The sequence below is a fragment of the Lepidochelys kempii genome, chromosome 5 (assembly GCF_965140265.1).
Source record: "Lepidochelys kempii isolate rLepKem1 chromosome 5, rLepKem1.hap2, whole genome shotgun sequence".
Lineage (NCBI taxonomy): Eukaryota > Metazoa > Chordata > Testudines > Cheloniidae > Lepidochelys > Lepidochelys kempii.
In genome coordinates this window covers 2,638,663-2,708,857 of record NC_133260.1, presented here as the reverse complement: position 1 = coordinate 2,708,857, position 70,195 = coordinate 2,638,663, and the positions used below count along the sequence as shown (strand labels likewise).

General features: G+C 51.5%; 1 protein-coding gene and 1 long non-coding RNA gene across 7 annotated transcripts; one reads left to right on the top strand and one right to left on the bottom strand.

Moving 5' to 3' along the window:
* Window positions 1–16,927: 16,927 nt before the first annotated feature.
* LOC140911998 (uncharacterized) lies at window positions 16,928–18,016 on the bottom strand. The gene is made up of 2 exons (XR_012159196.1): window positions 17,897–18,016; window positions 16,928–17,361 (listed from the first exon to the last, which is right to left on the bottom strand). It is a non-coding gene; the product is annotated as an uncharacterized lncRNA (long non-coding RNA).
* Window positions 18,017–35,570: 17,554 nt separating this feature from the next.
* On the top strand, window positions 35,571–65,106 carry DNAJB5 (DnaJ heat shock protein family (Hsp40) member B5). Of its 6 annotated transcripts, none has more exons than XM_073343329.1 (6): window positions 35,621–35,677; window positions 37,753–37,849; window positions 38,919–39,243; window positions 44,880–45,124; window positions 52,309–52,907; window positions 62,923–65,106. In XM_073343329.1, exons 3-6 carry the CDS (start codon window positions 39,176–39,178, stop codon window positions 63,154–63,156), a joined length of 1,146 nt encoding a protein of 381 aa, XP_073199430.1. In that variant the 5' UTR covers window positions 35,621–35,677; window positions 37,753–37,849; window positions 38,919–39,175; the 3' UTR covers window positions 63,157–65,106. The 6 variants fall into 6 exon arrangements, with proteins under 6 accessions (XP_073199428.1, XP_073199430.1, XP_073199431.1 ...); XM_073343330.1 differs by lacking the exon at window positions 35,621–35,677 and adding an exon at window positions 37,121–37,306; XM_073343328.1 differs by lacking the exon at window positions 35,621–35,677 and adding an exon at window positions 37,121–37,306 and having other exon boundaries at window positions 37,704–37,849.
* Window positions 65,107–70,195: the final 5,089 nt, after the last annotated feature.

Genomic DNA, 70,195 nt, shown 5'->3' with positions numbered 1-70,195 from the left:
GTTTCTGTGACTTCCCTTGAGGGCTCAGTGCAGCAAGGGTGAGACGAGCTGCTGGACATCACAGCTAGTGACAGGTTAGATTTAACTCAGCCCCCTCCCCACCCTGGGCCTGGAGGTGAGTCGCGGAGAGTCTGTCCTTCTTGGGAGCCAGCTGCCGCATCAACAGACATGATCTCTTGGAGCTGGTTTGGCTCATTTCAACCCCTCTCGTTATCTCATCCGGGGCCGTGTCCGCCTGGGCAGCAGCTCGCATGCTGCCGAACGTTTCACTCCAGTAGTGCTCCAGGATCACGGCGGGGGACCGTTCACCAGGCTGGGAGCATGCCACCAAAGAGCTTCTAACCCTGGCTGGGGGCAAATGAGTGGCCTTTAAAATAGCCCCATTCTGATTCTGTTTAGTGGGGAGGTTCTTCTCCCCTCGTGAGCCCCGGCCTGATTTTAGCCCCTGAAATCTCAGACGGCTAGAGGAGGAGGTGGCTGCTCTGTCTGATTTGGAAGCTGGAGGCCAAGCTGCTTTCCAGTGGTATGGTTACCCACTTTTAGACTCCAGCGGTTAGCCAGTCTTGGGGGTCTGCAGGCTGTTTTCATTACTGGGCACAATTGTTGCAGGAGTGGGGTGGTTCTTTGTACAGAGTCCCCTTCCCTGAACACAGCAGGAACCAAACAGCCAGAGAGAGTTTCTTCACTAGCAGCTCCAAGCCCTTCTAAGCCAGCACGCAGCCCAAAAAGCTCCCTCTACGCTTCTTCTCAGGGCTTCATTCCCAGAGCTTGTTCTGCCTGTCACGTCTGCCTGCCTTTCTGCGGCCTCTCGCCCGTCTCTCCCACTCACATACTGAGCCGCACGGCCATAATCTAATCAATTGCCCACCCTTGCGTTTGTTCTCAGACCTCCAGGGAACCCCTTGGACGGCATGGCCCAGCCACCGTCTGGGCTTGCACATGGTCTCCTCCTTGGGGGGTGGTTTTCCGTTGTTTCAGCTATAGTTAAACAAAGGGGCATTAAATGGTTCCCTCCACTAGCCTGAATGGAAGGCAGCTAGCCCACTCCATAGCTTCATCCAGGGGGTGAATTGCCCAACCCCCGGCCCCAACAGTGTGAATGAAGCGTTCTCTGTTTAGGAGAGCAGCTCTGAGATCACCAGGGACGTGACGCAGAACAAAGGCCGAATGAGGTGAGGTTAAGGACCAAACACTCGCGCCCGGCTGCAGCTAGGACCACAAGCACCCAACGTCACTGGATTTTTTAAAACCTGGCTGAAAACAAGGGGTGTGACGCTGCGGGCTGCACAGGGAGCTGGGGCTACAGCTGGCCTTGTGGGCAGTTTCTACCAACCCTTTGCTCTTCCCAGCCAAGGGCAGCACCTCCGTCCAGGGATCACCAGCAGCAGGGGAGCTGCTGTGTCCTCTGAGGGTGCTTGCTTGGGGTGCTTTTGCCAGCAGCTCAGTTCTCCCTTCCTTAGAGTCATCAGCACAGCACATGGCTCCAGGAGCCACCAGGCCAAGCAGGCTGAGCGATGGCCAGGCAGTGCACCAGGCCTGCGATCACCAGTCCAGAGCAATTAGGTGACATGTCGGAAGGTCTCAACCAGTAGAAAGCACATTAACCTAACATCCTGGTCTGACACACTCAGCGTAGCATGGCAACGGCTGGGGTGCCATGGCAACGGCTGGGGTGCCATGGCAACAGCTACTGCTAATGGAGAGTGAAAATGCCAGACATTCGCTTCAAACTTTAAGATGCACCTGCAGGCATCTGTTGTGCCAAGTCTAGATGGTTGCCATCCCCAGTAAGATTCCCCATAGGCCCCAGCTTGGGTCCCTGCCATCTCACCTCCTGGCACTGGCTACCGCTGGCTTTTCCATTGCCCTTCCTGGCGGATCCCTATTGACTGCCTTGTCCCGGGCCTGTCTACAGCTGCTGCGTGGCAGACGTCCACTAGCAGGTCACGGCTATCAGTGAGCTGTCGCAGGGGGTGGATGGCCTGGCTCATGGAATTGGGACGGGGACACAGACTCATCTACCTCAGCCTCATTGGTTGGAATCAGCCCTGGGTTGGTATGGACAAAAAGCTGCTTCCCTCTACCAGGTGGGGCCTCAGTCCTGGCACTAAAGTCACCAGTGAAAACTCCTTTAGATGGAAAGAAAACCGTGCGGCAGGTCACCGTGTAGCCAAGCCATCTGGGGGGGCCCACCTACCGGGGGCACCCAGTGTAATCAGCTCTTACAGGGTCACCTCTTACTGGGTAGGATTCCACGTCCCCGTGAGAATGCATGGGACAGTCACTGTCCTCAGCCACATGCCGAGCTCGGAGCCCAGCCCAAGACCCGTGCAAACTCCCCATGTGGATCTGCAAACCCTCGCGGCCTGAGCCTTGGGCTGGGTGGGGCCAATTGCTGAACCTCAGCCCAGGCTCACAAAAGTCTGGTGACCAGGCGCTGAGGTTGCCTGCACAGCTGGGGATGCAGCTTCCCCAACTCCTTCCTGGCACCTGCCCCCTTAGAATAAGCCCTAGGGCCTGGCCCCTCTTCTTACCCTATGTATCCTCAGGGAAGTCCAGGCAGCTTGAAGTTGGGCTTTCCTTGTACACACACACACATCCATGCCTACACTCCATCGGAGTTCCTTTCACCCCTCCAGCTTGCCCCTCTGGAAGGGGATATAGAGAAGAGATGGCCATGCAGCCTGTGTCAGCAGGGGTGGGTACAGGTAGCTGGTAGTGACGGTGTTGGTTTGGCCAGGGACGTGGGTAGTGCGAGTGTTGTGCCCTACAACGGTGGAAGAAATGCGTGTGGCAGGTTGTTGAGATGTGCGGGTGCTGCGCAGGACATGGCTAATGCAGCCGGTATTGGGTCGCTGTGGGCCACACTGGCTGGAGCGAGTGCTGAGCCCAGCACGGCGAGGAGTGTCTGTCAATTTTGGGCAGGTGGCATTGTGCTGGGCCCCATAGGTTTAAAACTGCCAATTCAGCCTCATCTCCTAAAGCTCACACATGCACCCACAATCCTGCCAGCTCTGAGATTCAAACCGACCCGTTCAGAAAACCAGCAGATGCTGAATGTCACGTGACAGGATAGAAAATCTCCTCTGACCAAGACTCCTGGCCAGCCTGGGGCCCTTCTCCCCAGCTCCCCTGGGAGCATCTTCAGAGTCAGTTCGGCTGAGTTCAGTAATCGAGGCACACCCTGCTCCCTTACAGTCGGACACAAGAGCTGGAGTCTCCTCTGCCGTGTCCATCCCCTCCACGACTGCCACTTCTGATTGCAGGCCAGAGCTTTGTCAGCCCATGAGGCAGGAATAACATGGCCTGATTGTCGGGATATGCTGGCCTCATCAAGCCACTACAGCTGGCCAGAAACTGGTAATCCCTTCCTGTGAAAACCCTTGTGTTGGGGGAGACGGGGCGTGGGGATTTGCCTCTTGAATTAGGATGAAAAGTCAAAAAAGTGACTTTTTCCCAGGAAGGGGTTGCCAGCAAAACGCTCCCTCAGGAGACATGAAACGGGACATTTCAACCTGCCCGCTTGTGGACACAGAGTGAGCTTGACGAGAGCCTTCCAGGGACACCAGCATTTGGTTTCCCCAACAAACAAATATTTTCAGCACAATCAACTTTGTCCCCCAGAAAAATGTGATTGTGTGCAACGGGCGTTTTCTGTTGTGAAATCATCCCTGAGAGAAATTCCCAACCAGCTCTTTGCTGATGCGAAGAAACTGTTAGAAAGCCCCAAGATGTCAATCACAGGGGCACTTTTCCGCCTGCAACCTGCACTTGATTCTGCGGCCACTGCCCGTTCAGCCACTTCCCCAGGTCTAGTGGGGCCTGGTTGAAGTGCCTGAGCCTGGCTATGCAGCCAGCAGTCATGCTCTCACAGTGGGGCCCACAGTAATTCACTGAGCTGTTGACTGTACAGACTGCGAGAGGCAGGGATGCTGGTACGTACTGTACCCTTCAGCACTGACAGCGCCTGGCATGGCACGTTTCTGATGGGGAAGAAGCGAGCCACGGCTATTCCTGGGGAGGGGGAGTGTTTTCAGTCTGCCCTGCTCCCCACCTTGCAGATGGAATGGACTTCATCCATCCGGCACGGTTTGCTGCTGTCCAGCTTTTCTCCCTGGGGGAGGAGATCTGGGTGGGGGAGCCGGAAATTACAGAAGACAGCTCTGTACAATGCACCAACTAGACGAGGAAGAGAGCATTGTGGAGGCGAGGCAGACTCTGCAGTGAATTTCCTGACGTGGCAGATATCTCCCAAAGCCCCCTCCCCACCCACATGCACACGCAAACACGCACCCACTCACATACGCAGACGAGCACCCACTCGCTCAGAAAAACACCTTCCTCCAGTGGAGAAATGGGATACAGTTATTGCTGAATTTCCTCATTCTTTAATCTTCTCCGGAAGCCCCCTCAACACAGGCACACACACATGCAAACACACACAAACACATACCCTCAGATGCATGTACACACGCATTCAGCCACTCCTCTGATAGAAAAACACCATTTTGTTGTGGCGAATTCTCTGACTTTGTGACCTTCTCCTGATGCCCAAAATGCAAAATCCCCTCTCTCCACATACACTCACACAAACACACACCCTCTGACACGAGTGTCACAGATCCACAGGTCCAGTGCTCTTCAATGGCTCTGTAACAGTCCCTGGGAGGACCCCTTCGGCATCCTTAGGGTCACACTCTCACTAGTATAAGCCGCCTGGCTTCACAGCCTCCTGGAACCCAACCTTGGCGCCTTCAGCCCCCCTGCTTCACACAGTGAGCTCCGGGCTGCGAGTCCACCTGAGCTGGACACCGGAGGGAGACGTGCACCCCCAAAGGGAGCAATGCCCCCCCGACCTCCTGACTCTGCAGCGACTCCCCGCCAGTGGGGCAGCAGCAGGAGAGGTATTAGCTGTCTGGGACACAGAGTAGAAAGTCCTTAGTTAAGATAGAAAACAGAAAGTTACAACATGGTCCATTTGGTTCAGTCCCAGAGCCCTCTGACTTCTCTTTAGTCCCAGCACCCGCCAGCTTCTTGTTCCAACAGCCCCACACTTAACAACCCCACTGGCCCTTCCTCAGTCCTTTGTTTCCCACCTGGTCAGACCCCCCTGGCTTCCTATGGAGGGTTGGTGGTCCTTAGTTGCTAGGCACCAAATGTCCTGGCAGCTGGAGTGGCCATTGTCTTCTAGGACTCTCCATGGGGGTGGGGCCCAGGCCTTAGACAGCCAGGCTTCAGTCACACCTGGATCTCTGCAAAGATAAACAACCTTCCCCCCCCCCCCACCTAGTTACCCATGCAGCACATAGGGGAAACCGAGGCATGCACACTATTAATATAAAATATTATGAAAAATTCTCACTTCGTCACAACATGTCCTTGCACTCACACTTGCACACTCATTCTTCTAGTCAGAAACGCTGTGTTACGGCCAGTGCCTCTGCAGTTAATTCCCTCATGCCGTGATCTGTTCAGAAAGGCCCTCTCTAACCATGCACACACCGTCAGGCATGTACACACTCCCAGACATGCACACGTTCCGCCAGTGGGGAAAACGCGGCCATAGATAACATCACTGTAACAAATCCCTGGACACAGCAAACTTCCTGTGGCCGCCCCTCTGCATGTGTTCACGCAGAAACACCTCTCCGTGGATGTGCACACACTCACAGACATGCACACACACACACACACACGTGCAGACACGCACCCATCCATGAACCCACTCCTGTTGTTAGCTGCAGGACCCCCATCTCCAGCCCTCCAGGGTCTCTTGACAGCCACGGAGCTTTTCATGGATCTCCCACCATCTGTTCAGCCACCTCATCCTGCCCACAAAAGCAGGCTGAGCTGGGAATCCAGTGCAGACGCAGAGCGGAGACCCGTTCCAACGCTGGGGTGCCTTATATAACATCCAATCCGCAGCCCATGGTGCGGGAGTGGGCTCCAGGGGAGTTTACGGCACGAAAGCAGGCAAGAGAACACATCATGTCCTGAAAACGTGTCAAGAAAGGGATTGTTTTCCTGTCACCCAGGGGCCCCTGGAAGAGAAGGGCCATGGCTGTCCGGGGACCTGTCTTTCTGCTCCTTTGCTTGCTGAGGGGGTTGTTTGGGGCTGGGGCAAACAGACCCATAAGCGAGTTGCCCTGAAGTACAAGATGGAAGCTGGCCTGAAAAGCACTAGCCCCGGCCTGATATTTCCGTGTCCCTGCTCAGCAGCTTGTGTCTCCGCAGCTCACCAACTGCCCCACGCTCGTGTATCCCATTGTGCTCCCTCACCTGAAGAACGGAGGGATGCCCGTGCCACATGGATCCTACCAGTGCTACGCCTCAGCCTCTGGGTGCAGCCGCCTCCCCAGCGCTCCCAGGCCCCATCGACCTCAGTAGGACGAAGGGAACTGAGCACAAGAACTGGCACCAGCTCCCATGGGGAGCACAGTGCGAGGGCCTGGCCCAGCCAGGGCATCACTCTGTCTGTGCGGATGTCGGCTGTACAAGTAGGGTGTGATTGTGGCATCCCCACACTAGCAGGTACCGAGCTAAGATTAGTGTAGCCACATGGCAGTGTGCATGGGCAGGAGGGGCTGGCAGCCCTGAGGCTGTGTCTAGCATCTCCAGCGGGGGGGCCTGGGCCCACCACAGCTTCTGCACCATCTACATGCCCTCAGCACAGATGGCAAGAGATCATTCCCACAGCCATGGCCCTCAGGGAATCCCACCATGTCTCCCTCCCCTCTGCGATTTCTGCCAAGTGTCCCTCCACCTCCCCTCAGTGAATCCCCCAAGTGTCCCTCCACCTCCCCTCAGTGAATCCCCCCAGTATCCCTCCACCTCCCCTCAGTGAATCCCCCTCCCTGCCAGGTGTCCCTCCACCTCCCCTCAATGAATCCCCCCAGGTGTCCATCCACCTCCCCTCAGTGAATCCCCCAAGTGTCCCTCCACCTCCCCTCAGTGAATCCCCCCCCCCCCAGGTATCCCTCCACCTCCCCTCAGTGAATCCCCCTCCCTGCCAGGTGTCCCTCCACCTCCCCTCAATGAATCCCCCCAGGTGTCCATCCACCTCCACTCAGTGAATCCCCCCAGGTATCTGTGACGAAGCGGGACTGTTCTTAATGTTTCCTGTGAATAGTGTGGGGGTGCCTCAGTTTCCCCTAGGCAGTTCTTAAGTCTCTAGGTGGTGGGGTAAGGGTGTATGATCGTTGCAGAGCCCTAGAGGGCAGGTGTGGGCAGGGGTCTGGACACACAGAATGGCCGACACCCTGTTTCCTGGCAACTGATGGCCTGGGCCCTTCCCCCCTGCAAGGTGAGAGCTAAAGGGTTGGAGAACAAAGGAATCAGGTGACCTCCTGGCCCGGGAAAGGGACAAAGCCCAGAGGAGGAGGGGCTGGGGGGAGTTTCAGTTTGGGGCTGGCTGGGACATGGAGTGAAGGGCAGACGGGGTTGTCTGGCTCACTGCCCCCCAAAATGGACCCAGCTGAGGGGTCCTGTTCTCTGCACCTACAAGCTCTGTGTTAGACCATGTTCCTGTCGTCTAATAAAACCTCTGTTTTACTGGCTGGCTGAGAGTCCCGTCTGACTGCGAAGTTGGGGGGCAGGACCCTCTGGCTTCCCCAGGACCCCGCCTGGGCGGACTCGCTGTGGGAAGCGCACGGAGGGGCAGAGGATGCTGAATGCTCTGAGGTCAGACCCAGGAAGGGGGAAGCCGGGTGAGCTGTGTGTCCCACAGACAGGCTGCTCCCAGAAAGGCGACTGCCCCAGAGTCCTGCCTGGCTTCATGGGGAGCAGTTCCAGAGCATCGCCCGGGGACTCCGTGACAGTATCCCTCCACCTCCCCTCAGTGAATCCCCCACCCTGCCAGGTGTCCCTCCACCTCCCTTTAAGGAATCCCACCTCAGATATCCCTCCACCTCCCGTCAGTGAATCCCCTCCTCCCCCTCCCCCCCAGTATCTCTCCCCCTTCTCTCAGTGAATCCTACCTCCACCTCCCCTCAGTGGTGTCTGAGGCGGTGATCAGGGTCCTGGCGATGGACTCAGAACTGGTTGCAGGAATCTAGCCGGGGTAGGTTGCTGGCTGGATGCCCACTTACAGCAGCCTTCAGCAGTGTGTGGTGGTGTTTGACCAGGGCAAAAACAAGGGTAGCCTGGGACCAGACAGCAGGACACAGATTCAAAGGCTCTGGCTCCCTCATCAACCCATAGCCTCATGAATCATAGAATCATAGAATCATAGAATATCAGGGTTGGAAGGGACCTCAGGAGGTCATCTAGTCCAACCCCCTGCTCAAAGCAGGACCAATCCCCAATTAAATCATCCCAGCCAGGGCTTTGTCAAGCCTGACCTTAAAAACTTCTAAGGAAGGAGATTCTACCACCTCCCTAGGTAACACATTCCAGTGTTTCACCACCCTCCTAGTGAAAAAGTTTTTCCTAAAGTTTCTCCTGAAGATGCTGCAGAGGATTGGACTCTTACACCCGTCGCTGACAGCCTCCAGCAATTGGCTTTTTTAGTGTAACACTGACAGACCCCAGTCATCGGCAGGCTGGATTGAACCTGGGGTCGCATGAGCCTCTACTGCATGAGCTAAAAGCCAACTGGCCCTTGCCTAAGGCTGTCGAGCTGACTGGTTAATCACTTTCTCTCTCTAAGTGGTCTCGGTGCCACTAGATGGGACAGAACCCCACGCCCAGGAGGTGGGTGGGTGGCATTAGTTTAGGACCTCAAGCCAGAAAAGGATGAAATGGGCTACAGGCTGCCTCCCTCTCTGGTCCGGCTACTGGAAGGGAGATCTGGACTGGGGAAGGACTGGTCCCTTCCCTGATCTTGAAGTCAAAAGAGGAGGATGTTCTTGGAATTGTAAGTACGTGGCCCACTGCCCTTTGTGAGCCAGAATGAATCAGTCACAATCTCATGCGCATCAGTTCCTTTCCCTCTCTGGCATATGTGTGCACACGTGTATGTATGTATATGTATAGTAGAGGTGTGGGGGGGAGGTGCATGCCTGGGTGTATGTCTAGGGGGTGAATACGGATGTGCACTGCTGCCCGCTACTGGATAGAATTAGATCTGGTCATGGAGATATTGGTTCCATCTAGTGCAGCTGCTCAGAAGATCGTGGCCTGAAAACAGACACCTGCATTTTGTATGAGTAAGACCTGGCCTGCTGCTACCTTCTTCTCCCTTCTCACCCACTCGTGAGACAGAGCACAAAAACACACCCACAAATGAGACACTGGAGAACTGAATGCACACACGGCCTTGAGACACACATGCATACAGTGCACACACTCTAGGCCCACACACATATACCCAACACACAATCGTAGTCCACACTTACCACTGAAGCAAAGAACCAACAAACAAAAGCACAAGTGAACGAAGGAATGAACCAACAAACATATGAATGGACAAAAGAAAGCAGGAAAGAAAAGCCCTACACACAATCCCCCTCCCCAGGGCAGCTTTCGCGCTCTTTGAAGCGTCGAGATCGTGGTAGAGTGCCCTTAAATAACTCTGTTTGGGTTCCGGAGAAGCTGGGGGAACAAGCAGATTCAGCTAATTTCTTTTCCTAGAACAATTTCTTTTTTTAAGCCACCATGAGGTGCCTGTGAAAACATCCCATCTCCACCCACCACCCCCTCAGCTGGCAGTCTCCCCGCCGAAGGGAGTCACGTTACAGGCATGACAGCTGGCATGCCATGTGCATAGCACTATCGCCCATACGCCTCCAAGAGATACTGGCCGCTTGTTCCCCTTCCCCTCGCTGAGCAGACAGGCCCAGAAGGTGCCCCTCTGTTAGCAGTACCCTGAGCCAGGGCAGCTCCACTGAAGGGTCCAGAAAGACAGGTACAAATGTGGGGTCACTCCAGGGGCACCCGACACAGCTACTCTGCAGGCAAACCCTCCCGGCAGCGGAGTGCACTTTCATCTCATTGTTGCCACTGCAGCTGTCCGGCCCTAATGGGAGCTTTTGCAGTTGGCACTCAGCCCTCGTGCCTGGGTGAAAGCCAAGCAAAGCAGGGGAACAGAGCTCATTCTGCAGCCGCTACTTTATCTAGCTGTTGTCTGGACAGCCCCAGCCCTTCCCTCAGCAGTGAGTACCAGCCTGCCTGCCTGCCGCTGCTCCCCGAGATGCTTATGGCTGCAGACACTCAAAACCAGCGTTGCCAGTGCTTGAGCTCTTCGGCACCAAAGCACGGGCCTCTGCCACTCGAGCTACAAGAGTCACTTCTTCCACTCTAAGTAGCAGGCTTTTATCCCCTCTGAAGCCAGCCACTGGAGGGAGGCATGGTCACACACACGAAGCATACTTCCTGACTGCTCCCTGGATGGGTGGGTGATGGGGGAAGATGGCTGTGGATTGTTACCCTGCCATGCCGAAGAAACTGCTCATTACTATCCTAGATGGTCTCCCCCACAGGCATGTGGTGGGTGGGGATACACATCTGTGATCTCTAGTGCTGCAGGAGGAGAAAAGTTCTGAAGCGGTTGTCACATTATTGACTTGAACTGGGACCACAGAGAACATGGTTGCAACCAAGGTCCTGTCGTGGCACCAAATCTTGTATAAAGGGGGTCAAATAAGGTGTCTCAGACAAGGTTATGGTTTGCTGGTTAAGATTATGCTGTCTGTATGTGTGTATCATTTTTGTAGTTGAAGTTATGAACATTGGCTCTATACTATCTGTAGGTCTAGCCTGCTTGATGGTACATTAAGGACCATCAGCTGTACAATTGACCCATTGAGAGAAGGCAGACATGCCTTGGGACTTAGCAAGGCATGCAAGGACCTGCCTATGGACAGAACTCTGAGGTTTTTCCAGGCCATGTGCTGGACAGCTTGTCTTTGGGACAAAGAAAGCAGAGACCACATGGCAAGAGACTATAAAAAGCTTCTGCAGTTCCTCCATCTTGTCTTCCATCCTGCTTCTTACCTCTGGAGGGACTTTGCTACATAACGGAAGCTCTGCACAAAGGACTGATGACCCATCCCAGCTGGGGATGTTCTCCAGAGACTTGATTTGAACCTGCAGCTTATTCCATCACTGCTACAAGCCTGAACCAAGAACTTTGCCATTACTGTATGTAACTGACTCCATTTAACCAATTCTAGCTCTCATCGATATCTTTTTCCTTTTATGAATAAACCTTTAGATTTTAGATTCTAAAGGATTGGCAACAGTGTGATTTGTGGGTAAGATCTAATTTGTATATTGACCTGGGTCTGGGGCTTGGTCCTTTGGGATCGAGGGAACCTTTGTTCTTTTATTGGGGTATTGGTTTTCATAACCATTTGTCCCCATAACGAGTGGCCCTGGTGGGGATACTGGGAAACTGGAGTGTCTAAGGGAATTGTTTGTGTGACTTGTGGTTAGCCAGTAGGATAAAACCAAAGTCCTCTCTGTCTGGCTGGTTTGGTTTGCCTTAGAGGTGGAAAAACCCCAGCCTTGGACTGTAACTGTCCTGCTTGAAGCAATTTGTCCTGAACTGATACTCTGAGTTGGGTCCCACCAGAACCAGCATCGTTACAGTGGTTTTAAGGCATCCACTAGTGGGCGCAGCGCAGGGGTTAGGAAGGGATCCCTCTTCCCCCAGGGGCAGCACTGCACAATTGCCCAGCTGCATTAGGGAGTTTTTCCATCTTTCTCTGGAGCACCAGGGGCCTGTCGGTCTGTGCAGCTACTGTGAACTGCTCTCTTCCACACACCATGCTGTAGAGCTCCATGGGCTCCATAGGAGAGACGTCGGAGTTCAGGCAAACCCTTTGTGTCTCACTCCTGCCCAATCTCATCCCAGATGCTGTCAGCATCTGGGAGCTTGGGGCCTGCCTGGGCCAGGGCATGTCCACTGAGAGATTGTCCTGTTCGGAGGAAGCGGCTTGAGCTTCTCTCGCTCAGAGCCCTCAGAATTGTCTCCATCCTTAGTTGTCCCTGGCCACTCTCACGGCCCTTGCCTATCTGTGTCCTCATTACTCAATGGCCCTCTGTAACCCACTTTAGCTCTGTGCTTGCATCTCCCAACTACGCAGCAGACACGAAGGCAGACTCAGCTACTAAGCAAAGTCCTGCTCAGATACCGTGGCCAGCCTTCTGCTGTCCATCCCTGCTGGGAAGGGACTGGACCATCCGCCAGCTGACGCCACCTTGCTGGTGTCTTATCTGAACGGAGACCAGCAATAACTCAGGACTTTGATATCATCTGAGGTCAATCCTGAGACCTTATTTCACTTCTTAGGGAAACTGGATTCTGAGTGACAGGGGCTCAACCCTCCTTTTCTGTTGGCCTGAGAAGAGTTCAGCTCTGAACACTGCCAGTTAGATTCCCCATGTGGTGGAGTCTGATTATGGGGTGATTAGCTTCTGGCGCTGCTGCAGATGTGACCCCGCAACTGGCAAGCAGAACAGGACTTATAGCTGTGTTTTCGCCCCCCAAGCAGGCTAAGCTGCAATAAGCGAATGCTTTTGTAATGAGCGTGATTGAGCTGGGGAGTGGTGTTGGCCTTTTGTTCAAGAATAATTCAGGCAGAATTCGCTATTCAGCTCATAGCAGCAGCAGCTACTGTTCCAAACCCAGCCATTAGCCCTTTGTACGTGCTAATAGGCTTCTCTGTCCTCAGAAACCTCTCTCTGACCGTCTAGGCCATCCACCTCTCCTCCTGCGTACCCAGAGCCTTCTCCCCTGCTAACTGTCTCCCCCAAACCCTCTACAGTTATACAGGAGGCAGCCTGGCCGAGTGGGCTAGTATGGGACAGGGTCTCATGTGCAGCCTGAGTCCCCTCGATTTTAGATAAAAGCCATTTGACAAAAGTGCCTAAACAGGAGTCAGAGCCCGCCCTCGCCAATTACAAATCAGAGCTGGTCCTTCAGCTACGTCTACACTGCAGCAGGGAGCTTGCCTTCCAGCCCAGGCACACAGATTCCTGCTAGCGGGGCTCCTGCGCGCGCGGTAAGAATAGTAGCGTCCACAGGGCAACTCAGGTTCCCAAGCTCACCCCACCCCTGGATCTGGGCTCTGGTGACTAGACTGAGTCTGCGCCCGAGCCACAACCTCCACACTGCTTCTTTTAGCATGCTAGCTCCAGACCCGCTCGTTTGCGTCCCTCTGTCCAGGCTGGGAGCCTCACTGCCCGCTGCAGTGGAGACGAACTCTCAGTGTCACATCACTGCCTCACCTGGCCACCCAGACTTCAGAGTAGAACCTCCCAATGGAAACCATGTTCTGAAGGCCCCCATTTAATTCTGTAAGCAGTAGTTTCATATTTTCAAATCCTTTAATCTTTCTCGTGGCTCTTCTCTGAACCCTCTCCAATTTATCAACATCCTTCCTGAATGGTGGGCACCAGAACTGGACACAGGATTCCAGCAGTGATCACACCAGTGCCACATACAAAGATAAACCAACCTCTCTACTCCTACTGGAGATTCCCCGCTTCATGCCTTGAAGAATTGCATCAGCTCTTTTGGCCAGTGTCACACTGGGAGCTCATGTTCAGCTGATTATCTGCCAAGATTCTCAAATATTTTCAGAATCACTGCTTCCCAGGAGCGAGTCTCCCAGCTTCCTAGATGTATACATTTACATGTAGCTGTATTAAAACATATATTGTTTGCTAGCACCCAACCTACCAAATCATAGAATCATAGAAGATTCGGGTTGGAAGGGACCTCAGGAGGTCATCTAGTCCAACCCCCTGCTCAAAGCAGGACCAATCCCCAACTAAATCATCCCAGCCAGGGCTTTGTCAAGCCGGACCTTAAAAACCTCTAAGGATAGAGATTCCACCACCTCCCTACGGAACCTATTCCAGTGCTTCACCAGCCTCCTAGTGAAATAGTGTTTCCTAATATCCAACCTAGACCTCCCCCACTGCAACTTGAGACCATTGCTCCTAGTTCTGTCATCTGACACCACTGAGAACAGCCCAGCTCCCTCCTCTTTGGAACTCCCCTTCAGGTAGTTGAAGGCTGCAATCAAATCCCCCCTCAAACTTTTCTTCTGCAAACTAAACAAGCCAAGTTCCCTCAGCCTCTCCTTGTAAGTCATGTGCTCCAGTCCCCTGATCGCTTTCGTTGCCCTCCGCTGGACTCTCCAATTTGTCCACATCCCTTCTGTAGTTGGGAGCCCAAAACTGGACGCAATACTCCAGATGTGTCCTCACCAGTGCTGAATGTGGGGGAATAATCACTTCGCTCGATCTGCTCGTAATGATCCTACTAATGTAGCCCAATATGCTGTTAGCCTTCTTGGCAACAAGGACACACTGCTGACTCATATCCAGTGTAATAGGGTCGGGCCAGATAGCTACAGGAGAGTAATAGAAGGCAGATATATTAGCCCTAGGTTAAGTAGGTCCCTTTTCCCTGGGAAAGGTAACAGGGAAGGTTCCAGAACAATCAGGAACCTTCTGGAGACAATTAAAACAGACAGGCTGATTAGAACACCTGCAGCCAATCAAGAAGCTGCTAGAATCAATTAAGGCAGGCTAATCAGGGCACCTGGGTTTAAGAAGGAGCTCACTTCAGTTTGTGGTGTGCGTGTGAGGAGCTGGGAGCAAGAGGCACTAGGAGCGGAGAGTGAGAACGCGGACTGTTGGAGGACTGAGGAGTACAAGCGTTATCAGACACCAGGAGGAAGGTCCTATGGTGAGGATAAAGAAGGTGTTGGGAGGAGGCCATGGGGAAGTAGCCCAGGGAGTTGTAGCTGTCACACAGCTGTTCCAGGAGGCACTCTAGACAGCTGCATGCCACAGGGCCCTGGGCTGGAACCCATAGTAGAGGGCAGGCCCGGGTTCCCCCCAAACCTCCCAACCCCTGGTCAGACACAGGAGGAGTTGACCTGGACTGTGGGTTCATGAAAACGGCCAAACTGAGGGCTGCCATGAAGCTCCAAGGTGAGCAAATCCGCCAATAAGTGCAAGACCCACCAAGGTAGAGCAGGAACTTTGTCACACCAGCTTCTCATCCACTGTAATGCCCAGGTCCTTTTCTGCAGAACTGCTGCTTAGCCAATCGGTCCCCAGTCTGTAGCAGTGCGTGGGATTCTTCCCTCCTAAGTCCAGGACTCTGCACTTGTCTTTGTTGAACCTCATCAGATTTCTTTGATACCGGCTGCCAACTAGACATGGAGCCGTTGATCGCTACCCATTGAGCCTGACAATCTAGCCACCTTTCTGTCCACCTTATAGTCCATTCATCCAATCCATACTTTTTTAACTTGCTGGCAAGAATACTGCGGGAGACTGTACCAAAAGCTTTGCTAAAGTCAAGATATATCACATCCACTGCTTGCCCCATATCCACAGAGCCAGTTATCTCATCATACAAGCCAATCAGGTTGGTCAGGCATGACTTGAGCCCTTGGTGAATCCATGTTGACTGTTCCTGATCACCTTCCTCTCCTCCAAGTGCTTCAAAATGGTTTCGTGAGGACCTGCTCCATGATTTTTCCAGGGACTGAGGTGAGGCTGTAGTTCCCCAGGGTCTCCTTCTTCCCTTTTTTAAAGATGGGCACTATATTTGGCTTTTCCCAATTGTCCGGGACCTCCCCCAATCGTCACGAGTTTTCAAAGATAATGGCCACTGGCTCTGCAATCACATCAGCCAACTCCCTCAGCACCCTCGGAAGCATTAGATCTGGATCCATGGACTTGTGCATGTCCAGCTTTTCTAAATAGTCCTTGACCTGTTCTTTCACCACTGGGGGCTGCTCACCTCCTCCCCATGCTGTGCTGCCCAGCGCAGCAGTCTGGGAGCTGACCTTGTCTGTGAAGACAGAGGCAAAAAAAGCACTGAGTACTTCAGCTTTTTCCACATCCTCTGTCACTAGGTTGCCTCCCCCATTCAGTAAGGGGCCCCCACTTTCCTTGACTTTCTTCTTGTTGCTAACATAGCTGTAGAAATCCTTCTTGTTCCCCTTCACATCCCTTGCTAGCTGCAACTCCGGTTGTGTTTTGGCCTTCCTGATTACACCCCTGCATGCTCAAGCAATATTTTTATACTCCTCGCTAGTCATCTGTCCAAGTTTCCACTTCTTGTAAGCTTCCTTTTTGTGTTTAAGCTCATGGAAGATTTCTTTGTTAAGCCAAGCTGGTCACCTGCCATATTTACTATTCTTTTTGCACATTGGGATGGTTTGTTCCTGCGCCTTCAATAAGGCTTTTTAAAAATACAGCCAGCTCGCCTGGACTCCTTTCCCCCATCAGTTCCCTGAGGGAGTCAAAGTCTGCTTTTCTGAAATTATCCACTCCACTCTGTATCAGAGACCTGTCCTCTTAATTATTTCCCCTCCCCCAATGTCTGTGTTGTCTGCAAACTTTATCAGCGATGATTTTATGTTTTCTTCCAGGTCATTGATAAAAATGTTAAACAGCGAAGGGCCAAGAACTGTTCCCTGTGAGACCTTATTAGAACCACCCCTGCCCAATAATGATTCCTCATCAAGAGTTACATTTTGAGACCTACCAGTTATCCAGTTTTTAATCCATGTAATGAGTGCCATGTTAATTTTGTATCATTCTAGTTTTTTAACCAAAATGCCATGTGGTCCAAGTCAAAGGACATACAGAAGTACATTATGTCAGCACTATTACCTTTATCAGCCAAACATTGTTTTGATGCAATTACAAGTTATCCCGTTCGTTTGACAGGATCTATTTTCCATAAACCCATGTTGATTGGCATTAATTATTGTCACGGACTCCCAAGACTCGTGCTCACTCTCAGCTCTGTATGGTCCCTGGGAGGAACCCCCTTCAGTGCAACAGCCCTTCTCGGGGGTCCGCTCCACCACCTGGAACCGCACCTCTCTGAGCCTTCAGCCTTCTCTCACCATGGGCCTCCTTAGGGAGTCCACTCGCTCTGGACCCCTGGGGCCTCTGCTCCCAGAGGGAATAATGCCACCCTGTTCTCTAAACCAAAGCAACTCTCAGCCAGTGTAAAACAGGAGGGTTTATTGAGCGTCTGAACCCAGCACAGGAAACTCTCCAGGCCTCAGGCCTGGTCTCCCTCCGCACAGCACATCTAGGTCTGTCCTGCATCCAGGTGCGCTCTGGCTGCTCTCCCCTGCCAGCCCAGAACTCCCCCACTTCCAGCTGGGCATCTGATATCACCGTCCCCCAAGCCCCACCTCTGTCCTTTGTCTTCTGTCCCAGGTAAACAGGTCACCTGGGTCTCCTCTCCTCTCAGCCTCTCCTCTCATCTGTCCTTTGTTCCCCTCTGTCTGGAACCGGCTGATCAGGTCACCGGGGTCCGCAGCCCATTGTCCTCTCACTGGCCAGAACTGGCTGTGACTCCCGAGCTGGGCCTCCCAGTCACCAGGTCACCAGTCGCTGGGGTCTCCATTCTCCAGACCGTTCGCTGGCCATCTGTAACAACAAACTCCCTCGTTAAACCAGTAACACCCAGGGAAACTGAGTCCCACCCCTTCTGCATGCAAACCATTGAAAACAACAAGAAAACCCCCTGCTTCGTCACAGTTATATTATCCCTTTTTTAATTCTTGATTAATCAAGTCCCGTATCCTCGAGGCTCCCAAGATCAAGCGCCGAGTCACTATCTGTTTTCCTGTTGCATCTCCTCCTTCTGCCTCCTCTACAGGTTGACTCTGTGGTTTGATCCTGACACTGGATGACAGCCCTCAAAGCGCATGGTGAGGACTCTGAATAGAGCAGCACAGAGAGACACCCAGCTGCTCTCGCTGGCAATGGCCGTGCTGACAGGCAGGGGCCCAAAGAAGGTTCAGGGGAGTTTGTGCTAAATCTAAATTAGATCGTCCTTAATTATACCCCTTCTGAGCCGTGAGGCTATGTGAGGAGTGAGGCAACAAAACCCCAGCACCACGGGGCCCCTCAGGCAACAGGCACAGAAAGGATCCTGCGTGGGTGGGTGACACTGACTCACTTCCACTAGCGGGGAACCGAACTCATCCATTCTCCCCCACAGCGGGGGTGAGGGGGAGCTGGAAACCTCGCTGTGCGGTCCCTTGGGATAATTGTTCAATGCGCCAGCAGGCAATTTCAGTTCTCTCACTGCCGGCTGGTGCCTTCCCTGAGCTGTGACGTCACCTTCAGGCTGTGCCAGTCAGAGGGAGGTGGGTGTTGGCATCGGCTGCTGAGAAAGCAGCCTGGGATGGACCCACAGTAGCCAACAAGTCACAGGGAATGTGCCACTGATCTCAGACTGGCACGGGGCCACGGGGTCAAATCAGAGCGCTCGAGCACCAGTATTCAAAGTGAAATAAACCCTGGAGATTGATGTGCAGCCCAAGACGCTCATGCCCCTCCGTCTCCTGGTGAGGCCCTTCCTTCCCATGCACCTGGCACCTGCACTGCAGTCAGCTAGCGCAGGGCAAACTATTCACCTCGCTCTCACTTGGGCAGCCCTGCAAGGAGTGCTGGGTTATGAGAAGCACCAGCAAGGCTCAGGAAGCTCGGCCAAGCTGGGGCTGGTTCATGCCATGCTCCCTATTTGCAGATCAAACCTGGCTGGGCATCTGGATTTTGTAGCGCATCTAAACACTACGATGAGGAGCCCCTTAGAGAGGCCTGTAACTAATACAGCAGAGACTCCTCTCAGAGCACTCTCTTTCCTAGCCCTGGCCTGCAATCCCAGGCAGCCCTGCCCACTTTAAACCTCAGCCCTAACTCCTGGTGCTCCTCTGATCCCTGGGAGAACTCTGCGTTAGTCACGGGTTAGAGAAGCTTGTGACAAGAGAGAGAGAATGACACTGAGAATCCTGTGCTGGCCCCTGCATCCCAAGGTGAACGTCACCCAAGGGTGTGGGATGGTTCATGGCAATGCTCAGCATTGCACTGGGCTGCCTCCAGAGTTACCCCCTCTGACCCGACGGTGACCAGATGTCCCTATTTTATAGGGACAGTCCCGATATTTGAGGCTTTGTCTTATATAGGCTCCTATTGCCCCCTTCCCCACCCATCCCCTGTCCTGATTTTTCACACTTGCTGTCTGGTCACCCTACTGCCAACCCCCAAAACTGACTGACATCCATCCCCTCTCGCCAGGGGTGGAAATGGGACCAAGGGGGCATAGTTGTGCGGTTCAGGCTCTGGACTAGAATTGCGGAGCTTTGGGTTTAATTCTGTCCTCTGCTGCCAATTCCCCATGTCACTTAATCTCCAGGTGTTAACATCTGTAAATAGGGATACTAACACTTCCTCGGCTCCACGCCTTTGTCTGTCTTGTCTGCTGAGATTGCAGATTTGCAGGCCCCATCTCTCACTAGGCATGTCTATGGGACTCTGATCCAAGATGGGGCTTCTAAGTGCTACTGGAATGCAAAGAAGTAATAAGAAATCCAGATCTGGATCAGAGCTTTCCCCAAATCGGGGGAGCGGAGTTCAGAACCAGGATTTTCATTTGAAGCCATCTAGGTCTTGCATCTTAGTAGCTAAACAATCTGGTGAGACGAGGATGAGGATAAAGAAGCAAAGGCCACGACCGGCTCGTCACAGTGAGCTGAAAAGGCCAGCTGGGGCCGAGTGCAGAAAGGCTTGTGCGGCTGTCAGTGTCTGGGAGCTGTTGTATAATAGAGGCAGAAAGAAAAAAAACAGACCAGCTGGCAGCAGAAGCACCGCCGGGGAAGGAAGCGTTCGGGTTGAAGTGAGGATCCAGCTCATTAATGCCGCCCCCGCAGGTGCACAGTACCGAGCTGGAGCAGAGCGGCAGTGGGCTGTCCTCGCCTCAGCCGGCAACGCTGATGGAAGGAGTGATCGTCCAGCTTTGTCAGTACAAACTAATCACCATCATTAGGGCAAATGACAGCTTCCCTCCCACCGCGCCGGTCACCCGAAAAGACCCAGTGGGCTGCTCAGAGCATCGGCACAGCACTCCTGAAACACGGCCACACGCAATAGAGCCCCGAGCTAGGCTAGGCTGGGCTAGGCTCTCTAGAGTACTAATGACAACAAAGGAGTCCCAGGCCAGGTTACTAACCCCTGCAGCCTGCCCCAGTTCATAGGCAGAAAGCTGGGTTGCAGACCTAGTGTGGACTCCTTGCTCCCCAGGCTGGCTGAGAACTAGGCATAGCGCAGTAGCGATGTCCTCAAGTGACAGGTTTCAGAGTAACAGCCGTGTTAGTCTGTATCCGCAACAAGAAAAGGAGTACTTGTGGCACCTTAGAGACTAACCAATTTATTTGAACATCAGCTTTCGTGAGCTACAGCTCACTTCACCGGATGCATACCGTGGAAAATACAGAAGATGTTTGTTTTTATACACACAAATCATGAAAAAATGGGTGTTTATCACTACAAAAGGTTTTCTCTCCCCCCACCCCACTCTCCTGCTGGTAATAGCTCATCTAAAGTGACCACTCTCCTTACAATGTGTATGATAATCAAGGTGGGCCATTTCCAGCACAAATCCAGGGTTTAACAAGAACGTCTGAGGAAGGGAGGGGGGGGGTTAGGAAAACAAGGGGAAATAGGTTTCAGAGTAACAGCCGTGTTAGTCTGTATTCGCAAAAAGAAAAGGAGGACTTGTGGCACCTTAAAGCTCATGCTCAAATAAATTGGTTAGTCTCTAAGGTGCCACAAGTCCTCCTTTTCTTTTTAAGGGGAAATAGGTTACCTTGCATAATGACTTAGCCACTCCCAGTCGTTATTCAAGCCTAAGTTAATTGTATCCAATTTGCAGATGAATTCCAATTCAGCAGTCTCTCGCTGGAGTCTGGATTTGAAGTTTTTCTGTTGTAATGTCGCAACTTTCATGTCTGTATTCGCGTGACCAGAGAGATTGAAGTGTTCTCCGACTGGTTTATGAATGTTATAATTCTTGACATCTGATTTGTGTCCATTTATTCTTTTACGTAGAGACTGTCCAGTTTGCCCAATGTACATGGCAGAGGGGCATTGCTGGCACATGATGGCATAGATCACATAGGTGGATGTGCAGGTGAACGAGCCTCTGATAGTGTGGCTGATGTGATTAGGCCCTGAGATGGTGTCCCCTGAATAGATATGTGGGCACAGTTGGCAACGGGCTTTGTTGCAAGGATAGGTTCCTGGGTTAGTGGTTCTGTTGTGTGGTATGTGGTTGCTGGTGAGTATTTGCTTCAGGTTGGGGGGCTGTCTGTAAGGAAGGACTGGCCTGTCTCCCAAGATTTGTGAGAGTGTTGGGTCATCCTTCAGGATAGGTTGTAGATCCTTGATAATGTGTTGGAGGGGTTTTAGTTGGGGGTTGAAGGTGACGGCTAGTGGCGTTCTGTTATTTTCTTTGTTGGGCCTGTCCTGTAGTAGGTGACTTCTGGGTACTCTTCTGGCTCTATCAATCTGTTTCTTCACTTCCGCAGGTGGGTATTGTAGTTGTAAGAACACTTGATAGAGATCTTGTAGGTGTTTGTCTCTGTCTGAGAGGTTGGAGCAAATGTGGTTGTATCGCAGAGCTTGGCTGTAGACAATGGATCGTGTGGCATGGTCAGGGTGAAAGCTGGAGGCATGTAGGTAGGAATAGCAGTCAGTAAGTTTCCGGTATAGGGTGGTGTTTATGTGACCATTGTTTATTAGCACTGTAGTGTCCAGGAAGTGGATCTCTTGTGTGGACTGGACCAGGCTGAGGTTGATGGTGGGACGGAAATTGTTGAAATCATGGTGGAATTCCTCAAGAGCTTCTTTTCCATGGGTCCAGATGATGAAGATGTCATCAATATAGCGTAAGTAGAGTAGGGGCATTAGGGGACGAGAGCTGAGGAAGCATTGTTCTAAGTCAGCCATAAAAATGTTGGCATACTGTGGGGCCATGCGAGTACCCATAGCAGTGCTGCTGATTTGAAGATATACATTGTCCCCAAATGTAAAATAGTTATGGGTAAGGACAAAGTCACAAAGTTCAGCCACCAGGTTAGCCGTGACATTATCGGGGATAGTGTTCTTGACGGCTTGTAGTCCATCTTTGTGTGGAATGTTGGTGTAGAGGGCTTCTACATCCATAGTGGCCAGGATGGTGTTATCAGGAAGATCACCAATGGATTATAGTTTCCTCAGGAAGTCAGTGGTGTCTCAAAGGTAGCTGGGAGTGCTGGTAGCGTAGGGTCTGAGGAGGGAGTCTACATGGCCAGACAATCCTGCTGTTCACCTGCACATCTACCAATGTGATATAGGCCATCATGTGCCAGCAATGCCCCTCTGCCATGTACATTGGGCAAACTGGACAGTCTCTACATAAAAGAATAAATGGACACAAATCAGATGTCAAGAATTATAACATTCATAAACCAGTCGGAGAACACTTCAATCTCTCTGGTCACGCGATTACAGACATGAAAGTTGCGATATTACAACAGAAAAACTTCAAATCCAGACTCCAGTGAGAGACTGCTGAATTGGAATTCATTTGCAAATTGGATACAATTAACTTAGGCTTGAATAGAGACTGGCAGTGGCTAAGTCATTATGCAAGGTAACCTATTTCCCCTTGTTTTCCTAACCCCCCCTCCCCCTTCCTCAGACATTCTTGTTAAACCCTGGATTTGTGCTGGAAATGGCCCACCTTAATTATCATACACATTGTAAGGAGAAGGAGTACTTGTGGCACCTTAGAGACTAACCAATTTATTTGAGCATGAGCTTTCGTGAGCTACAGCTCACTTCATCATCAGCTCACGAAAGCTCATGCTCAAATAAATTGGTTAGTCTCTAAGGTGCCACAAGTACTCCTTTTCTTTTTGCGAATACAGACTAACACGGCTGTTCCTCTGAAACCTGTCATTGTAAGGAGAGTGATCACTTTAGATAAGCTATTACCAACAGGAGAGTGGGTTTGTTTGGGGGGAGGGGGTGTTGCGGGGGGGGGGGGGGGGAACCCTGGATTTGTGCTGGAAATGGTCCACCTTGATTATCATACACGCTGTAAGGAGAGTGATCACTTTAGATAAGCTATTACCAGCAGGAGAGTGGGGTGGGGGGAGAGAAAACCTTTTGTAGTGATAAACACCCATTTTTCCATGATTTGTGTGTATAAAAACAAACATCTTCTGTATTTTCCACAGTATGCATCCGATGAAGTGAGCTGTAGCTCACGCAAGCTTATGCTCAAATAAATTGGTTAGTTTCTAAGGTGCCACAAGTCCTCCTTTTCTTTTTGTCCTCAAGTGAGTGACTCCACACACACCCTCCTGGAATGATGGGTGGGATGGTGTTGGCATGGGTTCCAAAGGGCATTGTCTCTCGTGCCAGGAGATGCGGAGTGACAATTCAGCAGCTAAAGAAGTCAATGAGAGGACTTGTGCTGGACTAGAGGACCTCTCGAGGTCCCTTCCAGTCCTACAATTCTATGCTTCTGTGCTGGTACGAATGCTCGGACAGAAACATACGGAGGCTACTTGCCCAAATGCTAAAAGTTAATGGGCCAAATCCATCCCTTGTCGATTTCTGGGGGATTATAGCAGAGATGAATTTGGATCAGTGTTTTTGCTCATTAGTCCCTTGGCTTCCATACAAAAGACAAGGGAAAGGGGAAAGTCCTCGGCTGGTAACAAATAACGACTTGAGAAGACACTTTGTTGATGCTTCCTGGGTAGGAGGTAGCCTTGAGCTATGCACCAACTAGCCCTTTACATGAGAAGTGATTTCACCAGGGAAAATTGAAAACTACGAAGGGCTGGTGGGAGCCGAATTCCTACCACGTTTCAGGCTAAGAGCCAGGATTTCGTCTCTTAGGCTTACATCTACACTGCAGAAAAAAACCCTGCAGAGCACGGGTCACCTGACTCGGGTTCACGGGGCTAAAAGTAGCAGTGTAGACACTCTCACGGAGGTGGGAGCTGGGTTCTGAAACGCAGCGAGGGGTGGGGGAGGGTCTCAGAACTGCTATTTTTAGCTCCGCAAGGAGAGTCCCGCCAGCCCGACTCAGTAGACCTAGGCTCTGACACTCGCTGCTGCCGGGGCGGGGGGGATTTGCAGTATAGACGAACTTTTAAAGTCTTAGCAAACGCAAAGGAAATGGAAGGCTTAATCTGTGGCCTCTCGTCTTTATGGGATCATAACTGCTGACAGCAGAAATCTCATTGTGCCTTTACCACAGAGAGGGCATGTTTCCATAGTCTGATATGGAGAAGACTAGGAGTTTCCGAAGCTGAGAGTAAGGGGTGGCGGAGTGTAGCCAGAAGGGCAGTAGCTTACACCTGCATGTTTGGAAGCATGCCCTTCAATAACCAGACCTCTCAGCTGCCATATTTACCAGGCCTGTCCTGTTCCAATGCATCCCTCCCAGGCTTTTGTCTGTTCTCAGGAGTCCCCTGGATCCCCACTAGAATTCCCTCCCACCGCTCCGAGAAGCTGAGTACTACAGCCCATTTACTTGGGCCAGGGTGGAGATCCTTGTTTGCATTGTTTCAGAATCAAAAGTCAGTGAGAACTATAGGCATTGTATGTGAATGCAGCTGCATTGTCATTCCATGCTGTGCTCTCCCTCGAGCGTGCAGGCTGCCTCTCTTTCACTGACTGAAAGGCAACGGACTATAAACGAAGGAAAGTCCAGGAAGAAATGTACTCACTGTCCGTGATCCTGGAACATTGCACTGAATGAACATTGCACGGTGTTTAACTCTCCCAGGTGTTTAACTGGTTAAAAGGCAGGAAACAAAGGGTAGGAACAAATGGTCAGTTTTCAAAATGGAGAGAGGTAAATAGCAAGGTCCCCCAAGGATCTGTACTAGGACCCCTGCTGTTCAACATAAGTATCAATGAGCTGGAAAAAGGGGTAAACAGTGAGGTGGCAAAATTTGGAGACGATACAAAATCACTCAAGATAGTTAAGTCCAAAACAGACTGTGAAGAGTTACAAGGACTTACAAACTGGGTGACTGGACAACAAAATGGCAGATGAAATTCAATGTCGATAAACGCAAAGTGATGCACATTAGAAACCATAATCCCAACTCTATATACAAAATGATGGGGTCTAAATGAGCTGTTACCACTCAAGAATGCTCTTGGAGTCATTGTGGAAAGTTCTCTGTAAACATCCACTCAATGTGCAGCAGCCGTCAAAAAAGTGAACATAATGTTGGGAATCATTAGAAAAGGGATAGAGAACAAGGCAGAAAATATCATATTGCTACTATATAAATCCAGGGTACACCCACATCTTGAATACTGAGTGCAGATGTGATTGCCCCATGGCAATAAAGATACATTGGCGTTGGAAAAGGTTCAGAAAAGGGAAACAAAAACGATCAGGGGTATGAAACAGCTTTTGTATGAGGAGAGATTAATAAGACTGGGACTTTTCAGCTTGGAAGAAGGACAACTAAGAGCAGATATGACAGAGGTCTATAAAATCTTGACTGATGTGAAGCAAGTGAATAAGGAAGTGTTAATTACCCCTTCACACAACACAATCACTGGGGACACCCAATGAAATGAATAGGCAGCAGGTTTAAAAGAAACAAAAGGAAATACTTCTTAACACAACGCACAGTCAACCTGTGGAACTCGTTGCCAGGGGATGTTGTGAAGGCCAAGACTATAACAGGGTTCAAAAAAGAATTAGATAACTTCACGGTGGACAGGTCCATCAATGGCTATTAGCTAGGATGGGCAGGGATGCAACCCCCTGCTCTGGGTGTCCCTAGCCTCTGCTTGCCAGAAGCTGGGACTGGATGACAGGGGATGGATCACTTGATAATTGCCCTGTTCTGTTCATTCCCTCTGAAGCACCTTCTTGCCCGCCCCAGTTAGAAATTACAGAAACTGGGTTTAATAATAAACAAAACAAATTTTATTAACTCTAAAAGGCAGATTTTAAGTGGTAAAAGGGGTAACAAACAAAACAAAGCACATTACAAAGCAAATGAAATCAAATACGCAAACTAAGCTAGTTTCACTATAGAAACTGGTTACAAATAGTATTTCTTCCCCTAGATATTGTTACAGGTAGTTTGCAAAGCTTCTGTGGCTCAGTGTTCCAGATATATTCCTTTTCAGACTGGACCCATCTCAGTCTGGACTCCCCCCTTGCCCTCCCTTTTGCAGTCTTTCTTCTTGGGTAGACAGGCCATGGAGAGCAGGAGTCCTGTTTGCCTTCCTCCCCACCTTCAATAGGATTCACATAAGGCAGGAATCCTTTGTTTCCCAAACTTGACACCCCCCACCCTTCCCTCACAGTGGAAAGTTTCAAAGGCGTAGCCATGTTATTCTGTATCCACAAAAACAACAAGGAGTCCGGTGGCACTTTAAAGACTAACAGATTTATTAGGGCATAAGCTTTCGTGGGTAAAAAACCCACTTCTTCAGATGCATGGGGTGAAAATTACAGATACAGGCACAGATATATTGGCACATGAAGAGAAGGGAGGGGAGTTACCTTACAAGTGGAGAACCAGTGTTGGCAAGGCCAATTCAGTCAGGGTGGATGTGGTCCACTCCCAATAAGTGATGAGGAGGTGTTAATACCAAGAGAGGGAAAATTGCTTTTGTAGTGAGCCAGCCACTCCCAGGCTCTATTCAAGCCCAAATTAATGGTGTTAAATTTGCAAATGAATTGTAGCTCTGCAGTTTCTCTTGGCAGTCCGTTTTTGAAGTTTTTTTGTTGCAGGATGGCTACTTTTAAATCCATTATTGAATGTCCAAGGAGATTGAAATGTTCTCCTACTGGCTTTTGTATGATGTCTGATTTGTGTCCATTTATTCTTTTGCGTAGAGACTGTCCGGTTTGGCCAATGTACATGGCAGAGGGGCATTGCTGGCACATGATGGCATAGATCACACCTGTAGGCAAGGACTGGCCTGTCTCCCAAGATCTGTGAGAGTGAGGGATCATCCTTCAGGACAGGTTGTAGATCCTTGATGATGCGCTGGAGAGGTTTTAGTTGGGGGCTGAAGGTGACGGCTAGTGGTGTTCTGTTACTTTCTTTGTTGGGCCTGTCTTGTAGTAGGTGACTTTTCGGTACCGTTCTGGCTCTGTCAATCTGTTTCTTCACTTCACCAGGTGGGTACTGCAGTTGTAAGAACGCTTGATAGAGATTCTGTAGGTGTTTGTCTCTGTCTGAGAGATCGGAGAAAATGCAGTTGTATCTTAGAGCTTGGCTGTAGACAATGGATTGTGTGATGTGGTCTGGAGGCATGTAGGTAAGTATAGCGGTCAGTAGGTTTCAGGTATAGGGTGGTGTTTATGTGACCATCACTTATTAGCAGTGTAGTATCTAGGAAGTGGACCTCTTGTGTGGACTGGTCCAGGCTAAGGTTGATGGTAGGGTGGAAATTGTTGAAATCTCGGTGGAATTCCTCGAGGGCCTCCTTCCCATGGGTCCAGATGATGAAGATGTCATCAATATAGCGCAAGTAGAGTAGGGGTGTAAGTGGATGAGAGCTGAGGAAGTGTTGTTCTAAGTCAGCCATAAAAATGTTGGCATACTGTGTGGCCATGCGGGTACCCATAGCAGTGCCGCTGACCTGAAGGTATACATTGTCCCCAAATGTGAAATAGTTATGCGTTAAGGACAAAGTCACAAAGTTCAGCCACCAAGTTTGCTGTGATGGTATCGGCGATGCTATTCCTGATGGCTTGTAGTCCATCCTTGTGTGGACTACAAGCCATTAGGTTTTTCATTACAAAACCTAAATTTAATTTCCCCAATACTAATTTCTTCCTACTGTTACTCACACCTTCTTGTCAACTGTCTGTAATGGGCCACTCTCTTACCACTTCAAAAGTTATTTTTCCTCCCTTGATATCCTACTGTTAATGATTTATCTCGTTAGACTGACCTCACACTTGGTAAAGCAACCCCCCATCCTTTCATGTATTTATACCTGCTCCTGTATTTTCACTCCATGCATCCGATGAAGTGGGTTCTAGCCCCGAAAGCTTATGCCCAAATAAATTTGTTAGTCTCTAAGGTGCCACAAGCACTCCTCATTGTTTTTTGCAGATACATAGTCAATATTCCTAGCTTTAGATACAGAAATGACACATGCATACAAATAGGATGATCACATTCAGTAAATCATAACCTTTCCAATGATATCTCACATGATCCATCTGGCATAAAGTACCTCTCAGTTATGTCATATTCATATCATAAGCATATTTTCACAAGGAATATGGAATGCAATGTCACACTGAGTGCATTTGACTGATCACCCCCCTGTTGCTCCCCTATTTACTCTCCCCCTGGAAATACATACAAGCCCTCAACAACACACAGACCTCTGGATTTTAATACAGTGGACTCCAAAAATATTGAACCCAATTCAATAAGGTTTAATTTAATTCAGTAAGGTCTGCCCAGGGTATTAGAGGATACGGGATGGATCACTCGATGATTTCCTGTTTTGTTCATTCCCTCTGAAACACCTGGCATTGGTCACTGTTGGAAGACAAGTTGCAGTGGGGAAGGTTTAGGTTGCATATTAGGAAAAACTTTTTCACTAGGAGGGTGGTGAAACACTGGAATGCGTTACCTAGGGAGGTGGTAGAATCTCCTTCCTTAGATATTTTTAAGGTCAGGCTTGACAAAGCCCTGGCTGGGATGATTTAGTTGGGGATTGGTCCTGCTTTGAGCAGGGGGTTGGACTAGATGACCTCCTGAGGTCCCTTCCAACCCTGATATTCTATGATTCTATGATTCTATGACAGGATACTGGGCAAGATGGGCCATTGGTCTGATCCAGTATGGCCATTCTTCTGTTCTTTTGTACTGTCATATCTGTCGCACCTGCCGCAGTCCTTCTGAAAAAGGAGCGGAAGGATGGTATTATGGCTAAAGTATGGGACTGGAAATCAGGAGATCTGGGTTTTATTCTTGACTTTGCTATCGGCTCCTTGTGTGACCTTAGGCAAATCACTTCACTGCCTTGGTTTCCCCATCTATAAATTGGAGATCATACCTACTTCACAAGACTGCTATAAGGACATTTTTAAACTCACTTTGAGATTGTCACAGGGAAAAAATAACCAGCTAGAAATTAAGAAGTGGCACCCTAAATACAACATCCAAATGTAAACCTCTTTCTTATAAGCTGATTGTCCAGGAATAAACAAACACCTGTTTAAAATCACGACACTGCAGCTATAAAATGCACTGTCTTAACTTGAATAAATGCAGTGGTGCCAACCCCAAACACCCAGAATCATGAGTCAGGGCCCCCAAAATCATGAGTTGGGCTTAAAACCCATGAAGGTTTGTTTGTTTTTTAAATAAATTCTGGCTTGTTTTTATCTTCCTGCACCCATTTTTTGAAATGCTTCTCAGCAATGATGAGGGCTAGATAGCTTTGGGTTTTAATGAAAACTGAGCTCCCCCTGTCAGCACCTGATGCTCAGGTTGAAGACAAACACCAAATATCGCAAGAGTCGCAATACAATGATGAGCGCTGGCAGCAGCCCTCCCACCAGGAGGCAGTTCTTACAGCCATACAGCGCAAGAAATAACATCAGAAATAATATGCCGTGACCCCCAGCTCCAGTTTGTTCCAGTCCCAGATCTGCTCACTAATGCATGAAATTCCTCCCAGCGCAGAGGGCTAGTGCAAGGCCTACGGGGTTAAGTGAAGTGGGGTTTACATGCTGCCTATTCATGTTAGCCCTCTGCACAGGGCTCAATTTCATCCCAAGTGATCACGACCTTCCTTGGCAGCAGCCTAGGATTTGTCCCTGGGCATTGAAAAAGGGAAGGGTTCATTCCCAGGGCTTCCTCTACCGATTGTTCCTTGTTCTCAGTTTGTGGTCCTGGTCCAACTCCTGCTGAAGCAAATGGAAAGTGTCTCATTGATCGAGCTGGATTGATTATGTTTGTACCAGGTTTTCAATGCTTTATGCTGTTGCAGAATCATCTCTTTGACCTTTCTCAGCATCTTGCCAAACCCAAGGCATGTGAGAAGCTGCCTCCTCTCCCGTTTTGACACCACCTGCCCAAGACAACACTCCTTTGTCAAGCAGTGCCAATGAAGAACAGGACCGGCAGGTTTGTCTTGTTTCTTGAGTTCATTAAGAAACATTTCCTGGCATTGTATCCATCCTTGCAACAACTAACCCTAGGCTCAATAAAAACAACGAGGAGTCCTTGTGACACCCTAGAGACTAACAAATTTATTTGGCATAAGCTTTTGTGGGCTAGAACCCACTTCATCAGGTGCATGGAGTGGAAAATACAGTAGCAGGTATATATACATAGTAAATGAAAGGGAGTTGCCTTACCAAGTGGGGGGGTCAGTCTAACGAGACAATTCAATTAACAGTAGAATACCAAGGAAGGAAAAATAACTTTTGTAGTGGTAATGAGGGTGGCCCATTTCAAACAGTTGACAAGAAGGTGTGAGTAACAGTAGGGGGAAATTAGTATGGGGAAATGATGTTGCAGTGAGAAGACCTGACTTAGATCCATTTGGGGAATGCAATGAGGTGCTACCAAGGTTTTAACAAGGGTCTTCCCCAGAAACTGTCCATCTTGGTCAGTGACATATGCTATGTTCCCTTTCCTCCAAAATATCCATCACGTCCCTCTCCCAAATCCATCGGTCCTTCCATGTCCTCTAGCCAAGTGTGACTTATAATCAGTTCACCGCAACAGGACTCCAGAAAGGATTGAATCCTGGAGCTTCAGTACCAGAACACAGATCACAACTACTTGAGCTAAGGAAGTAACTCCATCAGCTAGCTGCAGTAGTAGGCTATCATCCTCTACAGATTAGCCCCCTCATGGGAGAGATAACATACACTGTATAAGCATGTTCTACTTCCCTCCTTAGTGTATCACTGAGATTCCGCTAGGAAGCTCTGCCTGGAGCTGTTCCTCATAGAAGCAGTAGTGGTTGCAGGTAAGTCATCCCACAGTCTCTGGATAGGGGGTGGCTGGTAGGCGGGAACCAGATGCATTCTGGTCCAGGACTAGGTAGCCTTTGGTTCTTGAGATGGGCAGTTCTCCCAGGAATGCTGGTGGTCTCCTCTAATGCAGGGAAAACAGGGGTCTAGGCTGCCTGCCACTACCAGCTCTCTAGAGTCCAGGCTGGGCAGGTAGGCACCTGCAGGAAGAGACACCTGCCCTGACTAGAAGATTCCCATCTAGTGCAACAGCATCTGGGCCCGTATCCTCTCCCCTCACAATTCTGGAGAGGCTGGCAGGGAAGGTTGCAGGGACAATGTAGTGCACCCAGAAGCCTGCTGGGCAACTCAAGGAAGGAGTTTCCCTTACTGCAGTTTTACAAGAGGAGGAACAGTTTAACTCTCAGGGCAGGTCTATGCTATAAACTTACATTGGTCCTACTACATCCCACAGGGGTGTGAAAAATCCACCCCCCTGAGCGACACAGTTAGACCCACCTGTGTCGACAGCGCTATGTCGATGGAAGGGCTTCTCCCGTCGACACAGCTGCCACTCCTCCCAGGGATGGGTTAACTCTGCCGACGACGGGAGAAGCTCTCCCAGCATAGGAGATCTTCACTGACACTCTACATTACACACAAAGACCTTGAGTGGGGAGGGAGCTCATTACATCTAGGACACGGGGCCGGGAGTCAAGAGTCCTGGGTTCTATCCCCTGCCCTGATACCTACCTGCTGGGGGACCTTGGACAAGGCACTTCTCCTCCCCTGCTGCATCTTGGCTATTTAGATTTACACTTTCTGGGACAGAGACTGCCGCACACTATGCTTGCGCAGCTCTGAGGCCCCCGGGGTCCTGGTCTCAGCTGGAGCCTTTAGGCGCTGCTGGAACAGAATTAAATAATGCTAATCACAATTTTATGTAGCTCCCCCAACCCTCCCAGCCCGACTCCTGCGGCAGGGGAGCCCAATGGCTCCAATAGGTTTGCGTCGCTTTCACAGTTTTAAAGCAATTTGCAAGGCAGATGCCTAGAAACATACTATCCTTTTGTAATGGAAGCTGAGATTCAGTTTCCACAGGACCCAGGGGTGGTACCGTTCCCATGGGACTTGTACAAGTCCCCACGAGGCCCTCCCACCGCCTCGGGGAAAGAACGTAAATGTCTTGGAGGGCTGGGGTAGGGAATGAATGACCAAGCAGGGTGGCAAACAGTGATTACTGCTACTGAACTGCTTATTACACCTACGAACCTGTGCACTCAGCTAGTCCGTGAAACACACATTTGTTTGGCTGTTACCCTGTCCTGCATCCTGCTGCTCCCCGTTTGTTTGTTTCTGAAAAAACGTGGGCTCGGTAGAGCTACATTAAGTGGATGCGTAATTGGTTAAACAACTGCAAACTAAGAACATGAGAGCGGCCACGCTGGGTCAGACCAAAGGTCCATCTAGCCCAGTATCCTGTTTTCCGACAGTGGCCAATGCCAGGTGCCCCAGAGGGAATGAACAGAACAGGGAATCATCAAGTGATTCAAAGAGTAACTATTAATGGAATGATGTCGTATTGGCGGGAGATCTCAAGTCGGGTTCCACAGGGATCTGTTTTGGGTCCAGTGTTGTTTAACATCTTTATTAATGACCTGGATGTAGGTATATAGAGCATACTGATCCAATTTGCAAATGACACAAAGCTGGGGGGGTTGCCAACACTTTGGAGGACAAAGCTAAAATTCAAAGGGATCTTGATAAAATGGAGAACTGGGCTATAGATCAAATGAAATTCAACAAGGACAAATGTAAGGTGCTACACTTAGGGAAGAGAAACCAAATGCACAAACACGGGGATAACTGGCTTGGCAGCAGTACTGCTGAGAAGGATCTGGGAGTTGTGGTGAATCACAACTGCAACATTAGTCAACAATGCAATACCATTGCAAGACAAAGTAAATGTAGTTTTAAGTTGCTTTAACAAAGGCATAGCATGCAAGTCACGGGAGGTGACAGTACCGCTCTACTCTGCACTGTTTAGGCCTCAGCTGGAGTACTGTGGCCAACTTTGGCCACCAATGTAGAGAAAGGATGTAGAGAAACTGGAAAGGAAACTGGAAAGGAGTGACAAGGATGATCAAAGGGATGGAGTGCAAGCCATAGGAGCAAAGACTGAAGGAACTGGGTATGTTTAGTTTGGAAAAGAGGAGATTAAGGGGAGACATGGGATCTGCCTTCAAATACTTGAAAGGCTGCCATGAGAAAGATGAAGAAACGTTGTTCTCTCTTGCCACAGAGGGCAGGACAAGAGGCAATGGGTTCAACTACAGCACAGCAGATTTAGATTAAATCTCAGGAAAAACTTCCTAACAGTAAGAACAGTAGGACAGTTAAACAAACTGCCGAGGCAGGTCATGAAAGCTCCTTCCCTGGAGGTTTTTATAAAAAGGCTGGATAGCCATCTGTCTTGGATGGTTTAGACACAAGTCCTGTACCTTGGCAGGGAATTAGACTAGATGACCCTTGTGGTCCCTTCTAACCCTATGATTCTATGATTCACCCATCTGTTATGTCTTGTCTTCCACTAAGGCCCCAATCCTGCAATGAGCTCTACATGGGCAGACTATGGACTGAAGTTAGTGGGGTACCATGAAGGCATAGGGAGTCTGCACATGTGCATGCAGTTAGAGGACTGGGGTGTCTGACTCAAGACACTCAGACTTGAAGTTCAGAGATGCTGCAGCTGAAGGCAATGGGAACTACAGAGGCTCAGAATCTCTGTCTCATGTTGGACGCCCAAATACAAATACAATGTTCCTGGCTATTTTTGAAAAGTGTGACTTAAGTGATTTACTTGCTCGCAGTCAGAGGGGGTCAGAGAGTGGATTATAACAATGGCCCAAGAGATCTGATGCTCACACATTTACTCCTAGGTTCTGTTCTTATCACACCTTCAGTACCATAGTATTTGAGTGCCTTCCCATGAGGCATTAAGCAATGTGACTAACTAACCTGGTTCACCCTCTCATCATCTCCCCAGAGGGAGATTGTGTGTGTAGTGAGTGATTTGGTTTCATAGGCCGCTGGGTTTTTAATAGGTATGTGCTGTTCTGTGATTAAGCCAGTTGAGGCAGGCTGAAGAAGTTCACCTTGCACTGGGAGTAGAAAACGGTTTGTGAGGCTCCTTAGTACCTGTGGGTGTTTGTTCCAGGCTCTGTCCAGCCCCCGAGGACGCTCTGTCTCCTGCACACACAAGTCTTATCCTTGTGGGAGAAAATTCCACTGTTCCTGAGGAGCAAAGTTGTCGACCCTGGTCCTCATCCCAGTGCTTGAGGCGATCTTCCTCAATCTCGTTTCAGCTGCAACTCTGGAATTACTTGACTTTGACTCTGATCCCACACCCCAGAATCCTTTGTGCTTCTTCGAGCAAAAAAAAAACTAAGAATTTGCTATTTTTTAAAAGCTCATCATGCCATACATGGCCACAGTCAGCCTATGCAGGTGAAATTTGCCTTGTGCAGAGGGCAGCAGTGCCAATCCCAAATGTTAGTTTGCACTTGGGTCACATTTTCAAGCTTTACCCAACAACCAGGAGAGCTAGAAACTTACTCTGGTTTTAAATATTAGCCGAGGTTCTCATGTAATCACGTCTCTGGGACCTGGAGCTTTATGTAAAATATCAAATATTGTGAGGCTCCAAATCAAACGACTCTCTGATACAAATAAAATGGTGAGAGCTGGCAATGTGGCCAGATCCAGCACAAGGTCCAGCTGTGGCGGCAGACGGAAGGGAGGTGGCCAAAGCAGCAAAGAACGAGGGTGGATTAGCAGAGAAGGGTGGAGATGTTAAAGGCCAAGCGTGGGTTTGAAGCAGCATGACTGGGACGGTAAATGATCTCAGCAACCCAGTCCCACATAGGGCCATGGCAGTGTTGCCAACGCTCATGATTTTAATGAGTCTGGCAATATCTGGTATTTTCTTTAAAGTCCCTGCTCCTGGACTCCCGTTATCACGCGACAATCACAGCTCTCATTGTTAAAAGAGTCACACGCCGGCCCTGCCGGTGGTGGAGAAAAACGAGGAAACGGCTCAGAAACCAGGCGGCCAATCAGCACCCGCAGATGCATTAGTTTTTTTAATCTGGCGACTGGGGGGCCCTGAGTGGGGCTTTCCGGGCCGCAGAGGGTGTCGGGGCCACTCCGCAGGGGGAGGCTCCTGGCACCCAGCCCTCAGCAGGTGCAGCCCCCGATGCAGCTGCCACCTCCCTCTCCCCGGCCCCCCAACCCCCACAGGGCTGCAGCTCCCCCCCCCCCACAAGTGATAACCCCCAGGGGGCCCCCTCCCTCTCTAGTGATGTCACAGGCTCCCCCCAGTGATGTCACAGGGTCCCTCTCTAGTGATGTCACAGGCTCCCCTCAGTGATGTCACAGGGTCCCTCTCTAGTGATGTCACAGGACTTCCAGAAGATTCCCCAGGGATTCCACTTGGCTGCATGTTAGAGGAGCCAATGAGAAAGCGCAGGGCGCGTTGTGACGGAGTCAGATGGACCAATAATAAGCCGCTATGGGCGGCGCTGGGTTTCTCCGACCAATGAGAGGGGGTGGGAGGCGGGCACTAGCGTGTGATCGATAGGGAAATGAACCACTCGCACCTGGGAAGTGGCAGACACTCCGGGCCGTTTCCTACGGCAGCACGCCTGGGAGCCGCCCCCCCGGCCAGACCAATGAGAGTAGGCGGATGTCGGGATTGGCAGCCGCAGTGGCCAATGGGATTTCGAGGGCCGGCCGTGGGCTTGTGGGTGGGCCGGCGGGTTGCTATGCGGGGGCGGGCTCCCCCTCACGTCACGGCCCGGCTGGCTCGGGGGGAGGTGGCTGGCGGAGCCTCAGTGTGCGCGGCTGCCTGGGACGGCGAGAGCGGTGAGTGCGGGGGGGGCCACCGCCGAGACCGCTGGGGAGCGGGGGGTCGGGGGTCCCCCCCCCCGCGCGCACCCGGGAAGGGGGGGGCTGAGTGTCAGGGGGGCCCCCCCGCGTGCGCATCCGGGGGAGGGGGGGCTGAGTGTCAGGGCCCCCCCCTCCCCACGCGCACCCGGGGGAGGGGCACGGGGCTGAGTGTCAGGGGGGCCCCCCCGCGTGCGCATCCGGGGGAGGGGGGGCTGAGTGTCAGGGCCCCCCCCTCCCCACGCGCACCCGGGGGAGGGGCACGGGGCTGAGTGTCAGGGCCCCCCCCCGCGTGGGCACCCGGGGGAGGGGCACGGGGCTGAGTGTCAGGGCCCCCCCCCCGCGTGGGCACCCGGGGGAGGGGCACGGGGCTGAGTGTCAGGGCCCCCCCCCCGCGTGGGCACCCGGGGGAGGGGCACGGGGCTGAGTGTCAGGGCCCCCTCCCCACGCGCACCCGGGGGAGGGGCACGGGGCTGAGTGTCAGGGCCCCCCCCCGGGTGGGCACCCGGGGGAGGGGCACGGGGCTGAGTGTCAGGGCCCCCCCCCGCGTGGGCACCCGGGGGAGGGGCACGGGGCTGAGTGTCAGGGCCCCCCCCCCGCGTGGGCACCCGGGGGAGGGGCACGGGGCTGAGTGTCAGGGCCCCCCCCCCGCGTGGGCACCCGGGGGAGGGGCACGGGGCTGAGTGTCAGGGCCCCCCCCCCGCGTGGGCACCCGGGGGAGGGGCACGGGGCTGAGTGTCAGGGCCCCCTCCCCACGCGCACCCGGGGGAGGGGCACGGGGCTGAGTGTCAGGGCCCCCCCCCGCGTGGGCACCCGGGGGAGGGGCACGGGGCTGAGTGTCAGGGCCCCCCCCCGCGTGAGCACCCGGGGGAGGGGCACGGGGCTGAGTGTCAGGGCCCCCCCCCCGCGTGGGCACCCAGGGGAGGGGCACGGGGCTGAGTGTCAGGGCCCCCTCCCCACGCGCACCCGGGGGAGGGGCACGGGGCTGAGTGTCAGGGCCCCCCCCCGCGTGGGCACCCGGGAGAGGGGCACGGGGCTGAGTGTCAGGGCCCCCCCCGCATGCGCACCCGGGAGAGGGGTACGGGGCTGAGTGTCAGGGCCCCCCACACACACACACACTGGGGGAGGGGGCAGCACAGGTCTGAGTGTTGTAACATCCTGTTCCCTTCACATAACCATTGCGACGGTGGCAGAGTGTTGCCCCGTCTCCCCCAACCTACTCCCCCGGGCGGGTGTGGCTGCTGCTGGTGACATGCTGCCCCTGGTTGTGTGGGAGGCTCTGGCAGGGGAAGGGTTAACTCGTTACCACTCTCAGGTCCCTGGACCCTGTGTTCCAGCAGTGGTTCCATGCGGGGGGACTGACTAGCGGGGGGGGGGGGGGCTTTGGGGGCTGCGCTGTGTGGGAACTAGTGATGATTCACTTGGTGTAGTCATGACATTTCTGGATGGTTACTCCAGGCTGGCAGCTCTCCCTGCCCTGGTAAAGTCTCACTAAGGCTGTCTTGTCAGCCTTACCAAACTTGGTCTTGGCTGGGATCGGGCGGGCTGCAGGTGACTCTGTTCGGCTGACATGCCAGCAATTCTGCTCTTCTGGAGTCGCATGGAGAGGTATCTTCTGACTTAATACTTCTCTGATTTAGAGGCTCTCATTTATGTCTGAGTTTTAAGATGAAGAAACTTTTGTTTAGTTGCAAACCCTTGTGTCAGTTCGGGTCTGCCTTTCTGTTGCCTGTCTTAGATTCCTTAGGTGCATCTAGGTCTTTCCGTATCCTGCCTCGCTGATCTGTGTGTAATCGGTGTCCTTTTTGTTTTAATGAAATAACAGTCGTTCACTGAGCAGGAAATTGTCCCGAGTTCTAAAGAGCTGGCTGGTCTGGGTTTCTCTAGAATTCAGCAGTTTATGTTAGATTGTTTGAAGGGGACAGAACATCGTACATTGTTTGGGGAATGGGGAGTTTTTGTTTGTTTGTTTGTTTGTTTGTTTTTTTGTTTTGCTAACTCGCAGATCTCTCTGGGCATTTTATATCTAAATGTACTCCGCCTGTGACCTCCAGTACTTGAGTGCATGTTACAAGCGTGGAGTTAACAATGGAAGAAAGTAAGGGACTTGCTGATGGCTGTGACTTAATTTCAGATGCAGTATTTTCTCAGGTGAGGCATGAAGCCGTGCTCTGGTAGTGCTATGTTACTGTGCAGTGAGCCCGAACTGTCTCTTTTAAATGAGTGATATACTGTGCAATCAGAACTACCTTTCTTTTTTGTTGAGAACACGGTTTGTTATCCTGCTGTTGGTCTTTTATCTGAGAGATCCTGAATGACTGTGAAGAAACTCAGTGTTACTGGTGACCTGCAGTGAGAGCAATAAACATATGCATGAAGGTGATTTCTAAGAAGTTCTGTGATATCCAGTCTGAAAGTGGCATCCATCAGATGCCGCAGGGATGGGAGCATTGGAAATGCGTCTGCATTTGGGAGAGTTCCTCTGTTTGAAAATGCAGTGTTCATAAACCCCTTTCTGCTCGGGGGGAGAAGGGGCAGAGCAGTGAATACAGCGTGCTGGCCGCTAGGGAAACAGGCATACACTGAGCCTGGGATCTTAAAGGGGAGGACAGGAAGGTCCAAAATGGTCACTGTTACTTTTTTCTGACTTAGAAAGTGTCACTGTCCTAGTTTTCTCTGTCTCTGGTTTGTCCGTGGAATAAAGTGCCACTGACACAATTGAGACGTCAAACAATTAATTTTTGGTGAAGCCAGGGGACAGTGTATTCCCCGCTCTAACTACATCCACCCTCTTACCTGCTTAACTGCAGTAGGTGGCTGTGTTAGAGAAGATAAAGGTAACTAACCAACTCTGCAGTTCCAGAGCCACCTCATCCTTTCTGACACCACGTTTATAAATGACAAGGACGTCCGAGCCGACTAATAAAAGGGTCTTACTCTGGGAATTGTGCATGATGAATTGCAGCCTGAATTATACGGACCAGTGCTCTTTCAGTCTAAGCAAGCAGCAAGAAACCAATTAGGGAGAATTACTGCTTGTCAAGTGACTTCATTGAATGGTTTCTTCCCCGTTCTGTAACGGGGAGGGGATTGCTTAAGGCTGCTAGAAAGCACACAAAGGAAAGCTTTTTCATCACGCATGGGGGCTGCTTTCTGAACCGCTCAGCTCACTTGGAAGTTCTGTTTCCAGCAGTCAACCCTTCCATCCTTCCCATTTTAGACCTGTGATGGCTGGTCTCAGAGCGAAGGTCAGCGGAGGTCCAGAGCCGTTCGGCTGAACAGGAAATGCCTCATTCTTTATTGAGGAATCTCTTCCATGCTGTCAGAATAGCAACTGCAGAACTGAGTGCCTTTGCAGTTGCTTATGCTCTGAGGAAGTAATTCTCTTCTTTCCATCCCGTACCGGCACCCATTCCAGACCAGAAGAAGTCTTGGTAACTGTTAGCACCAAGGGTTGAAGAATTTGTTGCCAGTTTGATGTTTAAAATAAAGTTAGAGCCTTTAAAAATGAGTGCTTGGACATTGAATATGTTTCTAAAGTTTCGGTAAGTCAGTTTACTTGTCTCTTGCTTGTGTATTTTCCATAAATGCTCATTAATGAAGACAAATGCGTTATAAACCAAAGAGCTCTCCATCAGCACCCATCTTTGTCTTGTGAATGGTCTTCTGACGTCAGTGTCATCATGTCATGACCACAGAATTGGACGTTAGAGATGGAAAATCTTATGACCTCCATTTATACAGGATTGCTGCTTTCCATGAACATAGCAGGATGATTATATCAAATGATTAATATTCAGCTGTCTCACTGACCCCAGAAATAGCACTATCTGATGCCATGCTAGAGGCCAGGACTAAGGTTTTCAAAAGTGGCTAGTTATATGAGGCATCTCCGTTTTTGGGTCACCAACTTGAAGCTCCTGAAAAGTCCCTGATTTTCAAGGGTTAGTGTTCAGTAATTTCTGGAATTCAGTCCACCTTACAGTGTCTCAGCTGGGACCCGAAATTTCAGGCACTGAAATCACTAGTCCATTTTGAAAATCTTGGCCCAGAGTGCCTCCCGGCTGATTCACAGTTAAATGGGAATCTAGAAAGTGTGATCCAGCAGAATCTGACAGAAGAGTTGTGGAAATAGACAGCTGATTCTGGGAGGGTGGGAGGGGAGCTAATAGAGGGTCAGCATCGTGTTTTATCAGTGCACACATGCAGTGTTGCGTCAGAAATGTGGCTAACCCACTGAATGACCTGCAAGTTTTTGTGATGCTCTCTGAGACTGGCCATATAACTGCCCCTGTTCTGGGCGCCTTTCTGGGGAAATCTCTGCATGCTGCTTTTTCTCAGATGCCCTGCTTGAAAAAGCCTCTCTGAGCTTGGGCAGTCGTCAGACAAAAGACTTTACGGCTTCAAAAGCTACTGCACGTTTTCTTCTTTTTCCTCTTCCCCCAACCTGATGAAGGGCATTTAGGAAGGCAGCCACAATGTGACTAGAACATGGCGATTACCTATCAAATGAGGTTCTTGCATAACCTACAAGTCCTTCCCCTATGCTTCCTACCCCTCCCAGGAGCTGACAGTGGCAGCGTTGTAGGAGCAGAATAGAAGCTGGCTTTAATAGGCAGCCTTTCTTAACTGTTAGATAGCCTAGGACTGTGGTGCAGTAACCGTGTGGGCAAGTACACGTTTGTGGAAACCGGAGTCTTTGAGAGAGAGAATATTGGCCAGGCCTCTAGGACTGGACACTGGAACTGTCCTTTTCTCTTGTAAAAGTGCATCTAGAATCTTTAACTTCTGCCAGAGACAGGCAGAAAGAATCAGTCTTTTTTGGCAGGGTAATTCCCTCCCCAAGGTTGGACTGTCTGCATTGGGTAGGAGCCAAAGTCCTGCACTTTTGTGTTCCACTGATCCAGAGGTGAGAGTACTAAAACAGATCAGTTAGAAACTAATAGCATCTGCAGTTACAGTAATGGGGATAACATTCAAGGCTTTCCATCTTCATGGTTCAGGGCATAGGTTCATCATGCTTCAGGGGTCAGGAAGAAATTTGCCTCTTTCTATGTTGCTTGCTCTTGCTTGGTTAGGTGCATGATGGGAGGTTTGTCTTCCTCTGAAGCATCTGACATGGCCCACTGTCAGATAGAATATTGAGCTAGATGACCATTGGCCTGTCTGTTTTATTTATTTGTATTGCGATAGTGCCTGGAAGCCTCAGTCGCAGACCGAGACCCCATTGTACTAAGCATAGTACAGACACAATAAAAGGATGGTCCCTGGCCATCATCACAATATAAGTGTATGATGGGAGGATGGATATGAACAAGTGGATGAAGAAGCACAAGGAAGCAAGAAGACAAGGGGATGTCTGTATACACTGTGAGCTGGAGGCGTAAATTCCAGTTTGAAGAAACATGGTCACCCTAAAAATAGACATGTACCTGCTGTGGCTGGAGGGTTAGCCACCCCAAGTACAGACCTACCGTCTTGGGCGGTATGCACTCGGGGTGGCTAACCCCTCCCGGTGCTCCTGCCATCGCTGTTACACTGCTATTTTTTTAGCCTCCTAGCTCAATCACAGCGAGCACCGAAACATCTCCTTAAGCCGGAGATTAACATCTACTTAATCTTGTAATGATGCTGGTTCTGGCGGGACCCAACCGAGAGTGCCAATTCAGGACAAACTGCTTCAAGCAGGGCAGTTACAGCCCCAGGCTGGGGTTTCTATGCACACCAAGGCAAACCCAACCAGCCAGAGAGAGAGGACTTTGGTTTTCATAACCATTTGTCCCCATAACGAGTGGCACTGCTGGAGATACTGGGAAACTGGGGTGTGTAAGGGAATTGCTTGTGTGACTTGTGGTTAGCCAGTGGGATAAAACCAAATACCCCAGTAAAAGAAAAAAGGTTCTTTCGATCCCAAAGGACCAAGCCCCAGACCCAGGTCACTATACAAATCAGATCTTACCCACAAATCACACTGTTGCCAATCCTTTAGAATCTAAAATCTAAAGGTTTATTCATAAAAGGAAAAAGATACAGATGAGAGCTGAATTGCATACAGTAATGGCAAAGTTCTTGGTTCAGGCTTGCAGCAGTGATGGAATAAACGGCAGGTTCAAAGAACCTGGAGAACATCCACAGCTGGGATGGGTCATCAGTCCTTGGTTCAAAGCTTCAGGGTAGCAAAGTCCCTCCAGAGGTAAGAAGTAGGACTGAAGACCAGATGGAGGAGCTGCAGCAGCTTTTACAGTCTCTTGCCATGTGGTCTTTCTTTCTTTGTCCCAAAGACAAGCTGCCCATCCCGTGGCCTGGAAACACCTCAGGGTTGGGTCCATAGGCAGGTCCCTGCATACCTTGCTGAGTCACAAGGCGTGTCTGCCTTCTCTCAAGGGGTCAGGTGTGTAGCTGATGGTCCTTAATGGGCCATCCAGCAGGCTAGGCAGAGCTGACACCAACTTGTCTGGGGTGTCCCGCAGAAGCACAGCACAAGTTTGAAATACAGACAGTCTAGAGCCAATACTTATATCTTTAAATACAAAAATGATTCATGCAAACAGATAGCATAATCATAACCAGCAAACCATAACCTCATCTTAGACACCTCATTTGACCCCCTTTATACAAGATTTGGTGCCACTACAGGACTTTGGTTGCAACGATGATCTATACAGTCCCAGATTAGGATCAGTAACGTCACACATCTCCACCTGGAAGTGTAGCTGTACCCGGTATTGGTCAGCAGGACAGGCATGGTCTTAGCACCCCAGCTGCCTAATTGTCAGGTTTGTCACTGGTGTCACGGCAAAGGAGCGCGTGAAGGAGGACCATGAGATAGCTGTGGGGATCTGTATGGGGAGTGCCTACCGGTGTGAGGTGCAGCGTGGGAGAAAGCACGAAGGTGCTTGTTTGAAGACTGGGAAGTGAGTGATGAAGGCCGGCATCACTGGCCAATAGGAGGCAGGAGTCAACATCTCACTAGTGAATAAGAGACGATGGGTAGGCTGGGGATAGGCCATGAAGGGCCTTGAAAGCGCGGGCAAATACTTTCTGTTGGCAGGATAGAGACGGGAGCCAACAGAGGGATGCAAAGAGAGAGGTAATAAGGTCAAAGAGAGGAGCGAAGAAAATTATCATGGCGGCAGCATTTTAAATTGATGTGAGCGGGAGAAGATGGCGTTTATCAAAGCCAGCAAAGAGGATGTCATGGTAGTCTAATCGCAAGATGCAGAGAGCCCAGACAAGTGTTTGTGTGTGTACATGGAGAGGAAAGGCTGTGTGTCAGAGACATTAGCACCTGGGTACCTAGGAAAACAAGCTTTCAGCTCAATATCACTCGGTGGCATTCCAGTCCCGTCATGTTTCTCCCCTTGTATTAGGAGCCAGCAGACCAGTATTGTGGGCAAGGGAGAGAGAATCTGGTAATGTGCGTGTGGGTTTTGAAACGCAGGCTGGCACGGAAGCTGGAATGCTTTGCGGGTGTATGGGTACAGAAACGTGCTGGCATTTAGAAGCGAGGCTGGGAGAATGCTGTGGGATGCTCTTTACGCCCCCAGAGGCCTTCTTATATCTCTAACAATAGAACTCCTACGCTACTTGTGTGCAGGCCTGAGATTCTGGGTGTGCTTCCAGCAATTGCTACTGCTGCATATGGGGTAATTATTTCCAATTACCAATGAAATCAGTTCTGCACAAACATCCTTCTTGCTCACCTTCCTCACTCAGGCCCTGAATGTGCCTCTTTAGGAAGCAGGACGTTGGGAAGAGACATCTGAGAAATGTAAACTTTGCTGAGCCTTTGCTATAACTCCTGCCCTAGATCTCTGAGCATGTGTACATCTCCAGCTGTTCTCCCGATCCTCCATGACTCTGACAGCTTTCAGGCTTCAGCATGGTGCCTGTGGAATGCCATTGTCTGCCCCAGTCCCTTTCCTGGGTTCCGTGCCAGCTAGGTGTCCTATGCCTTAGGGCAGGCCTGCCCATCTCCCTGCCTTTCAGGCTGTCCCATGCCATGGAGAAAGTGAATCCAGTGAGTTTATTATTTGTGGCTGACTTCATTGCACTGTGTCAGGATACGAGACTTAGCCATGCCTCAGGCTACTGATATTTCTAACTTATTGCCACATAATTCGTTAGTTTCAGACTCTTTAACATAGTCTAAGCTAGGCTAGAAAACACTTTATAAATATCTTCCCATCATCACAAGATATTTCTGTCTAACAGCTTCATCCGTTGTCTTCTTTACATACAAATTATAGCTCTTGCGTGGTGAGAAGCACTTATCCCCAGATGAACGCCAATCACTTTGCAGAACAAAATGTTTCAGGTTCCTTTAAGGTGAACTGCGCAGCACGCAAGCCCCTTTGGCTCCAACTTCTCCCTATCACTGGGGCAAAAGGGTCCCCTCAAATTGGTTTGGCTTTTTTGTTAAAGTTCTGCTTGTTTTTTGCATTAGAAATTTACGGTCCTGGTTTCTTCCTTCCCTGGAGGACCCAGGCAAGCGGGGGACCTCGCCGGTGAAGCCATGTGAGGTTGCTGCCCTTGGGAGAGGGGCTGCTGAGTTTAGACTTTCCTAGGGTGATCAGATGTCCCGATTTTTATAGGGACCATCCCAATATTTGAGGCTTTTTCTTCTGTAGGCACCTATTACCCCCCCACCTCCTGTCCCGATTTTTCACACTTGCTGTCTGGCCACCCTAGACTTTCCTCCCCCATGCACCCACGCCCATTCACAAGTGGGCAGAACTGCCGCTCAGGTTACAGCCTCATGTGACATTATTTGTCACATCAGCCATATAACAGTACTGTGCACTGGCATAGCACTTTGTATCCATAAATTTCAATGCACGTCACAGAGAGGGAGCAGCATAATTCCTATTTTACAGGTTGGGAAATTGAGGCACAGAAAGGCTAAAGGAGTGGGAAATAGTCCCCAGGGGCCTGTTTTCCAATGCCCTGCTTTGACCACTAGACATGGTGAAATGTGTTGCAGGGTCTTGAATTGGTCCCTTAACAGAAAATGTGTAAGATGTAAATTGGGCAAAGGTTATGGAGAGCTGACCGTGGCTGTGATGGGAACCTGAAGTTGGTCTGGGGTAAGTCTGTGGTGTGGGGGAGCAGGAGATTTGCCGGTTCCCCTAAAGCTGTCGTGCAATACATGCATTACAGAGCGCTGTCTATCTCCTTTCAGGAATAAAGACTCGACCGGAGGCAACGTTGCAGTCATGGGAAAAGATTATTACAAGACCTTGGGGCTCCAGTCTGGAGCAAATGAAGATGAGATCAAGAAAGCTTATCGGAAAATGGCCCTGAAGTATCACCCTGATAAAAACAAAGACCCCAGTGCAGAGGAGAAGTTCAAGGAGATTGCAGAGGCATATGATGTCCTGAGTGATCCCAAGAAAAGGGCTGTCTATGATCAATATGGGGAAGAAGGTAAGGGGCTGGGATGGCAAATGGCTTGGTGGCGTGTGGGGTTTCAGTGTGCTGCTGTAAGCAAGAAAGCGTTTATACGTTAAAAAAAGGTAGCTAACCTTCACCGGCGTGAGTGGCATGTCCGGAATTATCCCAATGACTCATTCCTGCCTCTCAAACAAGGTTACTACTACCCAAGCTGGGAAGAACAAACACCCAGACGATGCCGTCTCTCCTAAGAGCCAAAGAGAATCGCTTGACCCAGTTCTTGACTAATTATTCTGTGTCCAATCAAAGCCAGTCTTCAGCATGCAATCCCAACTCCTGGGCACCACCTGGCGCTCCCTGCCCTCATCAGACAAAGATGCCAGTTAGATAAGGAAGAAGGATGTACGGGGAGCTAAATCAAGGCAGTCATTGCCGCTCACTCTGATAGTTTCATGAACAAAATGGACACTTCTTCGCTTTTCACCCCATTATTCTGAAGGCTGAATCACGAGGATATGAAAGGTGTTCATATCCTCGATCAGATATGGGCTGCAGAATAACTCTCTACTAACTCTTTCCTTCACACAGATTCTCTAGCTACAAACACTCTCTTCCCCCTTTTTCCTTTCACTGGGGCTTAGTGTGTCTGTGCAGTAGTGTTACTTATGCACTAGTTCCACTCTTTTTTCCTCTTGTTCTTGCTGGTATGTACTGACCTACATGTTTCAAAGCCTTTCCCAATTTAAGTAATAGATTCTTGTTTTGAAATGAAGTCGCTGCTGTTGTCTCCCTGTTGGCATGGAGTAGGGAGCTGTTCCACCACACACAGCCTTATTAGTAGAATATGAAAGCTTCTGCAGCCCTATTTGCTGAGGATGAAGAGAGCAGAGAATAGCATTTGCATTAATCAGCAAAAGAGTTTAGCACTTAAAAGAGCAGAAGGTCTGGTGTAAACAGGCTGCTCAGGTAGCAAGATGTATTCTCCCAAGAGGCTTAATGAGTAGGTGCATCAGCTTTTCTGAGGCATCACCATAAATATGCAGGGGTCAAAGATACCTTTGTGCCCTCGGGAGCAGAAAGGGATCTCTCTACAGTTAGCAACCAAAGTCTCTGTTCTTAGCGTGATGCTGTTTGAATGATTAGTGGCAAGAGTCTCAATCCTCTCCCTCTGGGTATGGGAGAACTAGGCACACCAGCAACATGTGAAGAGAACTGAAGAGCGTCTTTGGGAAATGGTGACAGGAAGGCGCTCTCACTTAGTGCCTCCGCGTGCTGCCCAGAAGGTGGGGCTGCTGTAATTCCCAGTGCGTGGCTTGGAAGCTTTATTGAGAGCTGGGGTTGCTAATTTTTCTGGTTTATCTAAGCAAGTAAGAGAGGCCCACAAAAGTTTTAGAAAATCTCCATCCTGGAAGTTCTCACTCTTAAAATCACTTGCCCGTGACTGAGCCAGTTAAGTATGTCGCTGCTGCGATGGACTGTCTGAACTGCAGCAGTCCTCTGCTGTCTAAAATCAGAATCACCTGCCTCCAGTGAAAAAACAAACCCTCTGGGAGGATTCATCAGAACAAGACTTTTATTTCTGTTGGGGTGTAACTAGGAATGGGGGGATTAAATTGAAAGGCAAACACAGCTGAATTGAGGGTGAGAGAGGCTCCCCACGGGAGAAGGGAGAGTGCCATCACGAAGCACTGTATTAAGCTCTAGAAAAAGGACACTGGAGAAGAACCTCCCAGGGCCCTGAGGGAATGACTGGCTGAGATTTAATAGTCCTGACTCTCCCTCGCTCCTGTGCTGCCCTGTTTAGATTGACAGGTAAAAGCTGCAGTAACTGTGTTGTTTATAGATGCTTTAAAGCATGTTGGATGCTAAATGTCAGCAGTTTCTCACCTCATGGCTTGGTCTGACCAGGAAGGTGGGTCACCTGTGGGCTTTGCAGTGACCTCAACTTTCATCTCCCTGCACACTGCTGCTTCCCCAGGTCTGTGGATATCCCAGTTTTCTCCCCTGCTGCCAGGAGATGGTGGAGCTTTCTTAAACATTGCTTGGTCCTTGAAGAAGCCCAGCTCCAGGCAAACCTGAGGTTGATGTAAAACTGAACAGGGGATCTAAACTGCCGCTGAAGAAATGTGTTCACTTCATGCACCCTGTCTGCATTGTCCCCATTCAGAGCCTCTCCAAGCCCATTCCTGCCAGCAGGTGCCCTTCTGTGAAGGGAATGGGGTTCAAAGACAGCCTGTCTGCATAGAGTCCAGCTTAGTGCGCCATCCCAGGGCACGTTCCTCAGGCCTAGGGCCCTACCAAATTCATGGCCATGAAAAACGTGTTACAGACGGTGAAATGTGGGCGTTTACCCTATAGTATACAGATTTCACAGGGGAGACCAGTGTTTCTCGAATTGGGGGTCCTGACCCAAAAAGGAGTTGCTGGGAGGTCACCAGGTTATTTTAGGGGCGTTGGGGTATGGCCACCCTTACTTCTGTGCTGAATTCAGAGCTGGGCTGCCGGAGAGCAGCAGCTGTTAGCTGGGTGCCCAGCTTTGAAGGCAGCACCCCCCAGCAGCAGCGCAGAAATAAGGGTGGTGATACCAGACCAGGCCACCCTTACTTCTGCGCTGCAGCTGGCAGGGCTCTGCCTTCAGAGCTGGGCTCCCCGCCAGCAGCTGTCGCTCTCCAGCTGCTCAGCTCTGAAGGCAGGGGCAGCAGCGCAGAAGTAAGGGTAGCAGTCCCGCGACCCCCCCCCCCCCACAGTAACCTTGTGGACCCCCCCGCCCCACAACTCCTTTTTGGGTCAGGACCCCTACAATCACCACACCGTGACATTTCAGATTTAAGTGGCTGAAATCATAGAATTTATTATTTTCAAAATCTTCGCACTGGGAAATTGACCAAAGTGGACTGTGAATTTGGTAGGGCCCTACTCATGCCAGACTGCTTCAGTGCTGGATTAGCAGTCAGAATAAATACACAGTGCTAGGGCCTAGGCTCTGCCCTTGGCCACGCCAGCAGATGATGGTCCCTGTGGGGTCAGGGGAGGAACAGCATGGGCAGCGTCTGATCCTTTGTCTCCCCTTTTGGGTTCCACATTCTGTATTTTGCCAATATTCAGTGGGGTTGGCAGCCGGTTTCATTTTCTCCCATTGGACGCTGATGCTGCCAGCGTATCCCATGGAATCACCCTCCAGAAATCGCTGCCCCCACAACTGTGAGGCTCAAATGCCAACTGTAACTGAGAACTTGAGTTTATTCTTGGTGTCAGTGGCTCCTTACCCTATGAACTTTCATGGTGCTGAGCTGGACAGAAGGGACTCCCCACAGCCCCGTTCAGGAGCTAAGATCTGTGCTGTAGCACTGGTCTCCCTCCCCTTTATCAGTGTTTCATCTCTTTGACTGTGGTCTGGATAGAATTCTACTAGCCGGCGCCACGTGACTCCCACACATGCACAGCTGAGTTCCGGCGGGGGGTGGTGACACAGCAGGTAGTAACTGGCCTTTGAGGGTTAGGGATAATAAGGCCTCAGCTCTTCCCCCACCTTGTCCTAAAGGCTCGGGTGCAGAAGTAGGATCAGGCTAGGCATTTTCCCATGATTTCCGTCTGCTTCCCAGTTTATACTGCTAGGGCCAATGGAAACATTCTGGGCTTCACCACTGTCACATGCCATGGGCTGTGCAAACAAGTCTCTCATTGCTCTCCTCTGTTAGGAGCCTTTAGTGGGTGCTAACACAGACTCTTCCGATCTCTTCCATTTGTGGCGGACCATGAAATCCAAACCGTGCTGCTTCTCAGTGGTTTGGGAAGGGACAACTTGCCCTGCAGGAGCAACTAAGTAATTAATGGCAATGTCAAAAATCAAATCAGCCTCAGTGACTAAGCAGCCTCTGTTCAAAAGAGCCTGTCAAGGGTTCTTCCATTGCTGGCGCCTCAAACTGGCGGGTGGCATCCAGGCAAAGCATGGCTGCTCCTGGCCAGAAGGGGAGGCAAGAGGAAATTAATGGCTTTGTTTCTTTGAGTGTGGAGGGAAGAATCCAGAGGAAACTGACCAGCTGTTTCTAAACGAAATTAAACCATTCACAAAGCAACACGTGGACTGGGAACCCTCTCACAGGGGGGTTTGAATCCTGGGGTGGAATTCAAACACTGAAACTCTCTTCCCTCCAAGGAAGAAGGGGCTTGTCATCTGGCCATAGTTGGTGAAATTGACCCCACGCCCAGCCATACCCCTTGCATCCTGTTTGAGGAGTTTATGTGGGATGAGAGGAAGGTTGGTTCAGTAGGAAGGATTCTAGCCTGGGACTGGGAGACATGGGTCCCTGTAACGGCACCAAACACGCTAACCCATCTCTCAAGGCTTCTGTGTGAGGCATCCTGTGTGACCTTGGGCAAGTCCTTAGTCTCTCTCTGCCTCAGCCCCTCATTTGTGCAATAGGGGAGACAGCCCTGCCCCCCTCAGTGGGTTGTGAGGTGCTCCCATACAGCAGTGACGCGGGCTAGATACATGCCTTGTATGGCCAGACAGGTCATGTGCAGAACTCACCCACACTGGTAACTGGACGCCTCCCTTTCTAGAAGCCTTGAGAGAAGGGTTAGCAGTAGTTTAGCGCCTTTGCAGTAGCGTGCCCTGGAGGGAGGCAGACCTAGAAAGAAGCCCCGAGTCGCAATGTGCCCTGCTGGTGGTTGCCAGTACCTTCTCGTGCACAGAGACAGCCTCTCTTTGCTCACGTGAGCCCAGCTCGTGCCTTCTGCTCCGTTCCACAGCAGAATCAAACTGCTGATGTCTGAGTGTTGCTGTGACACAAATGCAGCATTAGCTGTTGCCGGAGGATCACGTAGATGTTCTGATGTGGGAGGGGGGGTGTCTGTCTAACCACCTACTTGAAAGCACTGGGGGCGGACCTCCAGTTCCGTTCTTTGCCAGGTTTGGGACACTAGATCAGCCCCAACAGGCTAGCACGGGTAGAAGGAGACCTGCTGTGATGCTGGGCTTTTGCGGGACTGGGCAAGGGGGCTCAGACAGCACACCACCCCTCACCCCCACAAGGCCTTGGGCAAAAGAAAAGAAGAATATTTGCAGACTAGATTAAATTTGATGCAGATCAGTTTCAGTATATGTACTGGTCTTACATGTGCTTCCAAGCCTAAGTCCCCTTTGCACAGTGTTGTGGAGGCTTAAGGTGTGTGGCTGGCAGACGGGGAGCCTTCGCTTATGTGTATTTTGTTCAAGCCAACAAAAGACCTCTGCATCCCAAGGCAAACTCATCCGTCAAGACCGAGAGAAAAGAACAAGAAGTTTGTCCTGCTTTTGCCTGGCTTGCATCTCCTGCTGCTCGCTCTGACTGGAGGGGTTGGCACAGGACGTCAGCTTTTCAGAAATAGCACTATTTTGTAAGTGGAGAGCTGAAAATAGACACTGAGCTGGGCTTGGTTAGACCCCTTCTTGACCCCTCCAATCAAAAGCATGTGACACAACGTCCCAAAGCATGTGGCATGTGAGGGGGACACTGGAAGAAGTCTGCCCCCAGCCCTGCGTGACCTGCTGGGCACCTTAGTGATCCTCTTTGTGTTTTTATTGTAGATACACTTTTGAGAGGGGCTGTCTGCCTCACACCCTGGCTGTGTAGGAACTTCCAGGGGTTTGCTGTGGACAGATATAAACGTACGGTGTCTGAGCAGAATCAAGTAGGAGCAGGCTTCTGGGCTGGGTGGGGCCTGAGAGAAGCCCTAGTTTAAGATCTTTTGCTAGTTACCAAAAGAAATAAATATCCAACTTATTTGCTGCTGTTCTTATCTCTGGGTTCTGCTCCTGAGCGCCACTCCACTGACTGACCTGGGCTGGTCATGGTGCAGGGGAAAGCGAGTATTTTTTAAAAACAAAAAGCCATCATCCCCCCTCAAACTTGACTCCCATCATCAACAAGACCTGATACTAATATCTCAGGTTGTTGAGCCATGACTTCGATTGCAAAGTACTTTGTGGCCCTCATGTTAGCCCCTTTCATCTGAGAGTGTAGTGTGTTTCTCACTCGCACGCTCATTTGTGGTGGAGAGGCTAGTTAGTGTATAAATGCTGACCTCCCATCAGTCTGTGTGAAAAAGCCCTGACTCCACAATTGCTCACTGAGTTCAAAGCCTTTCATAAATTGCAAAGTATGCCACTGCTGGGCCATGAGTCCATGGTGCAGTTCAGACGCCTTGGGAGATGCAATAGATCACAGCATGAACGGGGTGTTCAGGGGGTAATGTACTGCTGACATAAAGAGAGTATTCAGGCCTGCCTTTGTCGGAACTTGGACTTCTAATTTGTGTCACTAAATTAGTCTGAAAGAGCCATCAACTGCCTAGTCCATATCGTCGTTGGACTCCAGCAGTTGCCATGCTGTGAAATTTAACAGATTTACAGAGACCGAATTGCTTTCTGCAGTACAGCAGGAAGGAACACAGGAAGATTATGCTTAGGAGCCTTGCATGCAGGGGCAGCGAGTTATATGGGCCCATGGTGCCTGTGCTCCAGGAATATTCAGGGCCCGGGGGCCTAGCTCCACCAATGTTCGGGGCCAGGTCTCTTCCCTGGCCCCGCCTGCTGCCTCCGTGCACCTCCCTCATAGTGTCTCCCAGCCCTGCCTGCCACCCCCAGCTATTTAAAAGGGCCCGGGGGCCACCGCTGCCGCCAACACCAGCAGCGCAGCAGGGCTAAGGCAGCTTCCTGCCCACCCTTGCTCTGCGCCACTCCTGGAAGCAGTCGGCACGTCCCTTTGGCCCCGGGGGTGGGGGGTTGTCTCCACACGCTGCCCCTGCCCCGAGCGCCAACTCCGCGGCTCCCATTGGCCGGTAACTGGTGCCTGCGGGCAGCAGCACGCCAAGAACCCCCACCTTCTAGCTCGGGAAGATAAGTTTGCTCAGCTTTGCTCAGAAGATAACTGCTAGCTAGTTTCTCCAGTGGAAAAAGGACGCAGACTGTGGCCAGGTTGGGGGTGAAGGAGGGATGTGAGAGGCTGTGTGGGATCCTGCTGCCTAGAGAGTGGTAGAAAGGAGCTTGCAACACCAAGACTGAATTCCACCTTTGGTTCCCATGCTGCATATTAGAAAAAAACAACAAAAGTCTAGTCAGGGTGGCCCAGCTGTTGCTCTGTCTGCATTCCCTGTGCGTCCGGCAGGACTAGAAGGGAACAACCTTCTTCTGCAATGGATTTTGTTAACGTTGTCCTTTCCTTGCTGTGTTCTAGGGCTCAAAACTGGAGGCGGTTCCTCTGGCGGCTCCGGCAACACTTTCCACTACACCTTCCACGGAGACCCACACGCCACCTTTGCTTCTTTCTTCGGCGGCTCCAATCCCTTCGACATCTTCTTTGCCAGCAGTCGCTCCCGGGCATTCAATGGGTTCGATCAGGAAGACATGGATATCGATGACGACGATGACCCTTTCAGCGCCTTTGGACGGTTCGGCTTCAACGGCATCAATGGAGTCCATCGACGGCACCCGGAGCCTCTCCACACAAGAAGAAAGGTCCAGGACCCACCCATCATCCACGAGCTCAGGGTCTCCCTGGAAGAAATCTACCACGGCTCTACCAAAAGGATGAAAATCACCCGCCGGCGGCTGAACCCTGACGGGAGAACCACAAGGACCGAGGATAAGATATTGAACATTGTCATTAAAAGGGGGTGGAAAGAAGGAACCAAAATCACCTTTCCCAAAGAAGGAGATGCCACGCCAGACAACATCCCTGCCGATATCGTCTTCGTTCTCAAGGACAAGCCTCACACGCATTTCAAGCGAGATGGCACAAACGTGGTCTACATGGCTATGATCAGTCTTAAAGAGGTGGGTCAGTGGGAGCTCCCCCCCCCCCCCGCTGTGCTCCTTGGAGATGAGTTTGCTAGTTTGAACAGAACAGATGAGAAGGGCGATTAACTTGTATGGGATTAGAAGGTCACATAGGGTGTAATAAGCCAAAGCAAGAGAGATCTACAGAGTGGAGTGTTCTCCCTTTGCTTTACAGACCTTCCTGTTTTCAGGAATTACACAACCTCAGTACTTCAGTCTCTAGGTCCAACTGATACTGTTTTAACTGCTCTAATTACCCTTTTCCCCCTGCTTGTGTGCCAAGCTTCACCGTTAATATGGGATGTTCATGTCTGGAAAAGAGCTCAGACCCTGCATCAGCTCAAAAGAGAAACTAATCCGGTGGCTTGTGCCTGTTCAGCCCCATTTCTTGGTGTTGCCCCAAACACCACAGCTTGTCACTCTTTGACATCCATGTTCTGCACTTATATACCAGGCTGACTGTGGCTGGGGCGGTGGGTTGGTCCCAGTGAGGTTGCAGGTTTGTTGGCGTGGCCGGACGGGGACAGTTTGCATGGCACCCTAGTCCTCACTACGCCTTGCTTGAGCCTGTGCCAGCTGTGCCTTTCTGTTCTCTCCCTCCTGGGCTGCGTGCATTGCATTCTTTATTCAAGCAGCATATGAAGGTAGTTTTGTGCTTTGCAGAACAAGTAAGTTATGGTCTCTGGCCCATGGAGTTTGCAATGGAACATTAGAGGGGACTTCAGGAGTCAGAGCAACAAGCAGCATGAGGCAGGAGTGGAAAGGAAGATAAGGGTAACCCACATTCATGAGATGCATGTTTGATGGTACTGCTGTCTAACTTCTTTTTAATAATTCCCAGCTGGCAGGTACATTTAAAATTTAAATTGCTAGCAGCTGCAATTTACCATTCACTTCAGATTGTAGAGGTTGTCTGTCTTGGTGGGCGGATTTTTTTAAAGACCGATTTAGTCCACGTACGCAAATGCATTTTATAGAAAAAAGCTCTGCGGATCAGATCTTGGGTACAAACGTCTCAGTGTGTGCCCTTGAGTCAGGATATATCTGGATGGCTCCCCTTCCTCTAAAAGCTTGAGGGAACTTTCCCATGGGCATCCCACTACCAGGGTGTCACTTTCCCTCATGCATTTGAATGGAGCGCCACTTCCCAGCCACACTGTGACCGTTCAGAGCTGGGTGTTCTAGGGGACACTCTTCTAAAGGTACGTTGGAGACACTGGAAGCCGAAGTTTACTTTTGAAGTGTGCAGCTCTGTTTTCTGTAGCCAGCAATACCTGGGAGAGGCAGCGCTGTTGCCATATCTCAGATGCTTCCTCAGTGCCTTCCTCACAAAGATGCCTGTCACACACCAGACCTCAGTGGGTCCTTCTGATATTGGTCCATGTTCCTCCAGCATCTTCTGTCAGTTTCATGTTTCCGGCTGAGGATGTGTGTGGTGGGGAGTGGCACCATCAATACAAAACACAGAGAATCTGCACCTGTTCTGCTCCCTTTACCTGAGCACTGCAACACAAAGGCAGAAAATCACCCAAGAGTCCTCAGTGGCCTTAGAGAGGGCATAGCTAGTTGCTATGCCTCCTTCCTTGCAGCCCTGCTGCAGAGGGGAGGTGGAGTGGGGCTGGAGCATCATGTGCTCCAGCTGTCCCATGGTCTCCAGGTATCCCTGGTTTCTAACCTACTCTAATCAAAGCTAGGGTGGAGAATCAGGGAGCCGTAACTAGTCGTTGGTTCTCAGTATCTCGTGGGTTGCCCTGGGTGGTTGGGTGGGATCCATCCTGTGCTGGGAGCAACTCTGGCAGACTCCTATCCTGCTGTCCCAGGCTCCTGCAGCCCATGAGGGAAACCTCCCCATTGTGACAGGACTGATTCAAACCCTTTAGTTTAAAACTGGCAGCGAGCCACGTACTTAATTCTTCATCAGATACGCCCCTCCTCAGTACCCTCGCCCTCCCAGGCCTCAGGTCAGACATGATCAGCTGACCCATCAGACTTTGACAACCATCCTGTGTCGCTATCACATGATAAAACTAGTGATCAAACCCGGGGAGGGGGTGCAGAAGTGAGATACTTCCCCTGTACGAGCCCAGGTACCATTGAACTCTGTGTTGATCGTTCCAGTCACTCACGTCTGTCCATGGCGAGCAAGCCAGCGCTGGGTGCTCGCTGCCACCTGGCATGGCCCAACAGGAGCAGCCTAGCGGGAGACACATCTGAGAGGGCTTCCCCAGAGACACGTGGGCAGCAGAAAACTGTCCATTCTTAACATTATGTGAGCGGCTCAGTGGGAGGCAGAGAGAGGAAGAAGCAAACCTGCTATTGGGGGGAGCCAGGATTTACCTGTGATACTGCTGCCTGAAGGTAACTTCACAAGTCTGAGTTAAACCAGCCCCACCAGAAACTTACCATTTACACTCGGAAGCAGCCTCCCTGTGAATGCTTCAGCTAAGATCCTAGTTTTAGTGGCATCTGCTGTTCACAGACCTAGTGAGGCACTCAGTGACTTCCCTGTTTGTCTTGCGGCCTTGTCCTGTCCCCATTGAAGTCAAAGGCAAAACTCATTGGCTGTACTGGGAGCAGAATAAGGCCCATAGTTAAATTAGGTAAATCCCTACATTTATAGCTTGGCACAGCATTCAGCCATAAAACTTTCTGGGATTTAATCCATGAGGGCAAATGTCACTTGGGGCCCCCTCTTTAATGTGGAGATGTGGACTGTGGAGACAAAAGGTTCCAGGGTGAAGAGTAGTTTGGCGGCTTGAATTAAGGTGGAGCATTGCATGCTGGGACTCCTGTCAGTGGGCTGCACCATCATAATAAAAATGAACTGCTCTCATATATCAAATCATATGCAAATGTGGTGTCCCCTTGGTTCCTGGCAAGTTGCCAGTGCAGTCCCTAACCTTTCAGAGTGGTGGGCATAGATATCAGTTCTGTCTGTCATCTCAGTGAAGGCAGTGTGGGGGTTGGTCATTCCACTACAGTTCATCCAGTCCAGGGGATTGTTTTCCATAGTTAGTGTTGCCAATTTCTTGCCTGGTTTCACTGGTGTGAAGGGCTAGAGTAGGGGAGGGAACCATCTGTACTAAGGAAATGTTAAAAATCCACTGTAGTGTCACTAGGTCTGCTGCCTTCTTTCTTGCATTTTTGAATGCTTTGTTGTGCTAACAAGCATGTCAGTTTACACTTTCAGATTCTCATGCACTAACTCAGTGCTGCAGTGCCATGTGTGAGCGACAAGCACAGGAGAGGGCTGTCGGTCTTCTTTTAAATCACATCCCTTGGAATTAAACATAAATGTTCCAGGAGCACTTCTCTTGGCCTATTGAGCTCTCTGAAAGCTGATTCTAAAATACATAAATTTGGGGCCAAATTCAAACTGAGTCCTTTGAAATCATTAACGCCATTCACACATGTCAGTCTGCAGGTGACGCTAAAGTTTTAATTTTGATACGTTATTTCTCCAATCAGTTTCAAACTTGATGGGGAAAGGGTTCAAGATATTTGTGGGCGGGAATTTTTTTCAAATAGTCTTGTAGATGCCATAGTGAAATCAGTGTGTCAGTTTACTCTGTTGCCTCTCCCAACAGTAGTAAAGGGACACCGTCTGCTTAAAATCTAATCATCTTAAAAATTAGTTGATTATAGTTTTGGTTACTCTGCCTGCCATTGAGCCCTCTGCCAAGTTGTGTGCTTCGCCATCATGTTTTCCGTGTAGTAGGTTTCTGACTCCACCCCCTGTTGCTGTATCTTCTAGAAAGTAAAGAGTTTATATTTCATTTCACTTCTATTTATATGGCCATTAAGTGTTACTTGTAACAGAAATTTCAGACAAACTTTAACTTTTTAAAATTTGACTTGACCTCTTTGCAAACAACTGTGAGATCTGCAGGCTCCACTCAGCGGAGCTGATGCATGAGCTCAGGTGAGGAAGGAGGAGTTAGTTAAAACTGCTAATAACCAATCTGTTGAAAGCCGACTTGGCCTGATTTTCAGAGGGTGATGAGCACGCAGCTCCCGCTGAAGCTAATGGGAGCTCCAGGTGCGCTGCACCTCAGGGCAAGGATGTGGTGAGGACTTAGGGGTGGGATTGTCAGGAAGGGACCAAAATGCACCAGCTGCATGCAGAAAGTGGGGAAGAGTGAGCAAAACTAACCTGGTTCCCTCAGCCTGGAGAAGGGAGCCAATCTCCTCCTGGAATGCAGCGAGTTCTAAACCCTGGAAGATCACCGTTCATCATCACAGAAGTGCTGACAGCTGCTGAACTGCAGCATTGTGAATGGGATTCTAGACACAGCCAGGCTTCCACCTCATTGCTACAGACTGTCTGCCTTTCATTGCTCTCGGTGTCTGAACCTGCGGTGCTGGGGCTGGTCAGTACCCGGTTCAGAGCATGGGCTGGTTTGGCTCTCTCAGAAAAGTAAGGCTGCTAGAGCAGCTTTAGAGGTCTCCGAGTAACACGGCTTGGCAACGCACCTGGAGACTCTCGGGCTGCATTGTCAGCACTAAGCTCCTAGTCCCGGGTGGCAGGGAAATGTACCCATTTTACGGCTGGTTTGACTGACGTGTTTGTGGTGTCGGGCAGAGCTGGGAATAGAGCCCATGGTTCCTCATTTCCATTCTATCTCCAGCCACTGGAGAGCCCGCCCTCCGCAGCCTGACTGCTCACATTCTCGGCCCGCTTCCAAAGAAGCGAAAATGATTCAGTGAATGTGAGCTGCCTCTGGCATCAGAGCTCTTGTTTTCTTCTGTCCCCTAAAGGGAGCAGGGGTGGGCCCTTGCAATGCTGCTGGACCTGCATTCCCCTGGGTGGAGAAGCAAAGGGTATTTTGCTAATGACCAGGGGGAATTGCAGCCACTTGTGTCTATGACAGCCTCCCCAGATGGCATTAAAGGATATCTGAATGGGGGATATAGATTCTTCCTTGTGCCCTGTACTGTGATGTCTGAAAGTGGCATGAAAGATTTTCCCAAAGAAAGGGGTAAGGAAGGAGAGGCCATGTTGTTTGCCTTAGACATAGCAAATCTTGTCTTTGCTGCTTTTGCTCTGGAGGGTAGTAGTGGGCACTTACCTGCCCTGAAAGCCAGCGGGCAGGGCCAGCAAATCGTAGAGGCCTCACACGACTGCACCTGTTAGAGCCTGCGTTCAGTGTAGGTGTCTGCTCCAAGCCCTGCTCCCAGGGGCTGGAGGGAGATGGGGTTCATGAGAACCTCTCCTGTGAGCAGCACACATACTAAGGCTTTATTAAGTTCTTCATCCCCCAGCAGCGTTGGCCCTTCTCGGAGCATCGCTTCGCATCTCATTCACTAATGGTGACGTTTTTCCCTTGAAAAAGCGAGGCAACATCCCAGCCCACGTGTGCAGCAGAACTGCCGGGGTGATTTAAGGACACAAGGAGTTTCACGCTGCATTGCCAAGCCCTGTGGCCTGTTACTGCAGGGTGCCTTGCTGCTGCCATGCAGTGCCACCCCCAGTAGGCAGGGCTTGGATTTGGTGCTGACATCCCAGGAGGTCTTTCTCTTTGCCTCCGCAGACGTGCAGCAGGAGGGCTACAGCTCTGTGCTCCGGCATTTACTGGTCGCATTGCTGGGGGGCTTCTTGTTCCTCAGTGGAGCCTCTGCATAGTTGCTTGCTCCCAGTGAAGCTGCACAAGCCCAGCGCTCGTTCTGCAGGTGGAGAAGTGCCCTCTCGGAGCAGAGGCCCAGCACTGAACTGCAGCCCTCCCTGTCACGCTGCCATTGTGGGAGCAAGACCCCCCGCACTCAAAGCCAGTAAGGTCACCTTTCCAGCCAAACAACCGAGGTAGGAAATGGGACGAGCAGCCAGCAAACACCAGCCCTGCCAGCTTGGCTAGCAGCGTACCCGCAAGTTAGTGACTTCCCACATTTGGCCATACCAAGCCGCCCCTGTGCAGAAGCTCGAAGGGGAATGCTGCCCGGATTTAACTTGAGAGGCTGTGTGACTGTTTCATTTCCTCCTTGACTCCCTGGGAAACCTGCTGGGGCACAGGCAGATCCACAGCAGTGCGGAGAGCAGTTGTTGGTTACAGAGTAGCAATAAGCTAGTTCACAGGGACCAGGATCGGTCCATCCCTGTGTGTGGTTTACACATGGCTTGAGCTGATGGAGACCTGGGGAGGAGCTTAGCTAGCTCAGCTGCAGGGAGGCGCTCTCTCTTCCTCTGGGCTCTGAGCATAGCTGGGGTGGGGTTAGTCATTGCTGGGCTGGCCCTACAGTTTGGCCTCTGAGCAGCCCTGGCTGCAAGTGCTGCAGAGATGTATGCTCAAGGGCTTGTGGGACAGAGGGAAAATGCACCTTGTGACTCTCGAGTGCCTATCCCAGCAGCCAGGAGCAGTGTGGATCCCAGCCTCTTCCAGAGGATGCAAGACTTGAGTGGCATCCTGAGTATCCTCTCCCCACACCTCCAAAATAGGCACCATCAGCCAAAGAGTTCCCTACAAACTGGCCCACAGCATCCCCCTTTTCAAGGGGCTGGCTGCCGGTTTCCTCACTGGTCCGTACAGCCCAGTGCTACAGAGTCACTAAAAGCAAAGCACAGCAATCTAACCTGGAAGAGCCCACCCCCTGTGCCTGTCCGCTCTGCACAGGCCCTCTTGAGTCGGTGAGGCCCTGGCTTGGGGGAGGTGGAGCCCATGTCCAGCTATATGGGTTCCCTTTATTAAAGAGGCAAAACTTGTTCAGATCTGCACCAAAATAGAACGCGGCAATGCCTGAATGAGCCAGTACAGCAAAGCCACTTCCACCCTGCTGAAAGGGGAACTTAATGCTCAGACAGGGCACTTCCTCTAGGTTCTGCGACCCCAAAGTCTGTCCTTAAACCCTGCGTGGAGCTAGAGCCATGCTGGGAGCCAGCCATGTGTAGCCTATAGGAGAGTGGGCTTTATTGCGAGCAGAGAGGAAGCCAGGAGAACCGTGAACCTTAGACCCTCCTCCCTCAACACAACAGGGGAGCTGCGTGTAGAGCTCCAGCCACAGGCTGTTGGAAGCAGTGGGTACAAGTAGCTGGGGGCAGAGGTGTGTTGATACAGTTCTAAGTCAACTCCCTGCCCACGTCCATCAGTGGATCTCCCTGCTGCAGGAAGGGAGAGAACTTTCAAGAGCTTTAACTTCCAGGAAGCGTCTGTGCTGCGAGCACTGAGTGGGCAGCTGAGGAATTCCTGGCTCTTGCTTTCCTAGCCTTTTGGAGGCTGTTGGCAGAGGTGCCAGGGCCCATGTGCTGTAGATAAATCCAGTGCGCTGGGCAGAGATGCTGAGCTCTGGGAAGGGCGACAGCTGGTGAACAGCAGAAACATTCAGATACTTCGTCAGGGATTGAGCAACAAGGCCATAGTCTAAATTTAGCTTGCCCTGTTGCTGCTTACCTTTCCTGGGCGATCAGGGAAGGGTAGAGGGGGAAGAGGTGCTGCAGTTCAACCCCACTAGGGTGCTTTAGCCGGCACTCCGTCCTGCTGGGTGGGGAGGGGGGTCCTAATTTGATAGAGCCTGTAGGACTGTAGTCCTGTCCAGAGAATGATATTCGGGAAAACATGCCTCATAGTGAGAGACTAAAGAAGCTTGATCTGTTTAGTTTAGCTGAGAGAAGGCTAAGAGGTGACTTAATCACAGTCTGTAGGCACTTAGGTGGGGATATGATTTCTGGTGGCAGACGGCTCTTTAATCTTGCAGCCAAAGGCAGAACAGGACCAGTGGCTGGAAGTTACAGCTAGACTGTTAACAGTGTGGGGAATGACCCATTGGAGCAACTTGCCCAGTGGATTCTCCATCAGGTGGAATCGCTAACTGGAGGTGGGATGTCTTTCTAAAAGATACGCTCTAGCTCAGCCAGAAGGGGAGGGCTTGATTTAGAGATTTCTGGCCAGTTCTGTGCAAGAGGTCAGACCAGGTGAATTACAGTAGTCCCTCCTGGCCTTAAAATCTAGGGAAGTACGGAGGTGGCCACTCCAGTCCAGATCCCCTCACGGTCCTCAGCGCTCTTCTGTGCTGGGAGACTAGCCTGCCCCACAGGGGCGTGCGCTCTGCTGCTGGAGGGCTCTGCCTGGGACGCACATGGAATCACGGATTTGAGATTGCCAAGCCCGGCATTTGGGGGTTTATTGGTGCAGTTTAGCATTCCTGGGGCTGACTGACCAACGCTACCTGGCTGTAGGCCGCATTATTGTAGGCAGGTTCAGTGCAAGCTTCATGCATGCACAGCTCTGTCAAGGTGCTTTTATCCTGGCCTGCCGCACCCCGGCCATTCCAGCGCCAAGTGTCAGGGCTGCGTCTGCCCCGTGTGACTTGTCCCTGCACACCGAGGCTGTTGCCTTTTATAGTTTGGTGGAAGTCAGGCTGCGTGTAAGGAGGTTCCTAAAAAAAGACACTGGGTCTTGATTTCGTCAAAACCCAGCTTGTGTGTGACTGGCTGCTTCTGTGCATTTGCAGTTACCCTGCCCAGTTTCCTGTCTGCAAGAGCTGGGCGCATGCTTGGTTATGTTACTTGGTTATGTTACTTGAGGCATAGATCTGAACGTACTTTCTATGCGCTTTTCCATCTGCAGTGTTCTTCCATTCTCCAAGCCAGATGGCTCATGTTCGAAACACTCTAGCTATTGGCTGATTTAGTCAGGCCTAGCTGAAACCAAGCCACATAGTGGCTAACGGTACCAGGTCCTGCTTACCAAGAAAGACGTGACATTTTGGGGTGGTTGCCCGAAATCACCCTGTGCAGTAATTAAAAATTCCCAATTGGTGATTCAGACGTCTGGTCTGAGAATCACCGTGTGGGCAAGGCACAGGCTGGTGGCTAGGGCTAGATTCCGGGGAGCTTCGTAGAGCATACCTTTAGGAGGACAAGCTTAGGAATGGCCAGCGACTCAGGCATTGTCCGCCATGGACCGTGGTAGCAGGCAATGAGGAGACCTCCCCACAGCTCACTTGCTCAAAGTTCTTCCTACAGGTCTGCTTGGGCCTGTTTTTACACCTGAACTGGACCTGAGCCCAAGAGTCGTTTTCTGACCAGACACTCCCCTCCCGCCAAACCCGAGTCAGCACTGATGCTTTGTGCCCATGGGAACCAGACAGTGCCTCACTCCTGCCAGCTGCTGCCCCTGCTGCGCTGTGCGTGTTGCGGAGCGAGAGGTGCTGCGGATCCTCGGCACGCTCACGCCAAAGTGCGCACAGCACAGCAAGTGGCAGGAGTGTGGCATGCAGCCACTGCCATGCCCGCCCCTGGGCAGGAGGAGAGTCGACCCACGCCTGAGACAGCCAGGATGTTTTCCAACCAGACTTGAGCCCAACACTTGTAGTCTGGTCCTTCGGGATCAGTGATCTAGCTCGTGTTGCTGTACAAATGGGACTACGGACGTACAGTGATTCACCATTCCTATGAAAAGTCAGGGTGGGGGGAGAGATTATATCTGATAATGAGCCGCTTCCAAACTTACATTTGTACTGCACTGTGTAGCCAGAGTCCCTGCCACACTCCGCAGCAGCAGGGCACATCAGCAGTCTGTTGTCCTGCTGGGGAGACACTTACTCTGATTTCCTCCTCTTTGGGGTCTCTGTTTCTCCGGGTTCAGACAAACATGGGGTAAGAGATGAAATGCAGCCCGTCCTGAGCGCCCTGCACACTCTGGGTAGAGTTCTAGAGAAACTTGCCCCACTTCTGAAGGCCTGAGTGGACTGAAGAGTGGGTGCCACCATGAAACCACCGCCATGGTTGAACCCACATGCCATGTGCTTTTCTGGAGCGTTCTCAGTAGAACACCTAGGATGTGCACACGGGGGAGACTCTTGTATATCCCCCAGATGATAATGGCGTTGCTGCTGTGTTGCTAATAGACGTGAAATGGGTAACAGCGAAGGGCCAGGGGCTGGTGTCATGTCTGCTGGGTGAGGGAGCAGAACTGCTCAAGCCAGGAGTGGGTTCTGAGCCTTGGCTGCTCTTACACACATGGGCTTTTTCTAGAGACTCCAAGTTGCAGCCGGTCTCACTGTTTGCTCTTCTTCCTTGCAGGCCTTGTGTGGCTGTACAGTGAACATTCCCACTCTCGACGGGAGGGTGATCCCTCTGCCCTGCAATGACATCATCAAGCCTGGCACCGTGAAAAGACTGCGAGGGGAAGGGCTGCCCTTCCCAAAGGTCCCCACCCAACGGGGAGACTTGATTGTAGAATTCAAAGTCCGCTTCCCAGACAAAATAGCTCCGCAGACGAGACAGATCCTCAAACAGCACCTGCCGTGCTCCTAGAGCCCTGGGGACGTTCTGCAAGCAGCAATACCTTCTAACACACGTGCCACAGCATCTGAGCCGCACAAAGCGGAGGTGCCCATTCACACTCCAATGCAAAAAACCCACGCTCCTTTCCACACGCTCCTGTTAGCCCCAGCCCTTTTGACTGCCTTTTGTTAGCCTCTGTTATACTCTAGCAGCGTGGGATTCAGGAGCTCAAACTCCTGGCTAACTCATGCTGGCTCTCTGGGCTGGGCGCCTTTTCCTGGAGGTTTAGCTTTTCTGCCTGGCCCAAGCAAATGGGCATGGGCTGCGCGCCCAGGGAATTTTATCCGGTGGTGGTTTTCACATTGCACGCTTTGAAGTCAACTTCCTGGCTAGAGGATGAATTTGTGTCTCCCAGAAAGCGTAGAGGTTCCACACAGTGTACATAGGACTTGGAAGGGTTAGCTTTAGCTTCACCTTTCTGAAGCTTGCTGCTATTGGGTTCCATTAGTACCAAGAATCCAAACAAATTCTCTGAGCATGCACACCAAAGGCACGGCTCGTACAGACCATGGCCACCCGAGTGGAACCATTTCTAACACGGAACCACAGTACCTATAGTTTACTGGGGTCCGTTCTGCGGTGCCAGGATTACAGCTGATTATCTTCCGTGCTGAATGCAAACACTGAGCTGCAAGGCACCTGGTCTCAGACCCTTCACCCCTCCTGCACCCTTCTTAAAACTTCAGCGTCCCGGCTTTATCGGTTCAGAGCATGTCAGACAGGTGGGAGTGGAGTTGGGCCAGTGTCCTATCAGGGTGTTGCTGTGCATGCTGGCATGCCAAAAACGTACGTCAGGAGAAGGGAGGGGCAGGGGGCCCAGGGCGCGAGCTGTCTTGTTCAGGTGTGTTGAGTTTAAATTGCTGCTTTTATTTATAACCCCATAAGGGTTTTTTCTGGAGTGGTTCATCCCAACTCTTCTGGGGATCAATTCAGCCATATGAACATCATGTCTGTGAGAACGTAATCCGTGTGTAGCCGAAGTCTAGTGTACAAGCAGAGCCAAGTGTGAGTGGAGCCGAGGTTTGTTATGCTGGCGTTTGAGTTGCACTGTAGGGATTTAGCAGCAAGAAGAATGCGCATGTAGATATTTTTCTTCAGGGCAGATGGAATTCAGGATGTGTTTCGGGGAGCAGCAGGAGGGCATCTGCTTGGGTGGCTTTCTTTTTAAATGCTGTATTTTTTTAAACTTGGATTTCCATTGGGAGAATTTTTATATTTCTTACCTACGTCAGCCTATCTTGCCAATGTCTCTGGGGCCGGGTTCTTCATACAACCTACTTTTTGGGACGGTTCAGAAGCTGATCCAAAGAGGCACAGCATTTCTAGTCACACAGACACCATGAAAGCAAATGGCCATTGCCCTAGTTGTCCTCTGGACGTGAAATTAGAGGTTTTCTCTGGGCTCATTCCCTGTGTCTAGGCCTTCTCAGAGCACCTTTGGAATCCTGCGTTGGTAAGTCTGAGCTGACTTTAAGCTAACTTGGTTTTAACTGAGGTATTCTGGAGTGTCCGTTGATACTCTGCTGTGGGATGTACACCCCAGTCCGCTATGTACAGATGTACAGTATGTAATGCGTAGGGGGAATGGAATCCAGGGCAAAGACATCGTTCTGGAGAGGGGGAAACTGTCACGCAGCGCTTCATTTATAAACCCGTTGGAATGGTTACAATGATGCCTTGTCCCTCCCATGTTACGTGTTCGGTTAGAAAAACATAAACGCTGTTCAGATAACGCTGATGGGGGGAGAGGAACCCAGGGCGGCAGTCCAGGCTGGGAGCTGCTTTGTTTTTCTCAGTTTCAATGAGATCCTGAATGTTTTATAGTGGGTTTGGTTTGTTTGTTTATTTGGGTTTTTTTTTTGTATTTTTCTTTTTTTTGTAATGTCAGTATTGAGAAAAATAAAGTATTTTAAAAATAAACCTGCTCACACTGTCAGGGCTGGGGCAGGGCAGGGGTTCCCTCGGACCTGGCGCTCTCGACACACACACGAGCTCTCTGTGACCTCCCATCCCAGCTGAGCCCTGGGTTCTGCCCGAGACAGCTCCCTGCCCCTCCCAGGGGAGCAAACCAGCCCCTGGAGCTCTGCATAAGACTGGGGATTGCTCCTCTGACTGACAAGGGCTCAGTCTGTCTAGTCTAGTCCTTCCTTCGCTTCAGGCCATTGCTCCTTGTCCTGCTCTCTTCTGAGCCTGATCCCGTCTCTCTGAAGCTCTGCCGGTGCTTTTGGCAGCCTGCGAGACTCCCGTGTCCAGCTCCTCGCTCCAAGTGCAGTGTGAAGGGGCGTTCTCAGAGACCTTTACAAGCTGGTTTCCTGCGTGGACAGTGGGGAACTCTCAGCCCTTTTCACAGGAGTAAGTTTGTCCCTTGGCCAAAGTTTCCAGCCACCCGACCTGTTGGTGATGCGGGGCTTTGGCTGACAGCGGCAACCCCCGCGAGCTCTGTGTGCGCTCCAGGCATTGCAGCAGAAGGGGCTGCAGCCTGTAAAACAGGGTGACCTGGAACCCAGTGTTCTAAAAACTACCGGTTTGAACCTTCCCCCTGAATATCAGCCTTGATTGAAACCAAAACACAGGCCCCGTTCTTCAGCCTCTGCAGCAGTGGTGTAGCTGGAGCCCCCATTCCTCTGAAGCCCCCCCTTAAAATGCTCGGACTAGATGGTCACAATGGTCCTGTCTGGCCTGGGAATCTATGAAATCACTCTGCCAGCACTGATGTCCCATCTCTGGAAAGGGCCAGAGCCCAGGAGCATCGAAATCCGCCATTGGTCCTGTGGGGGAGGGGAAAGACTGGGCGGCTTGCTGTCTGCAGATGTCCAAAGGGTGAAAGAACGGGCTTCCCCTAGGATTGCCCCCACTCCAAATCCAGCAGGGCAGACAGATTTCAAAGGCACCATCCCATGGCTCTGCCGAGCCGAGTAGGGTCAGAGGTCTTGTAACGAACTAACGTACCGTAGACTCTTCCATGCTAGCACAGTGGGTCTGCAGGACGGATCAGGGGCTGCTGGTCTCTGGGTTATCCTCTGGTCATTCTTTACTTCCCCTTGCCATGGTCATGTGACAGGCCCAGACCCGCATCCACGGCCCCTGGACACAGGAAACGGCCCCAAGCTAAAACAGTCTCCCACCACCCGCTGCAAAGCCCTGCCCCAAGCGGAGTTCTGACCCTGGGCGGAGAGAAGGCCGCAGACTGCGTGGAGCCCACGAGGGAGCGTGCTTTGCCCAAGACTGTTCTAGCCAAACGTCTTCCTCTGAGCCTCGATCTCACAGGCCGTTACCTGATCCTGAGCTGAAAAGACCGAAAGAGGCTTGTGTGCACGAGCTGGGTCGTAGTGGTGTAACTGAATTTTAAGGGCTAGGGCCAGACCCGTGTAACACCCCCGATAACCCAGCGCGTGCGGACGGTAGACCGAGAGTGCTAACGCTATAGCACCTCCCAAAGCCGTGGAGCCCAGGCTCTGACCCCCACAGTGCCCACAGCAGCTCAGCCTACGTGCCAGGGCACCTGGCGCCCGGCTCGGCCAGCGCACAAGAATGAGAGACTCCTGCCCCCTTCACGCGGGACAATATGGGGGAGGTAGAGAGGGAACATGATCTGCCCAAGGGTACGCAGCCAATCAGCAACGGGGCTGCAAATGGAACCCAGGAGTCCTGGTTCCCTGACATAACCACTAACCCCCTTGCCCCCCGGACAGAGATGCTGCTGACCAGCTGCAATTTCAGGTCCCCCTCCAGTCCCAGGTGTCGGGACTGTCCTGTTGCGAGGTCCAAACCCCCGTCCCCGTTTAAGTGAACGTTTCCCATCTGCAGGGCAAAGGGACAGTTTCCCCCGCCCCGGTTTGAGAGGGCCCCCACCTGAGTGGCGCTGTGACCCGGCCCAGGGGGAGGCAGGCTCACGCAGGCTTGGCCCGGCTGCCTCTGCATGTGCACCAGGAGCTCTGCAATGCGAGCAGGCTCTGCCCTCCAAGCGTTTCTCCTGCTGCTGGCAAACACACTTTAACACGGGAATCTGGGTCAAGGGAGGGGGTGTTTGTGCAGTGACACTCACTGCCCCCCAAATGGACCCAGCTGAGGGGTCCTGTTCTCTGCACCTACAAGCTCTGTGTTAGACCATGTCCCTGTCGTCTAATAAACCTTCTGTTTTACTGGCTGGCTGAGAGTCCCGTCTGACTGCGGAGTTGTGGGGCAGGACCCTCTGGCTTCCCCAGGACCCCGCCTGGGCGGACTCGCTGTGGGAAGCGCACGGAGGGGCAGAGGAGGCTGAATGCTCCGAGGTCGGACCCAGGAAGGGGGAAGCTGTGTGACCTGTGTGTCCTGCTCACAGAGAGGAGACTTCCCCAGAGTCCTGCCTGGCTTCGTAGGGAGCAGATCCAGAGCATCGCCCGGGGACGCCGCGACACCCTCTCCCGCACGCTCTGCCTCCTGGCCGCACTCCCCAGCCCTGCTGGGAGGTGACCCTGCCGGGCTGAGCCGGCAGCGCAGCCAGGGTTGGTCCCGGGGCCAGGAATCGCTCCGGCCTCTTGGGAGTGGCACAATCAGTCAGGCCAGGGCCTGCCCCATCTGGGCTCCCTAAGGACCCACTTGCCTGGAGAGGCCCAGCCAAGCCCCCTCTCCCCCACACTGTCGTCCGCCCCACTGGCTGGGACCTCAGACTGGCCGGGCTTCTGCCCCAGTCCCAGGCAGCTCAGCGCCGGGGAGACAGGTGGGGTCCCACAGGCGGTGGGAAGCAGAGACTACCCGGAGCTTGGAGGTGCCCTGGGGTCCGGCCAGGGGGCAGAGAGGTGCAGGGGGGTGGGGATGGGGACGGGGACGGGGACGGGGACAGAGAGGAGCCCTCGGCTGGTCGGCGGGCAGGCCGAGAGGAGCAAGTGGTGGGCGGGGGGAGCCAGCGGGGGCTTGGGGTGCAGGGCAAGCAGAGCAGGCCGGGGTCCCTTCTGAGCATGGGCCTGGCTCCATGGCGCCAGTGTAAACCTGGCACTGTGCACGGGGCTGGCTCTGTTCCAGTCCCCCAGACCACCATGCAGCTCCGCCCCAGGCTTCACCCCCCAGCCCCAGCCGAGAGGAGTGCTGCGGGGCAGGGGGAGTGGGTTTTCAGGTGGGATCTGCCCACAGAGAGGACAGTCACTGGGGGGGGGCAGTCTGGCCAACGGGGCCCAGCCAGAAGCACAAAGTGGGGCACATGGGCTGGGGGTGAAGGGCTGGCACTGCCTTTGACATGGTGCCCTGCTCCGGCTGCTGGAACCCAGACTCCTGCCCATCAGCTGCCTGGCGAGCTCTGTTCCCTGTAGGGCAACCAGGTGTCCCGATTTTATAGGGACAGTCCCGAATTTTGGGTCTTTTTCTAATATAGGCTCCTATTATCCCCCACCCCCGTCCTGATTTTTCACATTTGCTGTCTGGTCACCCTAGTTCCCTGGGACACAGCGTGGCCCCTAAAGCCCGGCTCTGGCCTCGCTGTGGGCGGCTCCCGTGTGGTCCCCAGTGTGAGAGCGAATGCCTCCAGCCCCTCAGCCAGGGAGCTCACAGGCCACTCACCTCTCCAGTTCCTTGGGCACCAGCTTTTACTGAGACCTCAGCTGCCCGTGGGGCAGGGTAACTCTGCACATACCTGGGTGCCAAGCAGGAAGGGATGGGAGGAAACAGAGCAGAATCTACCCAGGGTATTTATCCAGCCCCCTTGGCTGGCTGAGCATCTCTCCAGCGCCTTTCTCCCCCTGTACAGATGGGCGCTGAGCACCACAGAGGCTATGGGTACGTCTACACGGCATTGTAAACCGGGTCTGTGCAAGCCAGGCGTATGGACTCAGTGTTTCCGAGCCCGTGCTCGAGCGTCCGCACTGTCTGGGTCTGCGTCCGCTTCGCACGGCGCAGCCTGTCTGACTTGGGCTCTGCCCCCTGCCCCCAGCAGGGATCCGGGTCCGTAGTGCTTGCTGACCCGCACCAGACTGCTTTGTGTGCAGACGGAAGGCGGCTTGGGCTCAAACCTGACTTAGAGCCAGGGCTCAGGCTATGGTGTAGACGCACCCTCAGGGTATGTCTACACTGGAGCTAAAACCCATGGCAGACCTGTGCCAGCTGACGGGGTCTGGGTCATGGCCGTGTCGACTTCCGGCTTCAGGGTGGCGCCTGGGCTCTGGGAGCCTCCCCCAGCCCTACAACCCAGGCTCCAGCCTGAGCCCAGATGTCTGCACTGCACTTATACAGCCCCTTAGCCTGCACCCTGGGAGCCCGAGTCAGCCAGCATGAACCAGCCACAGGGACATGTCCTAGGTGATTTCCCCAATGTCACACAGGGACTCTGCTGTGGCGCAGGGAAATGAACCCTGGGCTCCTGGGCCATCCAGGCTGAATGGCAGCAGGTGAGATCAGGAGGGCTGGGGATCGGGACCCTCTGCCCCCAGGAAGGGGAGGGAGCCCTGCCCTTGGGGCACTGAAAAGTGACAACGCTTTGCAGACGGGGGAGCTATCCTGGGGCAGGCACCTGGGAGGGGCAGGCAGGACGCAGTGGGCCATTCTGTGATCATAGAATCATAGAAGATCAGAGTTGGAAGGGACCTCAGGAGGTCATCTAGTCCAACCCCCTGCTCAAAGCAGGACCAATCCCCAACTAAATCATCCCAGCCAGGGCTTTGTCAAGCCTGACCTTAAAAATATCTAAGGAAGGAGATTCCACCACCTCCCTAGGGAACCCATTCCAGTGTTTCACCACCCTCCTAGTGAAATAGTGTTTCCTAATATCCAGCCTAAACCTCCCCCACTGCAACTTGAGACCATTACTCCTTGTTCTGTCATCTGCTACCACTGAGAACAGTCTAGAGCCATCCACTTTGGAACCCCCTTTCAGGTAGTTGAAAGCAGCTATCAAATCCCCCCTCATTCTTCTCTTCTGCAGGCTAAACAATCCCAGTTCCCTCAGCCTCCCCTCATAAGTCATGTGTTCCAGCCCCCTAATCATTTTTGTTGCCCTTCGCTGGACTCTTTCCAATTTTTCCACATCCTTCTTGTAGTGTGG

What these genes read in the sequence shown, in the direction of transcription:
- DNAJB5 (XM_073343329.1), top strand. Translation starts at nt 39,176, where the DNA reads ATGTTTAAAATAAAGTTAGAGCCTTTAAAAATGAGTGCTTGGACATTG. An exon ending in TGATCAATATGGGGAAGAAG is followed by an intron (nt 45,125 to 52,308) that starts GTAAGGGGCTGG and finishes GCTGTGTTCTAG; the next exon opens with GGCTCAAAACTGGAGGCGGT. An exon ending in CTATGATCAGTCTTAAAGAG is followed by an intron (nt 52,908 to 62,922) that starts GTGGGTCAGTGG and finishes TCTTCCTTGCAG; the next exon opens with GCCTTGTGTGGCTGTACAGT.